The sequence below is a fragment of the Chiloscyllium plagiosum genome, unplaced genomic scaffold, assembly GCF_037043375.1.
Source record: "Chiloscyllium plagiosum isolate Xiang-an unplaced genomic scaffold, Cpla_swu_hap1 HiC_scaffold_35, whole genome shotgun sequence".
NCBI lineage: Eukaryota > Metazoa > Chordata > Chondrichthyes > Orectolobiformes > Hemiscylliidae > Chiloscyllium > Chiloscyllium plagiosum.
Genome location: NW_028270173.1, coordinates 8255512 through 8327053, shown reverse-complemented (window position 1 = coordinate 8327053; position 71542 = coordinate 8255512). Strand labels below are relative to the sequence as shown.

At 49.0% G+C, this 71542-nt stretch overlaps 1 protein-coding gene across 1 annotated transcript; it reads right to left on the bottom strand.

Moving 5' to 3' along the window:
* Positions 1 to 22386: 22386 nt before the first annotated feature.
* On the bottom strand, positions 22387 to 43670 carry LOC148140018 (nuclear factor 7, brain-like). Its single transcript, XM_087979204.1, has 6 exons — positions 42919 to 43670; positions 42733 to 42828; positions 42410 to 42643; positions 40011 to 40033; positions 39795 to 39910; positions 22387 to 23138 (listed from the first exon to the last, which is right to left on the bottom strand). The coding sequence occupies exons 1-6, from the start codon at positions 43327 to 43329 to the stop codon at positions 22612 to 22614; spliced, it is 1407 nt and encodes a 468-aa protein (XP_087835330.1). The 5' UTR covers positions 43330 to 43670; the 3' UTR covers positions 22387 to 22611.
* Positions 43671 to 71542: the final 27872 nt, after the last annotated feature.

Here is a 71542-nt window from a genome sequence, read left to right as displayed (position 1 = left end):
GGGCTACTATTGTCCATGAATGATATTTGGCTGCAGTACCGGTGATGGCCAGCTGGTGGCAATCCTACACCACTAGTACCGTCGACGTTTAGAAATTGCAGCGACGTCTGTGACCTGCAGGACCGCTCGCCGCCAGAGGGTGGTACTATTCCCACGTTTATTCTTCAACGGAATCAGTCCGGAAACGGGACTCCTCAGTGAGACTGGGGAAATGGAGATCTTGTGGACCATTGGTGGTGGTCCTGAAAATGCTGGAGATTGCAGCAGATTGAATGCAACAGGACGGGCAGCATCTGTGGAGAGAGAAGCAGAGTTAATGGTTCGAGTCCAGAACGACTTTTTCAGAACTGAAAGGGGCTGGAAAATGGCGTGATCTTGTGTTGATGGCAGAGGGGGAGGAAGAGAGAGAGAGTAACAGATAGTGAAGGTTCCCAGAGCAAAAGACAAAAGAAGTGATGATGGTGTAAAAGAGATATAGAGATATAATATATATATAAATGTTTGGTGTTAAATGACAAAAATATGTCTGTGCAGCAAGAGCAGAGATTTCTAGAATCCCGACCAAATGGAAACAGGCCCTTGGGCCCAACAAGTCCACTCCAACTCTCCAAAATCCATTCCCCTAGCGTATCACTTTATTTTTCCCCCTGACTAATACAACTTGCACATACCTGAATGCAATAGGCAATTTTGCATGGTTAATTCACCTAACCGGCCCATCTTTGGATTGTGGGAGGAAACCAACAAAGAAACGAGGAGAATGTGCAAAAGCCACACAGACAGTTGCCCGAGGGTAGAAACAAACCCAGGTCCCTGGTACTGTAAGGCAGCAGTGCGAACCACTGATCCACCGTGTTAACCACTCAGGAGCTAAAGTGGGATGAGACCTTCCCACTGATATTCATGGGGCTCTGAGTGACAAGAATTCGAGAGACCAGCTGTTCCCCTCAAAAACTGGTCAGTGGTTCCAGATGCGAATGCCAGTGTGGATACTGGTGCCCACCCTGACCGAGATACAGATGAGGGCAGTGACCAAAGATAAATTTACAGCCAATTTGTGACAGACATTGTGTTTCCTGTGTCGTTATGGATCAGACCAAACCCCCTCAAAATATAACAGGGAGACAGCCTAGACCCTAAGTGTTCATTTTATTTGAAGGGAAGTGTTAAGCGCCATGATCCAGATGTGATTTGATTGGTCCATTGCTATGCTTTAAGCAAAACACAATTTATTCAGGAATGGGCTGTGAGAGACCATAAGATGGTGGGAAATGACATTTTAGTGGGAATGGGGCCCAGAGTCTAGGATGGACCAAGCCAGCCCTTTGGGGTCTGCAGTCCAGCTGCCCGAGTGGATCAAGTGGGTTCACATTCATCAGATGGAGCTTCCCCAACAGGTAACCCCGGGCCAGAGCCTCACTGTGTGAGCAGGACTGGCTCTGGGTAACCCTGGGATCCAATGCTGAGGGACTGGGAGCAAGTGGGAGTGGGCCAGGGACTAGGCCGTGACAGATGACTCTCCAATGGGTAACTCTCCAGCTGTGGGCACTTGGACTTCCCAAATGGAGGCTGGAGATGTTCAAATCGAGGTGTCTATCCCCAGGACAGAGAACAGCAACACGGCCCCGAGAAAGTGACGGTAAACCCAGATGGATCCTTAGCACACGGAACATTCCATATGGTTGGAGATGGGAATATTGCTCCTGGGACCAATCCTGCTCTCAGAGCACGGCTTTGGGGATTTTTACAGAACCATGAAGACAGCGATGATCCTCGGATTCCTGACTGGAAACCTTGTCCAGAGGGAATCAGGAGGAGAATAATAATGCAGAGTCAGTGATTGATGTACCAGTCCCACTGAAACCCCGAGGGTCAGGCCGTGGGGATACAATAGGAATCTGAGGGGGGTGGAGTAGGGTAAATTGGTGAGGTTTGAGAGGGGAGATTACACTGGTGAGCTGACTAGAAATTGTCAAGTAAAGTGGCTTTAGCAGCACAAACACAGTTAGGGAAGATTAAGTGGGGAAAGAGCGCTTATCATTTGTAACCCACCCATAAAGACAGTGATGAACAACAACCCCGTCAGGTTTCTAAGGAAAAGTTAAAATAGATGGGAGCAGGTAGGGGATACCTGGGATCCACACATGTTGCGCCCCCAATCAGAATCTGAGAGTGTTGGCTTCAGTGCTGGAGGGAACCATGTGAAGGAGACGGGGTGTCTGTAAGAGGTGAGGCCTGGGGCAAGCCCCAGCTTCAGTGGGGATAGAATGGGAATGGTGGCTGTGAAAGGCATGTCTTCATCACTGTTGGGATGGGAGAGGTGTACCCACTGGGCATTGCATGGCACTGTCCTGGAAAGGAGGAGACATGGGCCCTCGGAGCTGTGTGCTGGGAAAAGGGGGAAATGTCCCATCGGAACATTGAAGTTCACTGGGAAACTCCCTCCGTTTGCTTGAAAGGTAAAGAGGTACCGAAGGCTGTCGGATGCTCTCCCCAGTCACTGGGACCAGAGAATGGGCGGCTTGTTATTCCCACCCCCATGAGCCTCTCTTCCCCTCTGGGCCCCGCCAGGTAATGCCAGCAATGAGGAATTTAGGGGATATGGGGACACCTCCACAGTGTCAATATAAAACATAAGCATTGCAGATTCTGGGAATGCAGCAGCTCCGTGAGAGATGAGAGTAATTGATGAATATTATGTCCCGTCCAGGAATACAGGGACAGGGATCTGATCTCATCCATTCCAACGGGATGTTTAGTTTGACCCACCTTGAGGTTTTAGACTGGGTGTACACGGAATACGGAATGTCTATTCTCATGGACAGGGGAATGCTGGCAGGTGGGGACTAGATTGGGTTGGGATATCTTGTTGGGATGGGTTGGACCGAAGGGTCTGTTTCCACGCTGTACATCTCTATGACTCTAAAGGGGGGATTTGAGAGGACAGCTCCATGAGTATGTTGTCCATTTCGGATCTCATTGCCCCCCTCCCAGTGTCCGAACATTCTGTCGAGCTGTTCCAGAGGGTGAACACTTCCAACCGTTGGCTGTAAATTTCTTGATGATTGAAAGGCAAGTGATCTCTGTTTGTTCCCAAAGAAAATACTGCTTCTTTTTCCTTGTTTTATCTTTATTTTTGTTGCTGTTGAAAAGAAGTTAACTTTGTAAATGTTGAAATGTTTTCTACCATGTGAAGCTCTCACATTGAACAGAGAGGACTTGGGTGGGAGGGTGAGCTGTGAGGAGGATACAGAGATGTTTCAGTGTGATTTGGACACGTTGAGTGAGTGGGAAAACGTACAGCAGATGAGATATGATATGGGTAAATGTGAGGTTATTCACTTTGTAGCACAAACATAAAGTCTTTGTATACCGTTGCTGAATGTACGTGGGCAGGTGCAGCAGGAGGTGAAGGAAGCAAATGATAAGTTAGCGTTCATAGTGAGAGGATAGTGTACAGGAACAGGGATGAGTTGCTGCAGCTGTACAGGGCGTCCGACCTGCCTAGCTCCTTTTCCACCTATCCACTCCACCCTCTCCTCCCTGACCTATCACCTTCATCTCCTCCCCCACTCACCTATTGTACTCTATGCTACTTTCTCCCCATCCCCACCCTCCTCTAGCTTATCTCTCCACGCTTCAGGCTCTCCGCCTTTATTCCTGATGAAGGGCTTTTGTCCGAAACGTCGATTTCGCTGCACTTTGGATGCTGCCTGAATTGCTGTGCTTTTCCAGCACCACTGATCCAGAATCTGGTTTCCAGCATCTGCAGTCATTGTTTTTACCTTGGTGCGACCACGCCTGGAGTATTCTGTGTGGTTTTGGTTTCTTTATCTGAGGAAAGAAGTATTGACTATGAGGGCATTGAAATATGGTTTGCCAGACTGAATCCTGGGATAGCAGGACGGACATGTGAAAAGAAACTGGATCTGACAGGGCGATATTCCCTGGACTTCAGACAAGGAAGCATCTTATAGAAATCTATAAAATTCTAACAGGACTGGACAGGATAAATACAGGAAGGGTGATAATCAAGAATGCAGCACCAGACTCAGTCAGAGTACAGAGAAGGTTTACCAGGATATTGCCTGGTGTGGTGTAGCTATGAAGAAAGTCTGGATAGAATGGGTTTGTTTTCATTGGAACACTGGAGGTTGAGGGGTGAATTGATGGAAGTTTATAAGATTGTAAATGGCACAGATAGAATAGAAAATATTTTTTTTTCCCAAGCTGGAGGTGGGACTGACATGAGAGTACAGTTTCAAGGTGGGGGGTGTGGGTGGGATGGGGGGAGTCACATTTTTCACACAAAGGACAGTGAATGCCAGAGGTGGTGGTGGAAGCAGACACAACAGCAACATTCGAGAAGCACCTGGATGAATACATAAATAGGAAGGGAATAGAGGGTTATGGATCCTGTAAGTGAAGACAGTTTTAGTTTGGAAGGGCAAAATGTGTCAGCACAGGCTCGGAGGGCTGAAGGGCCTGTTCCTGTGCTGTATTGTTCTTTGGTCTGAAATCAAGAGAAATTGCATCTTCTAGAGGATGCTAAGCCTGGGGAGTTCTCTGCCTCACAAAGTGGTTGAGCCTAAAGCATTGCATGTGTTAACGAAGGCATTAGACAAAGGTCTTGGGGCTAAAGGGGACGTGGGGGAAAGTGAGAACAGGCGACTTGAGTTGAAAAAAATCACCCATGGTTCAATTGAATGCTGCAGAAATTTTAAAGGGTCAAATGGCCTCCTCCTGTTCCTGATTCCTACGTGTGTATGTCTATGAGAAAATGTAATGTTATGCTGCGTGTTAGGGAAAGATTAACATTCCATTAGACAGAGTTAAAAGATGGTTATGGTGTTTAGGACATACAGCCTGTGTACATTGACTGCCATTGCAGCTGTAGGTACAGGAATCAATCAGAGATAAGATGATGTATAACAGCAATACATTTATGAATGGGAGTTTACAATGAAGGGTCACCTGTGGGCCCCCAGAAACATTCCTTTCATTGCCCTGTCACTGCATGCACTGTGAAGTCCAGCTCCTGGCTGGCCGCACTTGGTCTGGTGCATGGCCCAGCTTTAATATGGGAATCCTGGGAGCTTCCAACTGTGGGAAGCACCTTCACTAGTGTGAGGGAACATTGTGTGAGTGAGATAACTTGGAATCACTGTTCATGTTTAATGAGGTGAGCTATGGAGAACGGTGTGAAAACCTCACTAATGCACGTGGAATGATACATCCATGGAACTTCCCGAAATAGACATTTATCTCATATTTGATAACATTTGCTTGATGGATCTACACTCTAGAACACACACTGAACTATATTTCAACAGCTTTTTTTGCTGCAAATCACACAACACCAGGTTATAGCCCAACAGGTTTATTTGGAAGTACAAGCTTTCAGAACGCTGCTCCTTTGTCAGGCAGCTAGTGGGGCAGGATCATAGGACACCAGAATTTATGCTGAAAGGTCAAAGTATTTTTGCAGGAGAGCAGAGAGAAGGAAACTGGCATTGTCAGAAAGGTCATAAGAATTAGGAACAGGAACAGGCCATTCAGCCCCTCGAGCCTGATCCACCATTTGATGAGATCAGTTGTGGTCCTATCTCAACTTCAACTGCATTTCCTGCCTGCTCCTTATAATTCTTTAACCAGTTAATTAGAAATCTATGTCCACCTTAAGTTTACTCAATGTCCCAGCATGCACTATACTCTGGTAGTGAATTCCACATCCTCATGTCCCTTTGAAAGAAGTCATTTTTCCTGATTTCTGTTTTAAAGCTAGTCTACATTGTCTGAAAAGCTATGACCTCTCATTCCAGGAAGCATCCTCTCTCTATTTTATTTCTCAATCCCCGATATCGTCTTATATACTCACTTAGATCTTCTTTCACTTCTTACCTCCAGAGAGTATAGGCCAAACCTACTCCATGTCATAAGACAATATTCTCATCTCTGGAATCAATCTCGTAAATTTCTTCTGAACTGCCTCCAGGACAATTATATTCCTCCTCAAGTATGCAGACTAAAATTGTACAATTATACTCCGGGTGTGGTCTCATTAATGCCTTGCACAGTTGCTGCAATGTTTACCTACTTTTATACTCTACTCCTTTAGGAATAAATGACAGGATTCCATTTGCTTTCCTTATTACCTGCTGTACCTACACACGACTTTTCTGTGATTCACACCCAAGGATATCCAGAGCCCTCTGCACTGAAGCACTCAGAAGTTTCTCTCCATTTCAATAAGAAGTTGCCTTTCTCTTCCTCTGTCCAAAATGGATAACCACACACGTATTCACATTCCATCTATCAAACTCTGCCCCAATCACCCCATCGATCCATACACAGTTTTCTTCATTACAATATATTTTCCCACCTCTTTTAGCATCATCTGAAAATTTGTTCATAATTTATTCTATCCCTGTTTCCAAGTCATTCATAAAGATTGGAGATATCTGGGGTCTGTGACACACACAGTTACAGCTTGTCAACCAGAAAAAGACACATTCAGCCCAACTCCCAGTTTTCTGTTTGTCAGCCAATCCTCCAACCAAGCTCATCAATTCCCATGGACAAACCAACGTCATCCATAGAATTCCATGCCAGGACTGCCACAAACACTACGTAGGACAAACAGGAAGAAAGTTAGCCACCAGGATACATGTGCACCAGCTCGCCACAAAAAGACACGACACCCTCTCCCTCATAGCCCTACACACGGATGAAAAGAACCACCATTTCGACTGGGACAACACATCTGTCCTGGGACAGCCTAAGCAAATATAGGCCAGAGAATTCCTCGAGGCCTGGCACTCCAACCACAACGCCATAAACAAGCACATAGATCTAGATGCCATCTATCAACCCCTCAGAAAACGAACAGGAAATGACATCACCACAACCCCCAGGAACCCCATCCAGGAGAAAGATATAAATAGAAAGCAGGAGCCAACAGCTTCTCTTCACTTGAAGGTCACCACTGATTCTAGCTAGGTAACGAAACGTCTGGATATCAAATCGACAGCTCAGCGAGCAAACCTACACCCTAAATCAGAAATTCCCATCAACACCATGTGATATCACATTGTGAAGTGAAAGAGCTAAAGAATTCTCTCTGTCAAACTCAAAGTCAGTGCCCAGTGGCAAAGCAACTTGGAAAAAACAACCATTCACCAAGAACTCCAGGATATCTACAAACCTTTTGACTGCTAAACAAACAAGACAACAGCAAAACAGACAGGATTCAGATAGTTAAAAATCACACAACACCAGGTTAAAGTCCAACAGGTTTAATTAAACCTGTTGCACTATAACTTGGTGTTGTGTAATTTTTAACTTTGTACACCCCAGTCCAACACCGGCATCTCCAAATCAGGATTCAGATAATTCCCACAACTCAAAGACTTGAAACTTCAGCTTCCCCTGTGGATCAAACACCCTGTCCCTTCTGGTCTGTGTTTATACTTGTTGGTACATTTTTTTATTTTCTCAGGGTTATTGGGAACAAAACTCCTCTTTTTTCACTCAAGAAATCCTTATCATTTGGCTCCATCAGTTTGATCTCAATTCATTACATTTGAACTGAAGTGTGAAACAGAAGAGGAAACGAAGATCAAGGTTTGTGTGAAGATTTGTAGCTCGGGTACCAGTTTCCATGGTTGTGGGTATGTTCACCAAGCTGGGAAGTTGATTTGCAGACGTTTTGTCTCCTGTCCAGGTGAAGTCTTCAGTGCTTTGGATTCTCCTGTGAAGAGCTGCTGTACTGTTTTCTGAAATTTATTTGGTTCGACTCCTGTTGTTCATTGTAGTGCCCAGTACATTGGTTGGCGGTCTATGTCCTTGTTGATGGGAGTCCATGGCTGAAGGCCATGCTGCTAGAAATTCTCCAATGTTTCATGCAGTCTTTCCAAGAAATCTTGTAAAAATGCTTAGACTGTATGTAACACTATCGAGCACAGACAGACAATTGCAATCGACATCCATGAACACCAACTCGCCACAAAACGCCATGACCAACTGTCCAAAGTGGCCATATGAACAGATGACAGGGACAACCTCAGCAGAGGGACAGCCAAAGAATTTCTCAAAGCAAAGAACTCATCCACGGACTCCATTAACAAACACACAGACCGTGATCCAATATACCGGCCACTACAACGAACAACCAGAACCAACAACTGGAAGCAGCAGGAACAGAACCAAATAATTTCCAGAAGACACCAGACAGCAGCGCCTCACAGAAGGATCCAAAGCGCTGAATGTCCCGGAGTCAGGAGATGAAACATCTGCAAAACAACTTCCCAGCTCGGTGAACAGACCCACAACTGTGGTAGGAAATGAAGATATTTGTTGCGATGGATGAAGAGGGATTGAAAAGAGAGGACCTGATATATTAAATAAGAACATAAGGAATAAGAGAAATAATAGGCCGTTCAGCCCCTCAGGTCTGCACTGCCATTCAACAGGATCATGGGTAACCTGCCCCAGGGCTCAGCTCCATTTTGATGGCAGCTCATCATAGCCATCAACTCTCAGATATGACAACATCTATCAACCTCTACTTTAAATCTTTTCAGTGATGGCACCTCCACAACTCTCAGTACTACATTAGTATTTGATGTCTCTTGTTCCAAATGCATTGTGTAAAACTGATATTCATATTATTTCACTTTTTTCTCCCTTTCACTTCTCAACCAAGTTCTCTCTTTTCCATTTCATGTCTTTTCAGTTTGATTTCATAGCTTCATAATTCCATCTCCTTTACCTTAACTTTCTGTGCTCTTTCTTTCTCATGTTCTGCTCCACCTTATCTTTTTTCTGCCTTCTCAATTTCTTCATTCTCCCCTTATGCTCAAGCTGCCTTCACTGGAACTGCATCTGCCCTGATTTCACTCCCTGGAGAATTGGCTTCATGTATTTCCTCGAAACCCAGGTGCTGTGCTAATACATAGAGTCATAGAGACCCTTTGGTCCAACTCTTCCATGTTGTCCAGATCTCCCAACCCAAACTAATCCTACCTGCCAACACCTGGTGTTTATCGATCCAAACCCTTCCTATTGATATACCCATCCAGATGCCTTTTAAATGTTGCAATTGTAGTCGTCTCCACCACTTCCTCTGGCAGCTCATTCCATACACATACCACTTTGTGTGAAAAAGTTGCACCTTAGGTCTCTTTTATATCTTACCCCTCTCACCCTAAACCTACACCCTCTACTCCTGGACTCCTCAACCCCAGGGAAAAGACTTTGTTTATTTATCCTATCCAAATCCTTCATGATTTTATAAACTTCTACAAGGTCACCCCTCAGCCTCCAATGTTCCAGGGAAAACAGCCATAGCCTATCCAACAACTCCCTACAGCTAAAATCCTCCAATTCTGGCAACATCTTTGTCAATCTTTTCTGAACCCTTTCAAGTTTCACAACATCTTTCTGACAGGAAGACCAGAATTGCACGCAATATTCCAACAATGGCCTCACCAATGTCCTGTACAGCTGCAACAAGACCTCCAAACACCTGTACTCAATACTCTGACCAATAAAGGAAAGCATACCAAACGCCTTCACAATCTTACCTCTGTGCGACTCCACTTTCAAGGAGCTGTGAACCGGCACTTCAAGGTGTCTTTGTTCAGTTACACTCCCCAGGACCTTACCATTATGTGTATAAATCCGGCTAAGATTTGTTTTCCCAAAATTTAGCACCTCGCATTTATCTGAATTAAAGACCATGTGCCACTTCTGACCCCATTGGCCCATCTGGTCAAGATCCTGTTTTAATCGGAGGTAACCCTCTTCGCTGTCCACTGCACCTCCAATTTTGGTGTCAACTGCAAATTTACTAACTGTACCTCTTATGCTCGCATTCAAATCATTTATGTAAATGACAAAAAGTAGAGGACCCAGCACAGATCCTTGTGGCACTCCACTGGTCACAGGCCTCCAGTCTGAAAAACAACCCTCCACCAAAAGGTCTTCTACCTTTGAACCAGTTCTGTATCCAAATGGCCATTTCTCCATGTAATCTGAGAGATCTAACCTTGCTAACCAGTCTCCCATGGGGAACCTTGTCGAACGTCTCACTGAAGTCCACATAGATCACATCTACTGCTCTGCCCTCATCAATCCTCTTTGTTACTTCTCAAAAAACTCAATCAAGTTTGAGAGACATGATTTCCCATGCACAAAGCCATGTTGACTATCCCTAATTAGTCCTTGTCTTTCCAAATACATGTACATCCTGTCCCTCAGTATTTCCTCCAACAACTTGCCCACCACTGACGTCAGGCTCACTGGTCTATAGTTCCCTGGCTTGTCCTTACCACCCTTCTTAAACAGTAGCACCACATTAGCCAACCTCCAGACTTTCGGCACTATTTAAAACTAATTGATACAAATGTTTCAGTGAGAGGCACAACAATCACTTCCCTCGCTTCCCACAGAGTTCGAGGGTACTCTTCATCAGGTTCTGGGGATTTATCCACCTTTATGCATTTCATGTCATCCAACACGTCCTCCTTTGCAATATGGATGATTTTCAAGATATCGCCAGTTTTTCCCTACATTCTATATCTTCCATGTCCTTTTCCACAGTAAATACAATTGGAAAATATTCTCTTAGTGTCTCCCCCATCTCCTCGGCTCCACACAAAAGCCGCCTTGCTGATCTTTGAGATGTCCTATTCTCTCCCTAGTTAGCCTTTTGTCCTTAATGTATTCGTAAAAACCCTTTGGATTCTCCTTAACTATTTGCCAAAGCTATCTCATGTCCCCTTTTTGCCCCCCTGATTTCCCTCTTAAGTGTACTCCTACTGCATTTTTTTCTCTCAGGATTCACTCGAATTATCCTGTCTATACCTAACATTTGCTTCCTTCTTTTTCTTCACCGAACCCTCAATTTCTTTAATCATCCAGCATTCCCTATACCTACCATCCTTTCCTTTCACCCTAACAGGAATACACTTTCTCGGGACTCTCATTATCTCATTTCTGAAGACTTCCCACTTTCTAACCATCCCATTGCCTGCAAACATATGTGCCCAATCAGCTTTTGAAAGTTCTTGCCCAATACCATCAAAATGGCCTTCCTCCAATTTAGAACTTCAACTTTTAGATCTGGTCTACCCTTTTCTATCACTATTTTAAAACTAATAGAATTATGGTCACTGGCCCCAAAGTGCTCCCCTAATGACACCTCAGTCACCTGCCCTGCCTTATTTCTCAAGAGTAGGTCAAGTTTTGCACCTTCTCTAGTAGGTATACCGATATACTGAATCAGAACATTTTCTTGTACACACTTAATTCCTCTCCATCTAAACCCTTAACACTATAGCAGCCCCAGACTACGTTTGGAAAGTTAAAATCCCCTACCATAACCACCCTATTATTCTTACAGATAACTGAGATCTCCTGACAAATTTGTTTCTCAATTTCCACCTAACTATGAGGGGGTCTATAATGCAATCCCAATAATGTGATCCCATTTTGAAATTGTGAATTGTACTCTATGTCCCTCTATATTTTTCATGAAGATCGATTTTGTGTCTGAATGCTTCTGCAGTTTCCATTTGAATCTCTTATTGATGCATCTTTTCATTGCATTTAACATTACTATAATATTAAACCAACATACTGCAGATTCTGGTGATTTAAAGTCCAAAACAAAGTGCTGGAGAAAGCAGGTATAGTAGAGTCAGTGGACAGAGAAACAGAATTAACATTTCAGTCCAATCTGTCTCTTGTTCAGAACTCCACACTCAGTTTCTGTTTCTCTCTGCACTGACCCTACCAGACCTGCTGTGTATCCCCAGCATTCTCTACTTGTATTTATACAAATATTGTCTCATATTCCTGTTTACCATCACAATGTTTTTTCACATCCTTTAATCTCTGTCATAGAGGCATACAGCAACTCGAACATGCCAGCCAACTTTCCCAAACTAAACAAGTCCTAGGAGCCTGCGTTTACTCCATAACCCTCTCACCGTTTCCTATTCATGTCCCTGTCCAAATGCCCTTTAAATGTTGTCGTTGTATCATTTTGTCTGGCAGCTCGTTCCATACACGACCCTCACTGGTGTGTGAAAATGATTTACCTCAGGTCTCTCTGTAATCTTTCCCTCTCACCTGAAACCTCTCTGTCTAGTTTTGAACTCCCCCACCCTAAGGGGAAAAAATCATTGCTGCTCATCCTATCCATATCCCTTATGATTTATAAACCTCGATAAAGGTCACCCTTCAGCCTCCAACACCCCAGTGAAAAACCCTGTCCAGCCTCTCCTTGTAACTCAAACCCTCCAGTCTGTGTGATACCCTTGTAGATTGTTTCTGAACCCTCTCCAGTTTAATAATATCCATCCTACAGCAGGGTGACGAGAATCTAACACATTGCTCCAGAAGTGTCCTCACCAACATCATGTACAACCTCCGGAAACAGTCATGAAGAACATTTTAATCCGTTGTCATCTGGCGATATTTTCCTCCCAAGACCCTCCATGAAGACACGGTGCCCCCTCAATCCTGGGATTATAACCCTTCACCTTGGGCAAGCTCAGAGACCTCTCCATTTCAGACTCAGGGGCGCGGGCTCCAGCAGCTTCCTTTCAGCCTCATCGCCCACGTTTTGTTTCCGGCAGATTCCTGTTTCCCGCCCGGTCTTGGCTCACAGCCTTTCTCCCCCCTCTGTGTGTGATTGTGTGTGTGAGAGAGAGAGAAATAGCCCAGAGGCAGCTCCGGCTCCAAATGCCCCACTTCCCAAACCCACTCGATCCTCCATCATGATGCTGCCCCCCCCCCCCCCCCCGCGAGGGGTCGGTTCACACAATCCCCACCCGCCCCCTCCATTCCTTAAATAAATGGAGAAGAGGAGACAGAGAGTGCAGGAAGATCCCAGTCTTTCCCTTCGCCCGCCCAAGGCCGCCATTATTGTCAGCAGAGCCGTTCCCGCCACTCACCGCCATCTTAACCGTCACCGCCGCCCGCGAGCGCACTTTCAAATTTGAATCTAACCGTCGCGCCTGCGCGAGAGCCCGAGCCTGCCCCGCCCCCGCCCCCGCCCCAAACGGCTGGAGCCGAACCGCCCGCGAGCGCCCCCTCTCGGCCCCGCCCTGCCTGTGAGGAGGGCAGATTGCTTTCCCTGAAGGGCAGCACTGACACTAATGGGGGGGGGGGGGGTTTACAACATTGGGCCACTTTAATCCATTCCAGATTGAGATACTACATTTTAAGTACGAACAGGCACCATGATGGTTTGGACCCCATGTCCACCTGAGAATTAAAAACCGAAAGAACTGCAGATGCTGGAAATCAGAGACAAAAACAGAAATTGCTGGAAAAGCTCAGTAGGTCTGGCAGCATCTGTGGAGAGAAATCAGAGTTAATGTTTCGGCTCCGGACGAGGAAGGTAATGAACCGCCCGTGTTCCTGAGAAATACCTTCGAGACGTGTGCACTTTTACCACCGAGATCTGTCAAATCCGGGCCTGGTGCTGGGATCCCCTGGTGAAGCCTGAGGGCCATCCGGGGAACAGGAGCCTGGCCTGGCTCGGCTTGGTTCTGGATTCCCCTGTCCTGGAGGAAGGGGACACGCCTCATCCTCTTCTCCAGCTGAAAGCATTGGGCTCGAAGACCCCAGGCCCATGTGTCCCATTCTGAGCAAGGCGCAGGGACAGGGCACTCGGGGCCCAGGATGACTTGGGGAGGTCCCGGTTTGTCCAGCTCGGCTCACACAGCGAGATCCATTTATTTGTGAAAAGAACAGGCAATGAAGGGAGAAAGAGCAAAGACTGATGACGGGGGTCACTGGGCGGGACATTGGTCTTAGCCTCGAACTCCATCCTTGGGGATGAATTCTCTCTCACGTCCTGGTTGTGAGCCTGGATTTATCGTTGCCTGTCTGTTGTCTGGCCAAGGTTGTGGGCTCAGGGACAGGAGAGCGGGAAAGTGGCTGAAGATGTTCCTGAAGGGACTGGATAAGGTGAGTGGAGCAGATTCACAAGTGGAGTCATGTTCTTTGGGAATAACATCGACTTGAAGCTGCGAGGTTTTTTTGTGTTGGTGTGTATCCATCATGTAATAAGGGAAGATCTGTCTTTGTTGTTTAATCTGTCTGGTATTTCTTCCTGTGTTAAAATGGAACCAGTTGTGAGGTGGAACAACCACCTTGAATTCCTGCCTTTGCTCTTTTTTTTCTCAGAAAAGTGACAGCCTGAGAGAGGCCACTTCTGAGAGGAGACACTTCAAAGGGGCTCACCCTGGGCACTGACCACCCTCCCCGGAATGGGGCTTGAACCCACCACCTTCCCACTTCGAGAGGAGAGAGCTTGACCCATGGAGGCCCCCTCTATCACTGCGCCTCACGATGGGCACTTGGAATTCTCCAGCTGTTAACAGGAACAGGATATTCCCAAGGTGCTGTTGCAGTGGGACCCTTTCCCTCAAACCCAAAGCCACCCTGAATCCACCTCTGCTGGTAACAGAAAGCACAGAGTATTCCCGGGAAGTCTCACTTTCCCTGTTTGCAGGTTCCTGGAAAACACGCAAAAATCAGGGGAGAGAAAAGCTGAGCCCTCACAGGAAGTGAGAGTGGGTTCAGCTGCTCCCCTGAGCTCAGTGCAATGAACCTGATCAATATCTGTCCCTGACATTGAAGAGCAACTCAGAAAGGAAATGGTCAGCTCACGCCCACCCTCCTGTTATTTGGATCGTGCTGTGTACAGATAGGGCAGACTGTGGCGCCACCTCAGAGTGATATCAAGCAACATCTGAACCTCCCCCATGACATATGAACAATTCAGAGACCTGACAGAGAGTGATCCAGTGGGAGAGATGCTGGGCTCAGGGTTGGAGACAGTGTTCCTGTCTGTATTCCCATGTGGAGCTCTCAGATTGCAGAGGGACTGAGCAATCTCAGACTCTGATGAAGGGCTTTTGCCTGGAACATCAATTCTCCTGTTCCTCAGATGCTGCCTGACCGGCTGTGCTTTTCCAGGACTACACTCTCGACTCTGATCTCCAGCATCTGCAGTTCTCACTCTCGCCCAATCTCAGACTGTGATCACCTGCCAGCAGCTTCCTCTGATTTCTGTCTGCAGTCTCTCTCTCTCTCTCTCTGAGCCTCCCAAGCTGGCCCACGGTCAATACAACGGGAGGCTGTGGTTTCCCAGTTTCTCCCGGAGACATCACTGCCTCACCTCGGTCTGCACAGAGGAGACAGGCAGCTTGAGAAACTCAGCCTGAATAGCCCCATCCCAGCCCCGTCTGAGGAAGGTTGCAGGAACACAGAGGGGAGGGAGAGAGAGACCCTGCAGTTTATGTACACCACTGTAAAAGTAGGGTTGTAGGTCAAACGAAGCAGACAACGCTGTTTAATGTGAAGTAACAAAGCTGCAGTGAGAACAACAATAGCAACAAAAGGGAACCAGCACTTTTCAGATAGAGTCTTATTCATACAACATGGAAACAGACCCTTCGGTCCAACTCATCCACACCAAGCAGATGTCCTAAATTAATCTAGCCCCACTTGCCAGCACTTGCCACCCATCCACATTCATTCTTCCTATTCACATACCCACCCAGATGCCCTTTAAATGTTGTAATTGTACAAGACTCATCCACTTCCTCTGGCAGCTCAGTCCATACACTCACCACCCTCTGCATGAAAAAGACAATTCCCCATGGATCCCTTTTAAATTTTTCCCCTCTCACCTTAAACCTCTGCCATCTAATTTTGGACACCCCAGCCCAGGGAAAAGACTTTGACTATTCACCCTATCCATGTCCTTCATAATTTTATGAAACTCTATAAAGTCCACCTCAGGCTCTGACACTCCAGGGAAAACAGCCCCAGCATGTTCAGCATCTCCCTGTAGGTCAAACCCTCCAACCCCAGCAACATCCTTGTAAATCTTTTCTGAACATTTTAAAGTTTCACATCATCCTTCCTATAGCAGGGAGACCAGAATTGAATGCAGTATTCCAGTAGTGGCTGAACAGACTGTACAGATACAACGTGATCTCCCAACTCCGATACTCAATGCACTGACCAATAAAGGCAAGCGAATGGCTCAAACTCCGCTTTCTCAGTGAGAACACTGTGTTTACTTCTGTCTGTCCCTTTGATGAACCTGGTTAACTCTGAGAGGGAAAGTGTTTAAGAGGGACATTGCAATGGCAGCCCTCAAGGAGGGGGCTTCTTAAACATTCATTCATGGGGATGTGGGCATCGCTGGCTGGGATCAGCCCTCCCGGTTCTCAAGTACACCCTCTTCTGGGTCTCCCTCCCACCCCGGGTCCCCCTCCTGATCCTCCCTATTTTACATTACCACCCCCTCCTCCCCCAAAGGCTGAGCTCCCACAGGTGAGTGATGGAGGACATTAAGTCCCTTAAGTGGTGACTGGGATCTTCTCAAGGTCATCCCCGGCTGGGGAGTGGGGTCCTTGCAGCCATCCTCGTTCCCCATCCCCCTCCCCCTACTTTCTCTCCAAGGGTACTGAGGCCAATGGGATGCTCCACATGCTGACCACTCAGGGACCAGCTTCCCAATTGGCCTCAGTGCCATTCCCGGGATTTCCCGAGAGATTCCCGTGCCCTGACTCCGAGCGGCAGCAATTCATAACGAGGAAAGGTCTGGTGTAAACGGGGCAATGTCAAAACATCAAATGACTTTCCTTTCAACAACAAGAAGGAAGAGCTACATTTGTGTAGCGCCTGTCCCAGCGGCAGGCTCGGTGACGTGCTTCCCTCCCTCTCTCTCACCTGCTCGGGCTGCTCTGGCTCGGCTCCACATCGGACGTAGATGACGAGCAGGGCCGTGGTGGGCACTGACAGCCTCAGGCTCAGGAAGACGGTGCCGAGTACAGGGGCCAGGCGGCCACCAGCTCCGTCCGCTCCCTTCTCCGAGTCAGGCATGGGGCTGGGGGAGCTCTCCTGGGCTGTGGGAGTGGGGAGGACTGTCTGCTCTGAGTGTCTCACTCCGTCTGGTAGGTGCAGCCGAACAGGGCTGGGGGCTGCCCTCTCACCCCCGTGTGTGTCTGAGACTGTGCTGTGATCTCACACACACACACACACACACACCCTGTGAACTCCTGTAGCTCTCCGGCTCTCAGTCTGTTCCCTAATTCTCAGCTTTTACATCTGCGCCCACAGCCACTCTCGCCAATCACCCATTTCTGCCTTATCTTCCTGGGTTTCAGTTTCCAGTGAGTGGGAGGCAGCCTCCCTCTTCCTTTCGCCTTTCTTTCCTTTCCCAGACACCCCTCTATCTCCAACATGCCCCACTCCGACCTCACCTCCACCCCTGACAATCTGTGGGGTAAATCATCTGCCACTTTCAGACCCAGGTAAGCCAGGCAGCTTTGGGTAAAACCTGTCTCCACATTTTCTCCTGACCGTCCCTGGTTATATGATAGTATAGAAGCCATTCAGCCCATCATACCTGCTATTTTGTAAAATATTTATTTATATTGAAAAAAAATTGAGTTGTTTCTTACAAAACTACAAAATTAATACAAAATAGTTTATCCACTTTACAATATAATAACAGCATCAATATAAAATTAAGAAAACTAACTACTAATCTACTATACAAACTACCAAATCACAAAATAGGATACAGAAAAGAAGACTGTATATAAAAAGAAAACCACAGTATCATACATTACTCACAATAACTCAAAAAAAAGGAAAAAATAATTAAATAAATCACATTCAAAATAAAATTATATTAAGTCATAACAAAACCCATATTTATACGGGATTCCTCCTCCCAGGGGCCCCCGAACCAACAAGCACCAGCCCCACTGCTAAACAAAGGGCCTGAACATCTGGCCGATACATCTGCATTGGTGTAGTTCAAAAAGGGCTGCCACGTTCTGTAAAATAATTCAGTTTTTTGGTGCACCATATTTGTAAGGAAGTCAAGGGGAATATATTCCATGACTATCCTATGACAATTCGAAAGTTCTGGAGGACTTTCGGATCCCAACTTACTGAAATGCTTTTCCTCGCACAAAAGGAAAGGATAGTGAACCACTTCTTCCCGGATGCATCGAGAGAGGGGAAATTTGGAAAGCCCAAAAAAAGAAACACAGGGTCCAACCCAAATCTCCATTCCCAAAATCTTTGCCAAGGCATTCGCTATGCTGTTCCAATATCTGCAAATCTTATGGCACTCTGGATTAGTGGTGCTGGAAGAGCACAGCAGTTCAGGCAGCATCCAAGGAGCACCTTCACCAGGAATAAAGCTTTCTCCTGAGGATGTAGTACAGAGTGGGTCCTTTGCAATTCTGACAGAGTGTGGCCCTCAGCTGAGGCAGGGCTGACTGTAGAGAGGGTAGGTGCCGGCGCATTCCTGCGAGCGTGGAGCGGAGGATCTTGAAGGAGAACTGTTGCTGGTGTTTTTGAATCTGTAGTCTGTACTGTTTGTCCTGTTCGGGTCTGAACTCTGCTGGTTTAAAGGTGGTCTGGAGTCCGTGTGGGATGAGTTGGTTACGGAGGCAGGCACTGAGGAAGCAAATGTGGCTGTGGTACCGAGTTTGTTTCACGACATGGTTGAAGAGCTTCAGGGCAGAGGAAATGACATGGGAGTTGCAGTGGGAGAGGGACTCCCTGAGATTCTTGTAGAGAGAGAGGAGGAAAACTTCTTCAAGGCAGGCATCCTTGCAAGAGGATTCGCAGTAGGGTTAAAATCAACGAGGTAAAAACAATGACTGCAGATGCTGGAAACCAGATTCTGGATTAGTGGTGCTGGAAGAGCACAGCAGTTCAGGCAGCATCCAAGGAGCAGCGAAATCGACGTTTCGGGCAAAAGCCCTTCATCAGGAATAAATCTTATGGCATGTCCACAAACAGTGAGTGAGAGTACCCACTTCTATTTTACATTTAGGGCATTGGAGATGCTTCTGCTTTGAACTTTGCACATCGGTCTGGTGCCATATGAGCCCTATGAAGTATTTTCTATTGAATAGCCTGAGTTCTATGACATCTTCATGGCATTTTCCCAGATATCCTCCCACATCTCGAAGGAGATTTCTATCCCTAATTCTTGATTCCAGATTTTATATAACCGTTCCATGTCCTTCAATACCGTATTACCTTGTGAGTGGTAGACAGTACTGACCCAGGGCGCATCCATTGGCCGCAGCACTCTCCTTTCCGAATCTGATTTGTATGGATTAATCATCAATGTGGTCTTTTTTTGTCTGAAGTCTTGTACTTGAAAATATTGAAAAAGGTCCTTGCTTCTGACACAACTGTTTGAAGGATATCATGACCTCCCCATCGAACAGATCTCCCAAACAGGAGGTGCCTCTGGACTCCCAGATTTTAAATCCAGCATCAGTCAGGCCTGGCTGAAATTCCAACGTTCTCACTATAGGGGTAAAAGGAGAAGTTTTTTGTAAATTATCCTCATCCTGTCATGTCATCCTCCAAGCTTTGATTGTATTTCATACAATTCGATTTTTACAGTAATCTGTAATAACTCTCATCTTATCCATAAATAATAGATTGATGAGGGGGCATTTTGTTTGGGAAGCCTCAATATCCAGCCAGGTAAAAACAATGACTGCAGATGCTGGAAACCAGATTCTGGATCAGTGGTGCTGGAAGAGCACAGCAGTTCAGGCAGCATCCAAAGTGCAGCGAAATCGACGTTTCGGGCAAAAGCCCTTCATCAGGAATAAAGGCAGTGAGCCTGAAGTGTGGAGAGATAAGCTAGAGGAGGGTGGGGATAGGGAGAAAGTAGCATAGAGTACAATGGGTGAGTGGGGGAGGGGATGAAGGTGATAGGTCAGGGAGGAGAGGGTGGAGTGGATAGGTGGAAAAGGAGCTAAGCAGGTCGGACAAGTCCGGACAAGTCATGGGGACAGTGCTGAGCTGGAAGTTTGGAACTCGGGTGAGGTGGGGGAAGGGGAAATGAGGAAACTGTTGAAGTCCACATTGATGCCCTGGGGTTGAAGTGTTCCGACACGGAAGATGAGGCGTTCTGGTGGTGAGGGAGCGGCAGTGAAGGAGGCCCAGGACCTCCATGTCCTCGGCAGAGTGGGAGGGGGAGTTGAAATGTTGGGCCACGGGGCGATGTGGTTGATTGGTGCGGGTGTCTCGGAGATGTTCCCTAAAGCGCTCTGCTAGGAGGCATCCAGTCTCCCCAATGTAGAGGAGACCGCATTGGGAGCAACGGATACAATAAATGATATTAGTGGATGTGCAGGTAAAACTTTGATGGATGTGGAAGGGTCCTTTAGGGCCTTGGATAGAGGTGAGGGAGGAGGTGTGGGCACAGGTTTTACAGTTCCTGCGGTGGCAGGGGAAAGTGCCAGGATGGGAGGGTGGGTTGTAGGTAGTTACGGAGGGAACGGTCTTTGTGGAAGGTGGAAAGGGGTGGGGAGGGAAATATATCCCTGGTGGTGGGGTCTGTTTGGAGGTGGCGGAAATGTCGGCGGATGATTTGGTTTGTGCGGAGGTTTGTTGGGTGGAAGGTGAGCACCAGGGGCGTTCTGTCCGTGTTACGGTTGGAGGGGTGGGATCTGAGGGCGGAGGTGCGGGATGTGAACGAGATGCGTTGGAGGGCATCTTTAACCACGTGGGAAGGGAAATTGCGGTCTCTAAAGAAGGAGGCCATCTGGTGTGTTCTGTGGTGGAACTGGTCCTCCTGGGAGCAGATACGGCGGAGGCGGAGGAATTGGGAATACGGGATAGGCTGGGAAGAGGTGTAATCCAGGTAGCTGTGGGAGTCGGTGGGTTTGAAAAATATGCCTACGCAGAAGAAGTCTGGAGAGGAATGCAGTGGTGTTTGTCGAGGTTCATCCCGAGCAGCGCCATGACGCTGTGCTCAACTCTGCACAGAACCTAACTGCTTTTGTGATTAGATTAGATTAGATTACAGTGTGGGAACTGGCCCTTCGGCCCAACAAGTCCACACCGACCCGCCAAAGCGCGACCCACCCATACCCCTACATTTACCCCTTACCTAACACTACAGGCAATTTAGCATGGCCAATTCACCTAACCTGCACATCTTTATGACTGTGGGAGGAAACCGGAGCACCCGGAGGGAACCCACACAGACACGGGGAGAATGTGCAAACTCCACACAGACAGTCGCCTGAGGCGGGAATTGAACCCGGGTCTCTGGCGCTGTGAGGCAGCAGTGCTAACCACTGTGCCTCCGTGCTGCCCATAAATCAGGGCTCAAGATCCTCTGATGATGCAGGGTCTCAGCTCAGTCCCGTCCTGGGAGACCCACCTTCTGGATCAGGGAATCACCCTGTGCCAGGCGATTTTCTTTCCCCACTGCACCTTGGCAGCAGCTGCCCTGAGCTGTAGTGCGTCCCTCAGCACGTAGTCCGGGACCTTGGAATGTGCCAGTCTGTAACACTCGATCAGGGTCAACTCCTTGTTCTGGACCAACAGGTTTCAGGCAGATCAAGGATTGTCTTTCACCGAGCAATATTTTGTCTTTAAATAGAAACCCCATTGGGTCATATTTAACCTCATGGCCCTCACTATGTTCTTCCTTTTCACTTCTGCTTCCCTTTCCAGTCGCTGTGTTTGAGTCTGAGACTTTAATGTTGCAGATTGCCTCTCCCTGCTGTTCCCTTATACTGACAGGAGCCAGTTCCAGGCTCTGTTCAGCTGATCAGAGACATTGGAGAAAGTTCTCACCTTTTCCCTGGACGATGCCCAACTCCTTGTATTTGTTTGGGATCTTTCAGCGGGAATGATACCCACCCGATCCCACCGGGAATGACCTCTTCCTGACATTAAAGAGGATCTGGGGCTCAGTTCTTACTATCTGGTATTTTGTTGACGATTTTCCACGTTTTCCAACAGATGTGTAAAGAATAAACATGATCACAGCAACAGCTCGACCCTGGACACTGACTTTTCAGTGAATTTACAAATTGATCGATGATCCTCGGAGCCTTTTCAGACACACGGTACAGGACCGCCCCCGCCTGGCGGGAGACGGTACTGCGGCCCAATATCATTCAGTACCAATTCCATCCAGAAGATGGCGGTGACACACAAACAAATCCTGGGGACGCTGGAAATCAGAAATAAAATCAGAAAATGCTGCAAATCCTCAGCAGATCAGGCAGCATCTGTGCACAGAGAACCAGAGTTAACGGGGAGTTAAACACTGGGGATATTGCATATCCTGACAGAGATTCTGTGTAAATCTCCGCCCCAATGATACAAGCAGCTCAGTGGAGGATGCTATGTAAATGCAGTTTTGTTACACCCTCCAGTGTTTGCATTTCTCCCTCAGGATTTCATGTTCCGGGTGCAGAGTGAGAAACACAGAGAAATCCCAGCTCCAGACTGGGAAACAGGTGAAGAGATGAAGGATGGGACTGAAACAGGGAGTAAATGAAGGAAGGAGAGACACAAGATATTTAATTTACTTTTTATTTTCACCATCTGACATTTATATTTGTATCTGATTTATTGACAGTTTGTTTGTGATGTTACAAAGTATAATCTCAGAATTCAATAACACATTCAGTAACATCCTGTTGTCAATGGGAGGTTTCTGACCCCAATCCCTGACCCAGACCCTAAACCCGGGGGTCAATGCGAGGTCAGGGAGGCCCCGCCCCTTTAACAGCTGATTCTCAGAAACTGGTTTAAATCCCAAACCTCGAAGAAAGGATAAAGTTTCCCAGTGAATTTATTGCCAGTGAAGGTGTGGAGATGGGACTTGGTGTCCGCGTTGTAAAATGAAACTGTCCCAGATTCATAACTGAGATAAACTCCCACCTTCCTGGGGATCTGACCGTCAGGGAGAGGGGATTGAGAAGAGGAGTTTATATAAAACTGATCCCAATCCCACCCCATGGTCCAGAATCCATTCTCTGGGATCAGACTGACCGGTCTCTTCCTCTCCACAGACTCTGAGGCTACTCCCAGACTCCAGCCCCGATTCCCCCCCACCTCCACCTCCCAGTAATGTCTCCCCGATGTGAATCCCTCTGATCCCAGGGCACAGAGACAGAGACAGTCTGTAAACCTCTTCTCGGTGTCAGGGAGACTCCTCCGGGTCCGGGTCCGGGTCCATCTCAAACTCTTCAGATCCTCAGAGACCTCGAGCCGGGGATGCGCTGTTTCCACATCCAGGGTCACAGAGACTGGGAGAGAAACACAGAGAGTTAGAGACAGTTCCTGGGTATGGATATGTGGGGTGGGGGAGGTGTGAGTGGGGGAGGAAGGGGGGTGTGGGTGGATGGGAGGGGGATGTGTGTGTGGGGTGGGGGTGGTGTGAGTGGGGGGGAGGGGGATGGGTGTGTGTGGGGGGGAGGGGAATGTGTGTGTGTGGGGGGGAGGGGGATGGGTGTGTGTGTGGGGGTGGGGTGTGTGTGTGAGGGGGTAGGGGGTTGTGTGTGGGGGGGGAGGGGGATGGGTGTGTGTGGGGGGGAGGGGGGTGTGTGTGAGGGGGGAGGGGGATGGGTGTGTGTGGGGGAGAGGGGGATGTGTGTGTGGGGGGAGGGGGATGGGTGTGTGTGTGGGGGGGAGGGGTGTGTGTGTGGGGGGAGGGGTGTGTGTGTGAGGGGGGAGGGGGATGGGTGTGTGTGGGGGAGAGGGGGATGTGTGTGTGGGGGGAGGGGGATGGGTGTGTGTGGGGGGGCGGGGGATGGTTGTGTGTGTGGGGGGGATGGATGTGTGTGGGGGGAGGGGGATGGGTGTGTGTGGGGGGGAGGGGAATGGGTGTGTGTGGGGGGGAGGGGGATGTGTGTGTGTGGGGGGGAGGGGGATGGGTGTGTGTGTGGGGGGGATGGGTGTGTGTGGGGGGAGGGGGATGGGTGTGTGTGGGGGGAGGGGGATGGGTGTGTGTAGGGGGGGAGGGGGATGGGTGTGTGTGGGGGGAGGGGGATGTGTGTGTGGTGGGGGAGGGGTGTGTATGGGGAGGGAGGGGTGTGTGTGTGGGGGGGAGGGGGATGTGTGTGTGGGGGGAGGGGGATGTGTGTGTGTGGGGGGAGGGGTGTGTGTGTGGGGGGGAGGGGTGTGTGTGTGTGGGGGAGGGAGGGGTGTGTGTGTGGGGGAGGGAGGGGTGTGTGTGTGGGGGAGGGAGGGGGATGTGTGTGTGGGGGGAGGGGGATGTGTGTGTGTGGGGGGAGGGGTGTGTGTGTGGGGGGGAGGGGTGTGTGTGTGTGGGGGAGGGGGAGGGGATGTGTGTGGGGGGGAGGGGGATTCGTTGGGGGTGTGTGTGTTAGATGTGTGGGGGGGGGATGTGTGTGGGGGGGAGGGGGATGTGTGTGTGGGGGGGGAGGGGGGTGGGTGTGTGTGGGGGGGGAGGGGGGTGGGTGTGTGTGGGGGGAGGGGGATGGGTGTGTGTGTGGGGGAGGGGGATGGGTGTGTGTGGGGGGGAGGGGATGTGTGTGGGGGGGAGGGGGATTGGTTGGGGGTGTGTGTGTTAGATGTGTGGGGGGGGAGGGGGATGTGTGTGGGGGGGAGGGGGATGTGTGTGTGGGGGGGAGGGGGATGTGTGTGTGAGGGGGGGAGGGGGATGGGTGTGTGTGGGGGGGAGGGGGATGTGTGTGTGAGGGGGGGAGGGGGATGGGTGTGTGAGGGGGGGAGGGGGATGGGTGTGTGTGGGGGGAGGGGGATGGGTGTGTGTGGAGGAGGGGGATGGGTGTGTGTGGGGGGGAGGGGGATGGGTGTGTGTGGGGGGGAGGGGGATGTGTGTGTAGGGGGGGAGGGGGATGGGTGTGTGTGTGTGGGGGGGATGGGTGTGTGTGGGGGGGAGGGGGAGGGGGATGGGTGTGTGTGGGGGGAGGGGGATGTGTGTGTGTGGGGGGGGAGGGGTGTGTGGGGGGTGGAGGTGTGTGTGGGGGGGAGGGGTGTGTGGGGGGTGGAGGGGTGTGTGGGGGGGGAGGGGTGTGTGTGTGGGGGGGAGGGGTGTGTGTGTGGGGGGGGGAGGGGATGTGTGTGTGGGGGGGGATGTGTGTGTGGGGGGAGGGGGATGTGTGTGTGGGGGGAGGGGGATGTGTGTGTGGGGGGGAGGGGGATGTGTGTGGGGGGGAGGGGTGTGTGTGGGGGGAGGGGGATGTGTGTGTGAGGGGGGAGGGGGATGTGTGTGTGGGGGGAGGGGGATATGTGTGTGGGGGGGTGAGGGGGATCTGTGTGTGGGGAGAGGCAGATGTGTGTGTGGGGGGGGAGGGGGATGGGTATGTGTGGGGGGGAGGTGGGTGGGTGTGTGTAGGGGGGAGGGGGATGTGTGTGGGGGGGAGGGGGATGTGTGTGGGGGGGAGGGGGATGGGTGTGTGTGGGGGGGAGGGGATGTGTGTGTGGGGGGGAGGGGTGTGTGTGTGTGGGGGGGGACGGGGATGGGTGTGTGTGGGGGGGGAGGGGAATGGGTGTGTGTGGGGGGGAGGGGGATGTGTGTGTGGGGGGGTGGAGGGGGATGGGTGTGTGTGTGGGGGGGATGGGTGTGTGTGGGGGGAGGGGGATGGGTGTGTGTAGGGGGGGAGGGGGATGGGTGTGTGTGGGGGGAGGGGGATGTGTGTGTGTGGTGGGGGAGGGGTGTGTATGGGGAGGGAGGGGGGTGTGTGTGGGGGGGGAGGGGGATGTGTGTGTGGGGGGAGGGGGATGTGTGTGTGGGGGGGAGGGGTGTGTGTGGGGGGGGGAGGGGGATATGTGTGTGGGGGGGAGGGGGATGTGTGTGTGGGGGGAGGGGGATATGTGTGTGGGGGGGGGTGAGGGGGATCTGTGTGTGGGGAGAGGCAGATATGTGTATGGGGGGGGGAAGGGGATGGGTGTGTGTGTGGGGGGTGGTGGGTGGGTGTGTGTACGGGGGAGGGGGATGTGTGTGGGGGGGAGGGTGATGTGTGTGTGTGGGGGGGGGAAGGGGATGTGTGTTTGGGAGGGAGGGGGTGTGTGTGCGTGTGGGGAGGGGGATGTGTATGTGTGTGTGTGGGGGGGATGGTGGATATGTGTGTGTTGGGGGAGGGGGATCTGTGTGTGTGGGGAGTGGCAGATGTGTGTGTATGTGTGGGGAGGGGGATGGGTGTGTGTGGGGGGGGAGCGGGATGGGTGTGTGTGGGGGGAGGGGGATGTGTGTGTATGGGGGGTGGGGGATGTGTGTGTGGGGGGGGAGGGGGAGGTGTGTGTGTGGGGAGGGGTGTGTGTGGGGGAGGGGGATGTGACTGTGTGGAGGGAGGGAGTTGTGTGTGTGGGGGGAGGGGGTTGTGTGTGTGGGGGGGAGGGGGTTGTGTGTGTGGGGGGGAGGGGGTTGTGTGTGTGGGGGGAGGGGATGTGTGTGGGGGGAGGGGATGTGTGTGTGGGGAGGGGATGTGTGTGTGGGGGGAGGGGTGTGTGTGTGGGGGGAGGGGTGTGTGTGTGGGGGGGAGGGGTGTGTGTGGGGGGAGGGGGATGTGTGTGTGTGGGGGGGAGGGGGATGTGTGTGTGGGGGGGGGAAATGGGATGTGTGTGTGGGGAAGGGGATGTGTGTGTGTGTGTGTGTGGGGGGGGGGTGGGGGGAGGGGGAGTGTGTGGGGGGAGTGTGTGTGTGGGGGGAGGGGGATGGGTGTGTAGGGGGGAGGGGGATATGGGTGTTGAGGGGAGCGGGAGGTGTGTGTGTGGGGAAGGGGATGTGTGTGTGTGGGGGGGGCAAGGGGATCTGTGTGTGGGGAGAAGGGGGAAGTGTGTGGAGGGTAGGGGGATGTGTGTGGGGGGGGAGGGGATGTGTGGGGGGAAGGGGATGTGTGTGGTGGGTGAGGGGGATGTGTGTGGGGGGTGGGGCATATGTGTGTGGGGGGAGGGGGGTGTGTATGTGTGGGGAGAGGGGGATGTGTATGTGTGGGGGGAGCGGGATGTGTGTGTTTGGGGGGGAGGGGGAGTGTGTGTGGGGGGTGAGGGGTGTGTGTGGGGGGTGAGGTGTGTGTTTGGGGCGGTGAGGTGTGTGTGTGGGGGTGTGTGAGGGGTGTGTGGGGGGGGGAAGGGGATGTGTCTGTGTGTGGGGGAGGGGGATGTGTGTGTGTGTTAGCGGGGGAGGGGATATGTGTGTGTGTGGGGAGGAGGGGGATGTGTGTGGGGGGGGGAGGGGGACGTGTGTGTAGGGGGGGAGGGGGATGTGTGTGGGGGTGTGTGTGGGAGGGAGGGGTGTGTGTAGGTGGAGGGGGTGAGGGGGATTTGTGTGTGTGGGGGGATGTGCATGTGTGGGGCGAAGGGGAGTGTGTGTGGGAGGGGAGTGTGTGTGGGGTGGGGGGGAGTGTGTGGGGGGGAGGGGGTGTGTGTGTGGGGGGAGGGGGATGGGTGTGTGGAGGTGGAGAGGGATTTGTGTGTGGGGGGAGGGGTGAGTGTGGGGGAGGGGGAGTGATGTGTGCGTGTGGGGAGAGGGATGTGTGTGGGGGGGAGGGGGAGGGATGTGTGTGTAGGGGGGGAGTGGGGTGTGTGTGTGGGGGGGTGAGGGATGTGTGTGTGGGGGGAGGGGTGTGTGTGAGGGGAGGGGTGTGTGTGGGGGGAGAGGGGTGTGTGAGGGGGGAGGGGTGTCTGTTGCGGGGGGGGTGTGCGGGGAGGGAGAGGGATGTGTGTGTGGGGGAGGGGGAGGGGTATGTGTGGGGGGGAGAGGGGTGTGTGAGGGGGAGGGGTTTCTGTGTGGGGGTGGTCTGGGGGGGAGGGAGAGGGATGTTTGTGGGGGGAGGGAGCGGGATATGTGTGGGGGGAGAGGGATGTTTGTGGGGGGGATTGAGAGGGGTGTGTGTGTGGGGGGGAGGGGATGTATGTGTGGGGGAGGGGGTGTGTGTGTGGGGGGAAAGGGGTGTGTGTGTGGGGTGGTAGGGTTGTGTGTGGGGGGGAAGGGGATGTGTGTGTGGGGAAGGGGATGTGTGTGTGTGGGGAAGGGGATGTGTGCGTGTGGGGAAGGGGATGTGTGCGTGTGGGGGGGGAGGGGTGTGTGTGTGGGGAAGGGGATGTGTGCGTGTAGGGGGGGTGTGTGTGGGGAAGGGGATGTGTGTGGGGGGGAGAGGGATGTGTGTGGGGGGAGGGGTGTGTATGGGGGAGGGGGAGTGATGTGTGCGTGTGGGGAGAGGGATGTGTGTGTGGGGGAGGGGGAAGGATGTGTGTGTGGGGAAGTGGGATGTGTGTGTGGGGGGGTGAGGGATGTGTGTGTGGGGGGAAGGGTGTGTGTGAGGGGAGGGGTGTGTGTGTGGGGAGGGGTGTGTGTGGGGGAGGGGGAGGGATGTGTGTGGGGGAGGGGGAGTGATGTGTGTGTGGGGGGGAGAGGGATGTGAGTGTGGGGGGGGGAGGGGTGTGTGAGGGGGAGGGATGTCTGTGTGTGTGTGTGGGGGGGGAGAGCGATGTGTGGGATGAGAGAGGGATGTGTGTGTGGGGAGGAGGGGGAGGGATGTGTGTGTTGGGCGGTAGAGGGATGTGTGTGTGGGGGGGAGAGGGGTGTGTGAGGGGGAGGGAGAGGGATGTTTGTGGGGGGAGGGAGCGGGATGTGTGTGGGGGGAGAGGGATGTTTGTGGGGGGGATTGAGAGGGGTGTGTGTGTGGGGGGGAGGGGTGTGTGTGGGGGGGAGGGGTGTGTGTGGGGGGAGGGGGATGTGTGTGTGTGGGGGGGAGGGGGATGTGTGTGTGGGGGGGGGAAATGGGATGTGTGTGTGGGGAAGGGGATGTGTGTGTGTGTGTGTGGGGGGGGGGGTGGGGGGAGGGGGAGTGTGTGGGGGGAGTGTGTGTGTGGGGGGAGGGGGATGGGTGTGTAGGGGGGAGGGGGATATGGGTGTTGAGGGGAGCGGGAGGTGTGTGTGTGGGGAAGGGGATGTGTGTGTGTGGGGGGGGCAAGGGGATCTGTGTGTGGGGAGAAGGGGGAAGTGTGTGGAGGGTAGGGGGATGTGTGTGGGGGGGGAGGGGATGTGTGGGGGGAAGGGGATGTGTGTGGTGGGTGAGGGGGATGTGTGTCGGGGGTGGGGCATATGTGTGTGGGGGGAGGGGGGTGTGTATGTGTGGGGAGAGGGGGATGTGTATGTGTGGGGGGAGCGGGATGTGTGTGTTTGGGGGGGAGGGGGAGTGTGTGTGGGGGGTGAGGGGTGTGTGTGGGGGGTGAGGTGTGTGTTTGGGGCGGTGAGGTGTGTGTGTGGGGGTGTGTGAGGGGTGTGTGGGGGGGGGAAGGGGATGTGTCTGTGTGTGGGGGAGGGGGATGTGTGTGTGTGTTAGCGGGGGAGGGGATATGTGTGTGTGTGGGGGGGAGAGGGATGTGTGTGTGGGGTGGATGTGTGTGGGGAGGGGTGGTTGTGTGTGTTTGGGGGGGAATGTGTGTGTGTGGGGAGGAGGGGGATGTGTGTGGGGGGGGAGGGGGACGTGTGTGTAGGGGGGGAGGGGGATGTGTGTGGGGGTGTGTGTGGGAGGGAGGGGTGTGTGTAGGTGGAGGGGGTGAGGGGGATTTGTGTGTGTGGGGGGATGTGCATGTGTGGGGCGAAGGGGAGTGTGTGTGGGAGGGGAGTGTGTGTGGGGTGGGGGGGAGTGTGTGGAGGTGGAGAGGGATTTGTGTGTGGGGGGAGGGGTGAGTGTGGGGGAGGGGGAGTGATGTGTGCGTGTGGGGAGAGGGATGTGTGTGGGGGGGAGGGGGAGGGATGTGTGTGTAGGGGGGGAGTGGGGTGTGTGTGTGGGGGGGTGAGGGATGTGTGTGTGGGGGGAGGGGTGTGTGTGAGGGGAGGGGTGTGTGTGGGGGGAGAGGGGTGTGTGAGGGGGGAGGGGTGTCTGTTGCGGGGGGGGTGTGCGGGGAGGGAGAGGGATGTGTGTGTGGGGGAGGGGGAGGGGTATGTGTGGGGGGGAGAGGGGTGTGTGAGGGGGAGGGGTTTCTGTGTGGGGGTGGTCTGGGGGGGAGGGAGAGGGATGTTTGTGGGGGGAGGGAGCGGGATATGTGTGGGGGGAGAGGGATGTTTGTGGGGGGGATTGAGAGGGGTGTGTGTGTGGGGGGGAGGGGATGTATGTGTGGGGGAGGGGGTGTGTGTGTGGGGGGAAAGGGGTGTGTGTGTGGGGTGGTAGGGTTGTGTGTGGGGGGGAAGGGGATGTGTGTGTGGGGAAGGGGATGTGTGTGTGTGGGGAAGGGGATGTGTGCGTGTGGGGAAGGGGATGTGTGCGTGTGGGGGGGGAGAGGTGTGTGTGTGGGGAAGGGGATGTGTGCGTGTAGGGGGGGTGTGTGTGGGGAAGGGGATGTGTGTGGGGGGGAGAGGGATGTGTGTGGGGGGAGGGGTGTGTATGGGGGAGGGGGAGTGATGTGTGCGTGTGGGGAGAGGGATGTGTGTGTGGGGGAGGGGGAAGGATGTGTGTGTGGGGAAGTGGGATGTGTGTGTGGGGGGGTGAGGGATGTGTGTGTGGGGGGAAGGGTGTGTGTGAGGGGAGGGGTGTGTGTGTGGGGAGGGGTGTGTGTGGGGGAGGGGGAGGGATGTGTGTGGGGGAGGGGGAGTGATGTGTGTGTGGGGGGGAGAGGGATGTGAGTGTGGGGGGGGAGGGGTGTGTGAGGGGGAGGGATGTCTGTGTGTGTGTGTGGGGGGGGAGAGCGATGTGTGGGATGAGAGAGGGATGTGTGTGTGGGGAGGAGGGGGAGGGATGTGTGTGTTGGGCGGTAGAGGGATGTGTGTGTGGGGGGGAGAGGGGTGTGTGAGGGGGAGGGAGAGGGATGTTTGTGGGGGGAGGGAGCGGGATGTGTGTGGGGGGAGAGGGATGTTTGTGGGGTGGGTTGAGAGGGGTGTGTGTGTGGGGGGGATAGGGTTGTGTGTGTGGGGGGGAAGGGGATGTGTGTGTGGGGAAGGGGATATGTGTGTGTGGGGAAGGGGATGTGTGCGTGTAGTGGGGGGGAGGGGAGTGTGTGTGGGGAAGGGGATGTGTGCGTGTAGGGGTGTGTGTGTGGGGGGGGGGATGTGTGGGGGGGGAGGTGGATGTGTGTGGGAGGGAGGGAGATGTGTGTGGGGGGGAGGGGGTGTGTGTGTGGGGGGGTGGGGGTGTGTGTGTGGGGGGAGAGGGGTGTGTGTGTGGGGGGGTAGGGTTGTGTGTGTGGGGGAGGGGGGGGTGTGTGTGGGGAAGGGGATGTGTGCGTGGGGGGGGTTGTGGGGAAGGGGATGTGTGTGTGGGGGGGAGGGGTGTGTGTGTGTGGGGGGGGAGGGGGTGTTTGTGTGGGGGGGAGGGGTGTGTGTGTGTGTGTAGAGGGGAGGGGTGTGTGTGTGTGTGTGGAGGGGAGGGTGTGTGTGTGTGTGTGTGTGTGTGTGTGAGGAGGCCTATGACTAGTGGAGTGCCACAAGGATCAATGCTGGGCCCTCGACTTTTTGTCATTTACATAAATGTTTTGGATGCGAGCATAAGGGGTACAGTTTGCAGATGACACCAAAATTGGAGGTGTAGTGGACAGGGTTACCTCAGATTACAAGAAGATCTGGACCAGATGGGCCAATGGGCTGAGAAGTGGCAGATGGAGTTTAATTCAGATAAATGTGAGGCGCTGCATTTTGCGAAAGCAAATCTTAGCAGGACTTATACACTTAATGGTAAGGTCCAAGGGAGTGTTGCTGAACAAAGAGACCTTGGAGTGCACACCTGCCTGATCAGCCTGGACCAGGAGAAAGCCTTTGACAGGATATCACACACGTATATGAGAGATGTTCTCTCCAAAATGGGCTTTGGGGAGGGAATCTGCAATTGGATCAGACTGCTCTACAACAACATTGTCAGTGCAGTCTCAATCAACGGGTGGGAATCAGATAGCTTCCCAGTCAGATCTGGAGTCAGGCAGGGCTGCCCCCTCTCTCCTGCCTTGTTTGTGTGCTGCATAGAGCCATTTGCCGAGTCCATCAGGAAGGATGCGAGCCTGAGAGGGGTGACTATTCCTGGCAGCGGGGGCCTGCAGGTTAAGGCCTCCCTGTACATGGATGACGTCGCCGTTTTCTGCTCGGATCCGCTGTCTGTGCGCAGACTCATGTGCATTTGTGACCAGTTCGAACGGGCCTCGGGGGCCAAGGTAAACCGAGGCAAGAGCGAGGCCATGCTCTTCGGGAACTGGGCCGACCAATCCTCGATCCCCTTCACCGTCAGGAACGACCACCTGAAGGTGCTGGGTATTTGGTTCGGAGAGGCTGGGGCATGCACCAAGTCTTGGGAGGAGCATATCAGCAAAGTGAGGCAGAAACTGGGCAGATGGAAGCTACGGTCGCTCTCCATCGCGGGAAAAAACCTGGTCATCAGGTGTGAGGCACTGTCATTGCTATTATACGTGGCACAGGTCTGGCCTATTCCCAGAACCTGTGCCGCTGCAGTCACCCGGGCCATCTTCCAGTTTATATGGAGGTCAAAGATGGACCGGGTCCGAAGGCACTCACTGTATAAAGATCTGGGCAACGGGGGAAAAAATACACCCAATGCCACCCTCACCCTGATGGCCACCTTTGTGTGTGGCTGCATCAAGCTGTGCGTGGATCCCCGGTACACAAACACCAAGTGTCACTACGTACTGAGGTTCTACCTGTCCCCGGTGTTGCGAAGGATGGGCCTGGCCTCGCTGCCGCGGAACGCTCCGAGTAGTTGGACCGTTCCGAATCACCTGTCCTTTGTGGAGAAATTTATGAAGAAAAACACCTCTGACCACAAGTCCATCAGGAAGTGGTCAGCACGTAGTGTCCTTGAGACCCTTCGGGAAAAGGAGAGGGCGGATCCTATCGAGCGGTTCCCTGAGCAGACTGTCAAAGCCATTTGGCAGAATGACTCATTGCCAGAACTTTCCAACAAACACCAAGACATGGCTTGGCTGGTGGTGAGAAGGGCTCTGCCTGTGAGATCCTTTATGCACGCCCGGACTCTCAGCCGCACCGCATGCTGCCCTCGAAGCGGCTGCGGGGGGGACGAGACTGTCACACACCTCCTTCTGGAATGTGCCTACGCAGAGGAAGTCTGGAGAGGAATGCAGTGGTGTTTGTCGAGGTTCGTCCCAAGCAGCGCCGTGACGCGGGACTCCGTGCTCTACGGTCTGTTCCCCAGGACGAAAACCGAGACGAACATCAACTGTGCCTGGAGGATCATCAACTCGGTGAAGGACGCTCTCTGGGTGGTCCGAAACCTGCTGATCTTCCAGCTGAAGGAGTTGACCCCGACTGAGTGTTGCAGACTGGCACATTCCATGCTCCAGGACTACGTGTTGAGGGACGCGCTGAAGCTTGGGGCAGCTGCCGCCAAGGCGCGGTGGGGAAAGACCACTGTGTAACATCTGCCTGCCTAACGAAGAACAGGGGGCCCATGCAGTCATTTTGGCTCTGCTGACGCCTCAGCTAATCATATGGGCATATGATCAAAAATGTACAGACCTGTATAAAAATGATAAATTCTGATCTCTGTATGTACATGTTTACATATGTATGGCATGACCAACTGTACAGACAATCAAATTATTTATGAATAAAGTATATTTTTGAAATAAAAAAAAGAGACCTTGGAGTGTAGGTTCATAGCTCATTGAAAGTGGAATTACAGGTAGATAGGATAGTGAAGAAGGCGTTTGGTATGCTTTCCTTTATTGGTCAGAGTATTGAGTACAGGGGTTGGGAGGTCATGTTGTGGCTCTACAGGACATTGGTTAGGCCACTGTTGGAATATTGCGTGCAATTCTGGTCTCCTTCCTATCGGAAAGGTGTTGTGAAACTTGAAAGGGTTCAGAAAAGATTTCCAAGGATGTTGCCAGGGTTGGAGGATTTGAGCCACAGGTTGAACAGGCTGGGGCTGCTTTCCCTGGAGCGTCAGATGCTGAGGGGTGACCTTATAGAGGTTTACAAAATTATGACGGGCATGGATAGGGTAAATGGGCAAAGTCTTTTCCCTGAGGTGGGGGTGTCCAGAACTAGAGGACATAGGTTTAGGTTGAGAGGGGAAAGATATGAAAGAAACCTAAGGGGCAATTTTTTCACACAGAAGGTAGTACGTGTATGGAATGAGCTGCCAGAGGAAGTGGTGGAGGCTGGTACAATTACAACATTTAAAAGGCATTTGGATGGGTATATGAATAGGAGGGATACGGGTGGGGTGCTGGCAGGTGGGACTAGATTGGGTTGGAATATCTGGTCGGCATGGACGTGTTGGACCGAAGGGTCTGTTTCCATGCTGTACATCTCTATGACTCTCTGACTCTAAATTCTAACTTACATCGTCCTTCTCCCAAGTGAAGACAGAAGCAAGATAGTAAATTAACACCCTGTGTCTCTCCTCCAGCTCCATACCTGGATTGCTCCTTGATCCCTACATTTTCCTGGTTATTCTCTTCCCCTTAAAATACTGATGAAATATCTTGGAATTCTCCCTCATTTTAGCCACTAGTGTTTTCTCATGCACCTACTTTGCTCTCTCAATTACTTTCTTAAATTCCCAGCTGCTCTTTCAGTACTCCATGTGGGCCTTGTAATTCCCAGCTCTTACACTCCAACCACATTGAAAGGGCCACCTTTCCAATAGCTCTTCCTGATTACATGCTGTCCCTGAGTGCTAGTTTTCTGCATTTCATGCGCAAATACTCTCAAGTGCCATTGTGGTGCACCTTTCTGCAGTTTTTCTCCATTTAAATAATTCTTTGTTCTTTTGTTTTCTCTTCAAAATAAAGAACTTTCCCAAATTAATCCTCCATTTGCCAACTTTATACCAGTTACTTGAACCATCAATGTCTCTGTGAATTGTTTGTATCCACCTGTTTTAGAATTGTCTGCAAATTTGGTGACAGTGCATTAACTTCTTTCCTCCAAATCATTAATATTTATTGTAAACATTTGCAGTCACAGCACTGATCCCTGTGGAACCCCACTGGTCACAGGTCACCAACCTGTAAAAGCACTCCTTATCCCCACCTGCTGTTTCCTGCCCATAAGCCAATTCTTTCTACATCCCATAATCCTGCCAACAGTACCATGGCCTCTTAATCTTTCTTGAAGTATCTTGTTGAATGCTTCTAGAAGTCCAAATAAAACTCTACTGGCTCCCTTCCATTCCATTCCCTCTAGTTGAGATCTCCTCAAAAGCTTTCATAACTGAGACAGATATTAATTTCCTTTCATAAAACCACGCTGACTCTGCTTGATGAGGTTATGATTTTCTGAATATTCTACTGTTACTTCCACAGTAACCAACTGCAATACTTTTCCAATAATAGATCATGGGATAATCTACCTATAGTTACCTGCTTTTTGCCTCCTTCCCTTATTAAACAGATGTGTCATATCAGCAGTTTTCCAATCCTCTGGTACTTTTCCAGAATTGAGCAATTTAAGGAGAATTACAACAAATGCCTTCACTATCTCTGTAGTGACCTGTTTTAGAATCCTCAGATGTAAGCCATCAGGGCCAAGCAACCTCTCTGTCTTTCGCCCCATTAGTTTGTCTCACACTATTTCAACATTATACTCTGGGGAGAAAGTGAGGTCTGCAGATGCTGGAGATCAGAGCTGAAAATGTGTTGCTGGAACAGCGCAGCAGGTCAGGCAGCATCCAGGGAACAGGAGAATCGACGTTTCGGGCATAAGCCCTTCTTCAGGAATTTTCCTGAACAAGGGCTTATGCCCGAAACGTCGATTCTCCTGTTCCCTGGATGCTGCCTGACCTGCTGCGCTGTTTCAGCAACACATTTTCAACATTATACTCTGCCCAACTTCCTTAAATTTATCTTGCTCTTAGATCCTTTCCTCTTACTCAAGATATATAATAATGCTGAGAGCTGAGGTGAACCTCCTTAAATGTCTACCCCTGCTTGTTTACTGTCATTCCTCCTCATCTATTCACCCAGTTCACTTCAGATAACTCTACCCTCGTTTCATTGTAATTGTTGTGTTCTGACCAGTCCCTTGTAAAGTTTTAGCAAAAGCTTCCTACTTCTACATTGCATTCCCTTTGAAATAAAGGCCAACATACCCACTGAACTTAGATGCTGGTTCTTTGTGATTCATGGATAAGGATTCCCAGATCCCTCAGTTCCATAGATCCCTGCAGCCTTTGTACATTTAAATAATATCCAGCTCCTCTATTCTTCCTGCCAATGTCCTTAACCTAAAGTTCCTTTACATTATATGTCATCTGGCAAAAGTATTGTCCACTAACTCAACCTGACCATAATCCTCTGCAGACTCCTTATGTCATCCACACCACTTGCTTTCCCAACTTTTTTTGTTTCACCTATAAACTTGGCATTCACCTTCCACAACCAAGCCATTTATGTATTTCAAAAATAATTGTGGACCCAGCACTGAACCGTGTGGCTCACCACTAGCTACGAGCTATCCCAATTCTCAGTCTTTTATTAGTTAGACAATCATCTCTCCAGTTGAATGTGTGATGTCTTATCAAATGTCTCCTGAAAATCCAAATATATTACATCCCTATATTTTCTCCCATCTATCCTGCTTAATACCTTCTCAGAGATTTTGAGTGAAGTTGTCAGACATGATTCCACCTTCACAAAAGGGTTGGTTTTGCTGGGAACAACCAACACAGAACAGGACCTGGGGTTGTGGGGCTGGGTAATGGACCATGCGAAATTGTTCAACTCAGTGTAACTGCAAGGTACCAAGGCAGAAGACGAGCTTGTGATGAGCTTCATTGGAGCACTGCAGCAGGCCTGAGATGGAAATTTCAGCATGGAAACATGGAGGGGGGGGGGGGGGGGGGGGGGGGCTGTGTTGAATTGGCAGGCACCTGGAAGTTCAAGGTCATCTTTATGGTCAGAGAGTAGGTGTTCAGCAATGTGGGCTCTGCTCTGGGTATACTGTGAATAGTTCTGTTTTATCAGGAGAAATATACGCTGGTGTTGGAGGCAGTCCAAAGAAGGTTCACTAGGGCTATTCCAGGGATTGACAGACTATATCGTGAGGAGTGGTTGAGGAGAGTGGGACGATACTGGAAATTATAAATGAAAACAGAAGTTGCTGGAAATGCTCAGCTGGTCTGGCAGCATCTGTGGAGAGAAATCTGAGTGAACATTTTGGGTCGAGTGACCCTTCCTCAGAACAATTCAACTGGGAAGAATAAGATTTCCACTTGATGAAGTTTGTAAAGTATGGATGGGTTTGACAGGGAGCCAGGTTTATCTGGGATAATGGGGCAGTGTCAGCTGACCTGTAGGAGATGTTACATCACAAGACTGTTCAACCTGATGATGTCAGTAAATCCCTGAGGTGTACAGGGCACTGCTACAACTGGTCATTGTGATGTCATCACCATGAACATCGAGGGGATTGGCCTGTGATCATGTGATTACCACATCAAAAGTGTGTGCAGTATCTTGGTCGGACAACTTCCCAAAGCTAATGTAATCAATGTTATCGATTATGAAATGAACAAAGTATCAACTCTTTGTTTGTAATTAAATCATAGTTTGTGCATCAGCCTGACCAATGGACCTGTCCCCTGTATTTGCTTGAATAGAACCATTGAAACTAAGAACGGAGCCTCAAGTGGTCTGTGAGAAAATCAAAGAGTGATCAACCTCTGATCAACCTCCCCCTTTCTTCAGCCACTGGAGACAGAGAGGCTGATCTGGGAGCTTCATTTCCAGATGTTTTGTCACCCTACTAGGTAACATCTTCAGTGGGCCTCAGGCAAAGGCAGTGTACATGATTCCTGCTTTCTATTTATATGTTTGGGTTAGTTTGGGTTGGTGATGTCATTTCTCATGGTGAAGTAATTTCCTGTTCTTTTTCTCAGGGGTGGGAGATGGGGTCTAACTCGATGTCTTTGTTGATGGAGTTCCGGTTGGAATGCCAAGCTTCTAGGAGTTCTCGTGCATTTCTCTGTTTGGCTTGTCCTAAGATGGATGTATTGTTCCAGTCGAAGTGGTGTCCTTCCTTATCTGTATGTAAGGATACTAGTGACAGAGGATCATGTCGTTTTGTGGCTAGTTGGTGTTCATGTATCCTGGTGGCGAGTTTTCTGCCTGTTTGTCCAATGTAGTGTTTGTTACAATCCTTGCATGGTATTTTGTAAATGACATTAGTTTTGCTTGTTGTCTATATAGGGTCTTTCAAGTTCATGAGCTGCTAGTTTAGTGTGTTGGTGGGTTTGTGGGCTACCATGTTGTCGAGGGGTCTGAGTAGTCTGGCAGTTGTTTCCGAGATGTCTTTGATGTAGGGGTAAGTGGCTTGGGTTTCTGGATGTGTTTTGTCTGCTTGGGTTTGTTGCTGAGAAATTGGCGGACTGTGTTCATTGGCTATCCATTCTTTTTGAATACACGATATAGGTGATTTTCCTCTGCTCTGCCGTAGTTCCTCTGTGCTGCAGTGTGTGTTGGCTCATTGAAGTGACATTCTGATGTAGATAAGATAGGACATCACTTTGACTGGAACAACACATTGAGTTAGACCCCATCTACTACTCCCTGAGAAAAAGAACAGGAAATGACATCACCACAGGAAATGACATCACCAACCCAAAGACACCCAAACATATAAATCGAAAGCAGGAATTGCCTGAGGCCCACAACCTACATGTTACCTGGTAGGTTGATGAAACGTCTGGAAATTAATCTCCCAGCTCAGCGAGCAAACCTACATCCAGAATCTCAACCTGAGCTACAAATCTTCTCAAAACTCGTACAGAGCAGTGTCTGAGAGTTCCTGTCTTGGTGAAGGTTTGGGATTGAACAGTCACAGCTGACCAGCTGAAGATGATATTTCACATTCAGGAGACTTCTGCATCACTGTCTTGGCAAGCATTTATTGTCCAACCCTAATTATCCTGGAGGCTGCTCATTAACCCATTGTCATCCATGAAGGGGAGGGACACCCACTGGGCAGTTAGGAGAGGATTTCCAGCATTTTGGCCCAATTCAGCATGGTGTATGGCATACAGGACAATTTGCAAGTGATGGTGTTCCTGTCTATCTGCTATCCTTACCCTTCCGGTCGGTTCAGGTTGCATAATTGGAAGTTGCTCTCTGAGGAGGCTTGGTGAGTTTTCTCACACTTTTTTTTAAGTGTACACATTTCTGCACTGTGTGTCAGTGGTGCAGGGAGTGAATGTTAGAGGGATTAGACGGAGTGCCATTTAAGCAGCATGTTTTGTCCTGGATTGTGTTGAGCTTCTTCAGTACAATTGGGGTTGCAGTCATCCAGGCAAGTGGAGAGACCTCTATTATTTGCCAAATCTCTGCCTTATCGATGGAGGACTAGTAACTGAGGAGTCAGTAGGTGAGTTGCTGGCTGCAGACCTTTCACTCTCTGACCTGCTCTTGTAGCTATAGTGTGTGTTTGGCAGGTGAGTTCAGTTTCCGGTCAATGGTAACCTCCAGGATGTTGCAAGTGGAGGATGCAGTGATGAATGGAATTGTTACTGAACATCAAGTGTTGATGGTTACATTCTCTCTTGTTGGAAACGGTCATTGCCTGGCACTCGTGTGGCACAAATGTTACTTGTCACTTGTCAGCTCAAAGCTGAACAGCTGGACAGAGTCATGGCTGCGTTGTATTTGGACATGGATTGTTTCAGGATCTGAGAGGTTGGAAACGGTGCTGTTATTGTGCAATCATTAGTGAATATCTCATCACCTCCACCGTGACCTTATGACGGAGGGAAGTCCATTCATGAAGCAGCTGAAGATGCTTAGGCCGAGCCATTACTCTGACAAACACCTCCAGAAATGTCTGGGAGCTGAGATGGTTCGTCTTGAACAATCACAACCATCTTCCCTTGTGATCAGTATGACTCAAAAGTAGAGAGATTTCCACTGATTCCTATTAACTACAGTTTTGCTCATTACAGACTTTGATATTTGCATGAACAAAAATACAAGTTATACAATTTCTATCAGGCCAAAAGAGGAACTTATCTGAGCTTTACCAGGGTGAGTGGCTCCCTGCATTTCTTTCCATACAAGAAAAGGGAAGAGGCTGCAGAATGTTTCAGTGGAGATGGTACCATCTGTTAGTGAGAGCACATAACTGTCGTCACTGATCCTGTAAATATTAAACATTAATTGATTAGAAATTTAGCATAAACACTTTCCTGAGTAATTTCACCAACTTGCACTGAGTTTCAGTAAAGTGCATGTCCTACCTTCTCTTCCGAGATGCTTCCTCCTGAAATACACAAAACACAATCTGAGTTGACAGAGACTGACTGTCTACATCCAGAAAGCAGCAATTACACTCACATTGTTACAAGCTGCTGAGAATTGCCAATTCTGATTGTTGCAGGCATCGAATAGAAAGAGGATGTGACACCAAGGATATTGAAGACCAGAAGAATAAATACAAAATTTGAACAATTACAAAGGATTGAAAGAAACATTAATATATTTTAATGGATAAAAATCTGACTTTGATATTTAAAATTACAATCAAGAAAGGGATTGATTCCATAGATTCAGTAAAGATATTTTCACTTCTAAGGAATCTAAACATGTGAGTCTGTGAACATCATCCTGTTATAAAATAAATCCAATAAGTAAATACAGAACCTGTCAAAAACCAGGCGTGAGGCCTTCGGATCAGGAGACCTACTCAAATGACCTTCGCAGAGCCATCAAGCCAGCCAAGGACCAACACCGATCTAAACCAGAGACCCAGACAGACACCCGGCGACTGTGGCAAGGACTGATTGACATCACAGGTTCTAAAAAGAGACAGTGCAAGATAGCAGACAATGACATATCCCTCCCAGATCGTCTCAACGTCTTCTATGCTCGCTTTGAGCAAACTTTCGGTGGAGAGGTAGCACCTATTGAGACAATTCTGGATGAACCTATCCCAACAGCCACTGCATCAGAGGTCAGGTCAGTTTTCCTTCCCGTGAATCCAATGAAAGCAATAGGACCAGACGGAGTACCAGGCCGTGCAGTCAGAGCATGCACAGATCAACTGGCAGAAGTCTTCTTGGACATCTTCAACCTCTCCCTGCAGCAGGCCACTGTCCCTGCCTGTTTCACGAGGGCCAACATCATCCCTGTATCTAAGAAGGCTCATACAGCATGTCTCAATGACTACCACCCCGTGGCCCTAACTTTGGTGGTCATGTCATTAATCAACTCCACCCTCCCCATTACTCTTGACCCACTCCAATTTGCCTATCGGACCAATAGATCCATGTCAGATGCCATATCAGTGTTCTTCACTCCTCCCTATAACACCTTGACACCAAGAACAGCTACATAAGAATCCTACTCATTGACTACAGTTCAGCCTTCAACACTATTATCCCCTCGAGACTGATTTACTAAACTTAGTGATCTCGGCCTAAGCCCCACTCTCTGCAACTGTATCCTCAGTTTCCTGACCCACAGGTCATAATCAGTGAAGATTGGGGACAATAGTTCATCCTCACTAACACTCAACACTGGAGTCCCCCCAGTGGTGGGTACTCAGCCCCCTACTGTACTCACTGTATATCCATGACTGTGTCACCAAATACCAGACTAATGCCATTTACAAGTTCGATGATGATACCATTACAGTCAGTTGACTCTCAGATGGCGACGAAACAGACTACAGATGGGAGGTGGAAGACTTAGAAAAATGATGCACTGAGAACAACCTAGCTCTCAATGCCGGAAAACCAAAGAACTTATTATTGACTTTCGGTGGGATGTTATTCATGCCTCCCCTGCACATTAACAGCACAGAGGTGGAACGAGTGGAGAGTGTCAAGCTCCTGGGAGTGGTCATCCACAACAAACTTTCTTGGACTCTTCAAGTGGACGCACTGGTTACAAAGGCCCAACAACATCTCTTCTTCCTCAGGCAGCTGAGGAAATTTGGCATGACAGCGAATACCCTTGCCAATTTTTGTAGGTGTGCCATAGAGAGCATTCTGTCTGGATGTATCACTACCTGGTATGGCAACTGTACCATTCAAGATTGGAGACAGTTACAGAGAGTGGTGAACTTGGCCCGGACAATCTCAAAGGCCAACCTCCCATCTATGGAATCCATCTACCAGGCTCGCTGTCAAGGAAAGGCCGCCAGCATTCTCAAAGATCCATCCCACTCTGGCAATGTTTTCCTACAATCTCTACCATCGGGGAGAAGGTACAGAATCCTGAACACACGCACCAACCGGTTTTGCAACAGTTTCTTGTCAGAATACTGAATGGACTCACAAACTCTTAACATTCCCCTGCACCTGTATTTTTGTTTTTGCCGCTGTTTGCCTATTATTTACTGTCTATGTGACTTAACTCTGTGATCTGCCTGTATTGCTCGCAACACAAAGCTTTTCACTGTGCCCTGGTGCACGTGACAATAAATTCATTTCAATTCAATTCCATGGGGAATTCAGGAGAAATGTCTTGATCAAGAAAGTGATGAGAATGTGGAACCCACAGTCACACAGTGTGATTGAGACAAATATATTGATAGGAAAGTGGAGAACCTAATGTTGCAGAAAGCAGCAGAGGGAGATAGTGACGGAGGATGGGTGTCTCTTTCACTGAACTAAACTGAAACATAATCCCTCACCTTTAGAAATATCACTCCGTCTGTTTGTTCCAATTGTTTTTCCAAGTTTGAGAGTTTCTGCTGAAGAGAATTTAAATTCTTTTGAATTTCACAAAGATTTTGCTCCATTGCTTTGAGAATGTTTTCCTCTTGTTCCCTGAGATCTCGGAGTAAACTCTGCTCTTTCTCAGTCAGCATCTGGTGCATTTTAGTGAACTCAGATTTGATGTGAGTCTGCAGGCTGCTGGATTCCTCCTGTCAGGGGAAATATAAAAACAATATGTTTCTGCAAAAAAAACAAATGAACAAATCAAATGTTGAAGCCGAACCCGGGGAGATTTTACCTGAATTTGGGAAATCTTCTGTTTCTGCTCCCGCTCCATTTCTAGAGCTGCTGATTTTTTCTCTGTGAGAGAATCCAAGGAAGATTTCACCCGATCCTGGGAGTGGGAGAGAAAATCAGAAAATAAAAGTGTTAGACCATGAAAATGTGATGAAATAATCAGGGGATGGAATCTGTTTCCTTTTACCTTGTAGAGTCCAACAGCTTCTTTAACCGGGATGAAGCGGTGCTCCCTGTGTTCCCGGGAATCTCTACAAATCACACAGACCAATTTCTTGTCAGTTTCACAAAACAGCTTCAGTTCTTCCTGATGTTCCTCACAGTGATGTTTACTTTCCTTCTCTTGTGGATTCACATTTAATGTTCGAGCTTTCTCGGCCAGATTCGCTAAGGCCCGGCTGCCTCTGAGGGATCTGTCCGGAAACTCCTCTCTACATTCCGGGCAGGAGTTTATCTCCTGCTTTTCCCAGCTCTGGGTGATACAGGAGCGGCAGAAGTTGTGTCCACACTCCAGTATAACCGGATCGGTGAAGAAATCCAGACAAATGGGACAGATTACCTCCTCAGTCAAACTCAGGACCTGCTGTCTGAAAGCCATGTTCACCCTCAGCACTTCCTGATGCAAACCCCTTTCAGTTTCGCTGTCCCTGCGCTGCTGAACACATTCAGCTCAGGCAGCACCGAGATGGTGATAGTTCATACAGGGCTTCCTTTCTGTATCCACCGGCACCGTCCATCATTCGCCGTCGGCTGGATGAGACTGGAGCATTCCGTTTTCAGGAAATGAGTAACAGACCCCAACCCCCCAACACTGAGCGGAAAATATTCTCCCTACATTCTCTCCCACTGATCTCTGTTGGTACATAACTCACTGAAACAAAATTATGTTGTATTTTTGGTGGTGGTTTCTCAGCCTTTAAATATAAATTGTGTATTGTTCAGCTCCTGGCCCTCCCATCAAGTGCGAGGTCCAGGCAAAACCATGGGAATCCCTGAAGCCGGGAGGTGAGAGGGAAAAAAGGGCTGATTCCTGAAGAAGGGCTTATGCCCGAAACGTCGATTCTCCTGTTCCCTGGATGCTGCCTGACCTGCTGCGCTTTTCCAGCAACACATTTCCAGCAGGTGAGAGGGTAGGCCGGTTGGGAGTGGTGTGGGTGGGTGGAGAGAGGATGGTAGGGGGTGGGGATGTTGTCCTGGGAGTGACTGGCAGCCTGCTGCTCTCCTTCATATCCTTCAGTCCCAAAACAGCCCCAGATACGGATGGCCAAGTTGTGTTGGTCTTTGTGGGAAACACAAGCTGAAACATATTGTCCAGCGCCTCCTCACCTCTCCCTTACAATCCACCAGGATTCTCTCAATCCTCACTTTGGGAGTCATTGCACAGAACTGAAGGGCCTCATCCCTGGTCCCATTCTGGGAAATCTCCCCTTGCACCATCCCTTCGGCCTTGACATCCTTCCGAAAGGCCAGGCCCAGAATTGGCTGCAGCCTGGGCGGGAGACCAGTGGGAATCTTGTTGATGCTGTTTCCACTATTTCTCTGGGCTCACTGCTGGATCCCACTAAATACCGCAGACAGTCCAGGGAATCCGCACCAGGGATATTCAACCCCAAGGGTTTCCATCAAACTGGACACACGGCAGCAATTCTCCCTCAGATTGTATCTCCCTCTCCCAGAGACGGGGCAGGGGGAGGGCCTGACAGGACATGAGTCTCCATGAGAGTGTCCTTCTCTTCAATCGGCTGGTGGGATGTGGGACTCACTGCCACATGGAGTCATTGGGGGGATTGTCTAGGCTGCCCAGACCCAAGTGAGAGGTGTTTTCCCAATAGGGGCACCCATAGGCGGTGGAGTCAGATCAGGCCCTTCACAGGACGGGGAATGCAGGCGGGTTTGAAACAGTAAGGGATTTAGGGGAAATTGTATCCCTGGCTCCCAAATTGATCCGAATATAGAAGGATGTATCTCCTTCCATGATGCGGTGGATATTGTCTGGGCTATTGATTGTGACAATGACTTCTTCCATTTCTGAAAGGAATGACCTGATGATGCTGATCCTGTCTCATTGTTGTCATGTCCTCAAGTATCCTTTGTTCATGATCTCAGTCTCTGTTGGAGGCTCTGGTGTTGGGAAGGATTTTGGGAAGCTTGGAAAAGTTCAGAAAAGATTTGGAGGCCAGTGGTCCATCTGATTTAATTCTTTGTTGGTGTTTTCTGCAGTGGGAGGGTTGAGGGATGTCTGACACATTAGCCAAAATAAGATGTGCAGCTCAGGTGCATTGGCCTTGCTAAATTGTCTGTGGTGTTAGGTGCATTAGTCAGGGGTAAACATAGGGTAGGGGAATGGGTCTGGGTGGGTTACTCTTCAGAGGGTCGGTGTTAACTTGTTGGGCTGAAAGGCCCATTTCCAATGCTGTCAGGAATCTGTAATCTAATCTAATCTAATCTGATCCTTGGCCTGGGCTCACGGATTACACTTTCAGTGGCATCAACACTACCTTCCCCTTTGATAACTGGTTACTTTTCAAACTGCTGGGAGGTAGACATTGGTGTTTATTAATGATCAATGCTCAAATGTCTGTGTTTTTGATTTGTATAATTGGTTTTGGATCATGGAATGGGAATGTGGCGGGAGTGGTTTTTATAGAGCAGTGAGCCTGAAGTGGGAGGGAATCCTGAGGGACAGGGTGTACATGTGTTTGGAAAGGCAAGGACTGATTAGGGATAGTCAACATGGCTTTGTGCGTGGGAAATCATGTCTCACGAACTTGATTGAGTTTTTAAAAAAGTGTTAAAGAGGGCAGATCTATATGGACTTCAGTTAGGCATTCGACAAGGTTCCCCATAGGTAAAAACAATAACTGCAGATGCTGGAAACCAGATTCTGGATCGTGGTGCTGAAAGAGCACAGCAATTCAGGCAGCATTCAACGAGCAGCGAAATCGACGTTTCGGGCAAAAGCCCTTCATCAGGAATGAAGGCAGAGAGTCTGAAGCGTGTAGAGATAAGCTAGAGGAGGGTGTGGGTGGGGGAGGAGATGAAGGTGATAGGTCAGGGAGGAGAGGGTGGAGTGGATAGGTGGAAAAGGAGCTAGGCAGGTCGGACAAGTCCGGACAAGTCAAGGGGACAGTGCGGAGCTGGAAGTTTGAAACTAGGATGAGGTGGGGGAAGGGGAAATGAGGAAGCAGTTGAAGTCCACATTGATGCCCTGGGGTTGAAGTGTTCCGAGGCGGAAGATGAGGCGTTCTTCCTTTAGGCGTCTGTTGGTGAAGGAGAGGAGGTGAAGGAGGCCCAGGACCTCCATGTCCTCGGCAGAGTGGGAGGGGGAGTTGAAATCTTGGGCCACGGGGCGGTTTGGTTGATTGGTGCGGGTGTCTCGGAGATGTTCCCTAAAGCGCTCTGCTAGGAGGCGCCCAGTCTCCCCAATGTAGAGGAGACCGCATCGGGAGCAACGGATACAATAAATGATATTGGTGGATGTGCAGGTAAAACTTTGATGGATGTGGAAGGCTCCTTTAGGGCCTTGGATAGAGGTGAGGGAGGAGGTGTGGGCACAGGTTTTACAGTTCCTGCGGTGGCAGGGGAAAGTGCCAGGATGGGAGGGTGGGTCGTAGGGGGGCGTGGACCTGACCAGATGGTCACGGAGGGAACGGTCTTTGCGGAAGACGGAAAGGGGTGGGGATATATCCCTGGTGGTGGGGTCTGTTTGGAGGTGGCGGAAATGTTGGCGGATGATTTGGTTTATGCGAAGGTTGGTAGGGTGGAAGGTGAGCACCAGGGGCGTTCTGTCCTTGTTACGGTTGGAGGGGTGGGGTCTGAGGGCGGAGGTGAGGGATGTGGACGAGATGCGTTGGAGGGCATCTTTAACCACGTGGGAAGGGAAATTGCAGTCTCTAAAGAAGGAGGCCATCTGGTGTGTTCTATGGTGGAACTGGTCCTCCTGGGAGCAGATACTGTGGAGACGGAGGAATTGGGAATATGGGATTGCATTTTTGCAAGAGATAGGATGGGAAGAGGTGTAATCCAGGTAGTTGTGGGAGTCGGTGGGTTTGTAAAAAATGTCAGTGTCAAGTCGGTCGTCACTAATGGAGATGGAGAGGTCCAGGAAGGGGAGGGAGGTGTCAGAGATGGTCCAGGTAAATTTAAGGTCAGGGTGGAATGTGTTGGTGAAGTTGATGAATTGCTTAACCTCCTCGCGGGAGCATGAGGTGGCGCCAATGCAGTCATCAATGTAGCGGAGGAAGAGGTGGGGAGTGGTGCCGGTGTAATTACGGAAGATCAACTGTTCTACGTAGCCAACAAAGAGACAGGCATAGCTGGGGCCCATACGTGTGCCCATGGCTACCCCTTTGGTCTGGAGGAAGTGGGAGGATTCAAAGGAGAAATTGTTAAGGGTGAGGACCAGTTCGGCCAAACGAATGAGAGTGTCGGTGGAAGGGTACTGTTGGGAACGTCTGGAGAGGAAAAAACGGAGGGCTTCGAGGCCCTGGTCATGGCGGATGGAGGTGTAGAGGGATTGGATATCCATGGTGAAGATGAGGCATTGGGGGCTGGGGAAATGGAAGTCTTGGAGGAGGTGGAGGGCGTGGGTGGTGTCTCAAACGTATGTGGGGAGTTCCTGGACTAGGGGGGATAGGACAGTGTTGAGGTAGGTAGAGATGAATTCAGTGGGGCAGGAGCATGCTGAGACAATGTGTCGGCCAGGGTGGTCAGGCTTGTGGATCTTGGGAAGGAGGTAGAACCGGGCAGTGCGCCCCTGCTTTGTATCCCCAGCATTCTCTATTTGTGTTTATTCAAATTCTGTCTCATTTTCCCTTTTAACAATCATTCTTTTTCACATCCTTTAATCTCTGTCATAGAGGCGTACACGAATTCGAACATGCCGGCCAACTTTCCCAAACTAAACAAGTCCTAGGAGCCTGTGACTGCTCCATAACCCTCTGACCGTTTCCTATTCATGTCCCTGTCCAAATGCCTTTGAAATTATGTCGTTGTATCACTTTGTCTGGCAGCTCGTTCCACACAATACCCTCACTCTGTGTGAAAATGTTTCACCTCAGGTCCCTCTGTAATCTTTCCCTCTCACCTGAAACCTCTCTCACGTTGTGAACTCCTCTACCCTAAGGGATAAAAAGCTTTGCTATTCACCCCTTCCATGTCCCTCATGATTTATAAACTCGATAAAGGTCACCCTTCAGTCTCCAACACCACAGTGAAAAACCTGTCCAGCCTCTCCTTGTAACTCAAACCCTCCAGTCTGTGTGATATCCTTGTAGATTGTTTCTGAACCCTCTCCAGTTTAATAATATCCATCCTACAGCAGGGTGACGAGAATCTAACACATTGCTCCAGAAGTGTCCTCACCAACATCCTGTCCAACCTCCTGAAACAGTCATGAAGAACATTTCAATCCGTTGTCATCTGGTGATATTTTCCTCCCAAGACCCTCCATGAAGACACGGTGCCCCCTCAATCCTGGGATTGTAACCCTTCACCTTGGGCAAGCTCAGAGACCTCTCCATTTCAGACTCAGGGGCGCGGGCTCCAGCAGCTTCCTTTCAGCCTCATCGCCCACGTCTTGTTTCCGGCAGATTCCTGTTTTCCGCCCGGTCTTGGCTCACAGCCTTTCTCCCCTCTCTGTGTGTGATTGTGTGTGTGTGTGTGAGTGTGTGTGTGTGTGTCTGTCTGTGTGTGTGTGTGTCTGTCTGTGTGGGTCTGTGTCTGTGTGAGTGAGTGAAGTGATTGAGTGTGAGTGTGTGTGATTGTGTGAGAGAGAGAGAAATAGCCCAGAGGCAGCTCCGGCTCCAGATGCCCCACTTCCCAAACCCACTCGACCCTCCACCATGATGCTGCCCCCGCGGAGGGTCGGTTCACACAATCCCCACCAGGCCCCTCCATCCCTTAAATAAATGGGGAAGAGGAGGATCAGAGTGCAGGAAGATCCCAGTCTCTTTCAATCCGCCCCCAGAGAAAGGGGGAAGTAGGGGGTGGTTGGGGGGGAGAGAGAGAGCGACAATCTGCCTGAACCGGTTTAGTGAAGGATGAACGGTGACCGGTGCTGTCCAATTCCTGTCCCTCCCTCTCTCCCCCCGCATTACCCCCCGGTTACCGACCGCCCGCGAGTGCCCCCTCTCGGCCCCGCCCTGCCTGTGAAGAGGGCAGATTGCTTTCCCTAAAGGGCAACACTGACACTAATGGAGCGGAGGGGGGGGGGAGGAGTGAGGGAGGGGGCTTTCCAACATTGGGCCACTTTAATGGGAATCACTTTCCATTCCAGACTGAGACTTTGCATTGTCTAACAGGCACCGTGATGGATTGGGACCCGCGTCCATCCGGCAATTATTCCTCTAGTGAGGTTCCCACTGCACCGCCATCTCCCCATTACAGGGGCATAGGAACAGGAATAGGCCATTCGGCCCCTTGGGTCTGTTCTACCATTCAATGAGATCATGACTGAGCTTGTCCCAGGTTCATGTTCCGGACTTTAGCCCGAATCCCGTAACACCTTTGACCCAAAAAATGCATCTATTTCAGATTTAAAATGAACAATTTATCCAACAGGAGGAGATCACGTGGCTTTAGGTGTGGGGGCGGGGAGAGGGATAATACATTGTGATACACAGGATGGAGCAGTTGGGAAGGACAAAGTGAACGGACCAGCAGCTGTTCCCTGTCCTGTTCCAGACTCAGATGGACTTCCATAAAAACCGAAAGAACCCGCGGATGCTGTAAACCGGAACCAAAACAGAAATTGTTGGAAAAAGCTCAGCCGGTCTGACAGCATCCGGGAAATTCTCCAGTCTCCTTCCACAATCCAAAGAGATGCCGCCAGACCTGCTGAGCTTTTCCAGCAATTTCTGATTTCCTCCAGTTTGTCTGATGTCCTTTTGGGGTAACAGTGCAGATACTAAACTTCTCTGCCACGAGGCAGGCTCAATGTGCCAAAAGCTTCGACCTCAAGAGGACAGCAAGAGGGAAACCTGCAGGAAAAAACTCAGGAGAAAGACATACTTTCAGATGGTCCATTGTTTGGATATGTCACTCGGATTAGCGGGAGGAGCCTGCACACTGCAGTGGGAATGGTGCGAGAGACAACGGTTGGGTTAATCCCACAATCCAATGGGGGAGGCTGCACTGGAACGGATCCTTCCACCACATCACAAATCCTCCCCTTTATGGTTGTTACTTTTCTCACCTTTCCCCGTCTCTGTCATGCTTCAAATCAGATCTATTTTTCACCTTTTCACAATTTGGCAAAAGGCCACAGATCTGCAAAGTTATATCTGTTCAAAGATGCTCCTTGATCTGCTGAGCAATTGTAAACCTTTTCTGATTTTATTTCGATGTTGAGTATCTGCAATATTTTACTTTTGGGCTCAGATCGCGCATGAATGATATTTGGCTGCAGTACCGGTGACTGCCAGCTGGTGGCAATCCTACACCACGAATGTCATCGCGTTTAGAAATTACAGTGACGTCTGTGACCTGCACCTTCGTCCTTGAGGATTTCCTGCACTCTGTCTGTGATGTCTTTAACCCTGGCACCAGGAAGGCAACACACCATCCTTAAGTCCTGCCTGCTGCCACAAAAACCCCGGTCAGTTCCTCTCACTATGGAGTCCCCTATTACCACGGCTCTGTGCGATGTCTGACTCTTCCGCTCTGCCTCCACGCCAACTTTTGATTGACAGATCTTTTCCCTCTGGTGGGTGAGTCCAGAGCTAGAGGGCATACGTTCAGGGTGAGAAGTGAAAGATCTGAAAGGGAACTAAGGGACAACTTTTTCACGTAGAGTGTGGTACGTGTATGGAATGAGCTGCCAGAGGAAGTGGTGGAGGCTGGTACAATTACAGCATTGAAAAGGGACCTGGATGGGTATATGAATAGGAAGGGTTTGGAGGGATATGGGCCAAGTGCTGGCTAATGGGCCTAGATTAGGTTAGGATATCTGGTCGACATGGATGGGTTTGACTGAAGGGTCTGTTTCCATGCTGTATATCTCTATGACTCTATGACCAGAGCTTTATAGAGCCTCAGAAGTACATCTCTGCTTTTATATTCAAGTCCTAGTTGATTAATGAGGGAAGGGACGTAGATGTCATGTACATGGACTTTGGTAAGGCATTTGATAGGGTTCCCTATGGTAAGCTGATGGAGAAGGTGAAGTCGCACGGGGTCCAGGCTGTTCTAGCTAGATGGATAGAGAACAGGTTGGGCAACAGCAGACAGAGAGTATTAGTGGAGGGGAGCTTCTCAAAATGGAGACCTGTGACCAATGGTGTTCCACAGGGATCCGTGCTGCGATCACTGTTACTTGTGATGTACATAAATCATTTGCAGGAATGTGTGGGTTGCTTCATGAGCAAGTTTGCAGATAAAACTAAGATTGGTGGAGTAGCAGATAGTGAAGGGGTCTGTCAGAGAATACCGCAGAATACAGACAGATTGGTGTGTTGGGCAGAGAAATGCCAGATGGTGTTCACTCCGGACAAATGTGAGGTGATGGATCTTGGAAGATCAAATTCCAGAGTGAACTATAGAGTAAATGGAAAAGTCCTGGGGAAAATTGATGTACAGAGAGATCTTAGTGTTCAGGACCATTGTTCCTTGAAGGTGAAACTTTATTGCTGGAACAGCACAGCAGGTCAGGCAGCATCCAGGGAACAGGAGATTCGATGTTTCGGGCACAGGCCCTTCTTCCTGAAGAAGGGCCTGTGCCCGAAACATCGAATCTCCTGTTCCCTGGATGCTGCCTGACCTGCTGTGCTGTTCCAGCAATAAAGTTTCAGCTTTGATCTCCAGCGTCTGCAGACCTCACTTTTTCCTTGAAGGTGGCAACGTACATCAGTAGAGTGGTCAAAAAGGCATACGGTATGCTTTCCTTCATCAGACGGGGTATTGAGTACAAGAGTTGGCATGTCATGTTACAGTTGTTTCAGACTTTGGTCCGGCCACATTAGGAGTTCTACATTCTGGTCCCAACATTCCCGAAAGAATGTGGACCATGGCTCACTATGAAGAGAGGTTAAGTAGATTAGGATTATTTTCATTGAAAAGACGGAGGTGGAGGAGGCCCCTGATTGAGGCCTAAAAAATCATGAGAAGTATACACAGGATGGACAGCAAGAAGCTTTTTCTGGATCAGTGGTGCTGGAAGAGCACAGCAGTTCAGGCAGCATCCAACGAGCAGCAAAATCGACGTTTCGGGCAAAAGCCCTTCATCAGGAATAAAGGCAGTGAGCCTGAAGCATGCAGGCAGTACACATCTGCTGTGGCGAACCCACAGCACTCGAACAGCACCTTCTTGACGAACACCATCCGATCGACTGGTGTACGCTCTTCCACCTTCTTGACAGACACCCGGACGGTGTTTCGAACCCCCAGGTCCAGGGTGCGGGCAGCTGTTGAGGCCATAGCTCTGAGGTTGGCTGGTCCCTGAATTGGCGTTCGGCTGAAGCCAGCATGAAGATCCACCAATAGCAGGTCAGCACCACCAAACGATCCTCCAACGTCCAATCATGATCCAGCGATGAGCTCCACGAGCTCTGATGACTCGTGACACGACCCCTGTCCTGATAAGAACAGACACTTGATCTTAGCCAAAAGACCGAGAAGCGAGGGGTCACATGTTCAAAGTGAGAGGGGCAAAGTTTAGGGGGGATATGTGGAGAGTTCATCAGGCAGAAGGTTGTGGGTGCCTGGAACACATTGTTAGTGGAGGTGGTAGGGGCTAGAACAACAACGTCATTGAAGATGTATCCAGGCAGATACATGAATGGGGAGGGAACAAAACGACACAGAGCTTTTGAAAATAGGTGGCAGGTTTAGACAGAGAAGCTGAATCGGCGGAGGCTTAGAGAGCTGAAGGGCCTGTTCATGTAAATTTCTTTGTTATTTGTTCATCTCAAAGTAAATGCCAACATTACATTTGCCTTCAAAACTACTGACTCAACCTACAAGTTTGACCTTGAGGGAATGGTGGACTAGAACTCCCAAGTCTCTTTGCACTTCAGGTTTTCAAATGTTCTCCCCATTTAGAAATAGTCTATGCTTCAATTCTTCTTTGGGAGCAGGAAGAACAGCCTGAACTTCAGTTTGACCCGCTATGATCGGGGTGGTATAAACCTCTTTATCATATTCCATAAATGCAATCTTGTGGGTGGCACAGTGGCGCTGTAGTTAGCACTGCTGCCTCACAGTGCCAGAGACCCCGGCTCAGTTCCCACCTCGGGTAACTGTCTGTGTGGAGTTTGCACATTCTCCCCGTGTCTGCGTGGGTTTCCTCCGGGTGCTCCGGTTTCCTCCCACAGTCCAAAGATGTGCAGGTTAGGTGAATTGGCCATGCTAGATTGCCCACAGTATTAGGTGAAGGGGTCAATGTAGGGGAATGGATATGGGTGGGTTGCTCTTCAGAGGATCGGTGTGGACTTGTTGGGCCGAAGGGCCTGTGTTCATACTGTAAATAATTTAATCTAAGTGATGCCTTTTGTTTGTTGATGAGAGTAAAACTCCAATATGTAATAGTTTCTTTGATCTGCTATTGTACCCTGCATTTGTGAGAAAACACATCTATGTAAAGACATTTCTATGAATAAAGTATAAATTTTAAAATTAAAAGAAATCTTGTGCTCTCAAAGCAGATTGTGAACCTCCCACAACCCCGAGGGCTGTCTCATAACACAGCAATACCAAAGCCCCACAAAGAACAGGTCAGACGGAGAGACACCACCAAGGACATCGCTCCCAGGACAGGAACAATGGAAGCCCCTTACTGTTTCAGAAGAGACATTCTCACCAACCTGCAAAGAGCTGGAATCTCCTGATCCCGTTGATACTGTCAGGATGTTGTATCGTATCGAGATTCAGGACATTCGTTCGATAACTGTTTTTCAATTATCATCATTGTAACGAGATTACTCCATTTCCAGATACATTGTATCTTTCCCCATTTTCATTAATCTTTTTGTACAAGATTCCTATAAAACCTGGCTTCAACCTCAGCTGGAGGAAGAGAACCCTTGATCTCCCTGTACAGACTGTCAGTTCTGTGTCAGACTAGTCAGTTTCTCTTCCAACCAAATCGCTTGTAATAAACAGCTTGTCAATTTCACCCGATCTGGTTTGTGTGCTCTCTGCCTTATTGGGCTAATTTCTCCCACAGGGTCGGTATGGCCTTGTTGGGGCCGAAAGGCCTGTTTCCACACTCTAGGGAATCTAATCTAATCAGATATCTATCTTGTGTTTCAACGATCATAAGCACATCTCATTGGTAAACCACGTTCCGTTATTAGTGTAAGTAAGCAAGTGCCGTAAATCAAAGACATGTGGAAACGATGTTTACATTGGAATCACAGGCGACTGTTTTTCAGAGCAACAAAGGGTGTTGAAAACGTGGAATGTGCAGCCAGAGAAGATGGTGCTCTCAGTTTAAACTCACATCCAAACAATGTTGAGAAATATTTACTGGTACCTGGCACCTTTAATCTTAATCGCTTGGACTAAATAGCTTGTCGATTTCACCCGATCTGGTTGTGTGCTATCTGCTTTATTGGGTAATTTCTCTGACAGTTTGTCGATATGAGTCGACGGCTCCTTTTTCTCTGAACAGGGTAAGCGAACCTGACATTTTAAATACAGCCCAATTCGAACCTGGCGGCCAGTCAGACCAGAGAAAGGCTGGATTGGGAGATGCCAGTGTTGGACTGGGGTGAACAAAGTTAAAAACCACACAACACCAGGTTTGCGAGGTTTGTGAAGGTTTGTAGCTCAGGTTGAGGTTTAGGGTGTAGGTTTGTTCGCTGAGCTGTAGGTTTGATATCCAGACGTTTCATTACCTGGCGAGGTAACATCATCAGTGGCGACCTCCAAGTGAAGCGAAGCTGTTGTCTCCTGCTTTCGATTTATATCTTTCTCCTGGATGGGGTTCCTGGGGTTTGTGGTGATGTCATTTCCTGTTCATTTTCTGAGGGGTTGATAGATGGCATCTAGATCTATGTGTTTGTTTATGGCGTTGTGGTTGGAGTGCCAGGCCTCTAGGAATTCTCTGGCATGTCTTTGCTTAGTCTGTCCCAGGATGGATGTGTTGTCCCAGTCGAAATGGTGTTTTTTTTCATCCGTGTGTAGGGCTACGAGGGAGAGAGGGTCGTGTCTTTTTGTGGCTAGCTGGTGTTTGTGTGTCCTGGTGGCTAACTTTCTTCCTGTTTGTCCTATGTAGTGTTTGTGGCAGTCCTTGCATGGAATTTTGTAGATGACGTTGGTTTTGTCCTTGGGTTGTATGGGTCTTTTAAAATTCTGATTTCTGTATGTAAATTTTTACATATGTATGGCATGACCAACTGTGCATAAAATCAAATTATTTTATGAATAAAGTATATGTTTGAAATTTTAAAAATCCTTTCTGACATAAATCTCTCAATAGAATTTTACACTGCATCAATTGGCATTTCAAAGTAGTGATTGTGGGGTGTTGGTTAAACTGAAGACAGCATCTAAAGGGACAGAATTTGTCTGGGAACTGGGGTGAGATGGCGATGGTGCTCAGCTTGAGAGAAGTATTACATTGGTTTGTGTCACTGGAAAGCAAGTGACAGAGTGAGAAGGGGCTGAGTGGGAACTGCCCAGATTGCCACATTCAGATCAAACAATGTTGAGAGAAAGGGCTTTGAGGTTTGTATCTTGACCAAACTTTGCTCCACCCCAGCTGGGACTTGAACCCACTATCCTGGTTTTGGGAGGCCAGTGACTTATCCATTGGGACACTGGGGCTGTCCAAAATTTGGGGGGGGTGTGGTGATTGTAACTTGACCTTTTACCTCTAGGTAATTACTGCCAAATTTGATGCTTTTTTGTGGGCCGGCCCTTTCTTTTCAAACACAATCTGGTGAAGAGTCATCGAGACTTGAAACATTTGCTCGCTGTCTCTCCATAGATGCTGCCTGACCTGCTGTGATCTCCTAATTTTATCAACTTGAGGAATGAAAAGACAGATTGAAGTTTGCTTTTTTGTGTGTCAGTAATTAATATTGCAAAGTATCGATTACATGTGAGGAATAATCATCTTTCTAGATGTTTCCTTGGTTGTCCTGACTGTCAGTTTCAGTTATTTCTCCAACCATGATTCCTGGCCACCTCCTTGGTCTTGCTGTCTCACCCGACCTTAGTCCTCTCATCCTCATCCTTCCATCACAAAGAAGGCCAGCTTTGATCACTAACCCTGATCTACATCCCACATTCACATTCCAGGTCTGCGGCCTTCTGTATTCCTCCTTGGGAAAAAGAACTATTCCCCAATTCACTGATAACCACACACTCAAAACAAAAAACGTTATCCAGGCCTTTGACCCTCCATTCACCACATCATTTCTGCAGTGACTGATTTACTCAACCCCACCATCACCTCCACTTGTGATCCCCAACAGACCCGGTCCCCTCTCGAGCTGCTCAAGCCTATTCAATGTCCTCCAATGAGAAGGAAAAAATACAGTACGGTTTATTATACAAAACCTTCATTTCTTCTGGTTAAAATCTACATCATTCTATGCTTCTGTCTCAGTTACACACCACCTCATTAAAACCAAAATAAGACAAAAGATGTTTTATCAAGCCAGGTTACTCATATCGATGGCATTGCAGTTAATGTCGTTTGTATACATTTCAGCAAGGCCTTCGACACGGTCCCGTGTTGGAAACTGATAAAGTTGGTAAAAGCTCATAGGATCCAGAATTACTTGACAAGCTGGATCCAAAATTGGCTTCATGGCAGGCGGCAGAGGGTGGTTGTGGAAGGCTATTTGTGTGACTGTTCAGTGGCAAACGACAGGGATCACTATGGGTCTGTTATTGTTTGTGTTTATTTATAAATAACATAAATAAGAAGGTGGGGGATGATAAGTAAGGTTTTGGATGACATGTAGATTGGCTCGGTGGTTCATGGTGAAGAGAAACATTTTAGGTTACAGGAGGATATTGTTGATATTTCCTTCCAGGCAGATCTGTGACAGATGGAATTTGACCCTGATAAGTGTGAGGTAATACACTTTGGAGAAGTAAGGAGACAAGGGAGTACTCAATGAATGGCAGGACATTAAGAAGCTCAGAAGAACAGAGGGGTAGTGGGTGCTTGCCTCCAGATTCCAGAAGGTGGTTAAACAGGTTAATAGGTAGTTAAGAAAGTATACAGGACACTTACCTTTATCAGTTGAGAGTGTGATGCTGGAAAAGCACAGCAGGCCAGGCAGCATCCAAGGAGCTGGAAAATCAATGTTTCGGGCAAAAGCCCTTCATCAGGAATGAGGCTGGGAGTCTACGGGGTGGAGAGATAAATGGGAGAGAGGTGGGGCTGGGGCATAGGTAGCTGAGAATGCAATAGGTAGATGGAGGTTGGGGTAAAGGTAACAGGTGGGAAGGAAGATGGACAGGTAGGACAGGTTCATGAGGGCGGTGCTGAGCTGGAAAGTTGGAACTGGGATAAGGTTGGGGAGTGGGGGGGAAATGAGGAAACTGGTGAAATCCACATTGGAGTGTCTCGAGGCAGAAGATGAGGTGTTTTTCCTCCAGACATCAGGTGGTAAAGAAATGGCAATGGAGGAGGCCCTGCATGTCCTCGGCGGAGTGGGAGTTGAAGTGCTTGGCCATAGGCTGATGGGGTTGGTTGGTGCGGGTGTCCCGGAGAAGTTCCCTGAAGCGCTCTGCAATGGGCATCCTGTCTCCCCAATTTAGAGGAGACCCACTTCAACCTCTCATCCTCAACACGCAGCCCTCCACTCCCTCTGCTCCGATCCTATCCTCACCATCAAACCAGCGGACAAGGAGGGTGCAGTGGTAGTTTGGCGCACTGACTTATACACTGCTGAGTCCATGAAAAGATGAGCCATGATCTTATTGAATGGTGGAGCAGGCTCGAAGGGCCGGAAGGCCTACTCCTGCTCCTCGTTCTCATGTTCTTATGTTCCCAGATCATTAGCCTGTCCCTCTGGGTTTTGAGGCTATCAGACCACAGATAGAGGTGTTTGGACAGATGAGCCAAACATTTGGTCAAAGAGACAGGATTGTCTTAAAGGAGGAAAGCTGAATGAGATGATGAAAAGTGCCGGCCGGGAATTGGGCCCAGGCAGCTGAAGGTATTTTCACTATTTTCATCCCCAAGAAGAACAAACATTCTAAGGAGAGCACAAGCCAACCGTGGTTGATAAGGGAAGTCAGGAACAGCATAAAAGCAAAAGTAAAATCATACAATGTGGTGAGGGTGTGTGGGACGCCAGAGATTTGGGAACACTTTAAAAATCAATCGAGGATAATTCAAAAGAAATAAGGGGTGAGAAGATGAAATATGAGTGCAAGCAAGCTCATATATAAAAAGGAGACCTTGTAGAGGTTTATAAAATCATGAGGGGCATGGATATGGTAAATAGTCAAGGTCTTTTCCCTGGGGTCAGGGAGTCCAGAACTAGAAGGCATAGGTCTGTTTCCTTTCTGTACATCTCTATGACTCTATGGATGCCAGTTAACCCAACATTCCTGAATTCAGGTGGCAACTTGATAAGTTTGAATTTAAAAATAAAATTGTCATGGGCAGTAGATACAGGGGTCCACCAGCCATGTTTCCCTTCAAGGGACTCACCATCCTGACTTGGAAATATATCACTGTTCCTTCACTGTTACTGGATCAAAATCCTGGGAAATCCCTCTCTGATGGACTGCAGTGGTTCAAGAAAGCAGCTCAGTACCACCTTCTGGAGGGGCAACTAGGGACGGGCAATAAATGTTGGCTCAGCTAACGATGCCCCTGTCTCATGAATGGATACACAAAAAGGCTGTAACAAATACCTAATTCAAATTGTTTAAAGTTAAACTTGTGTAAAGCACAGACATTTTATTTGAATCTCCTGCCTCCTCTTAAGCTGCAATGAACATGTTGTTAACAAATACATTCACGTCCTCATAATAAATCCAGGTGATTTCATCACTCACAGTCATTCAAGAAATGAAAACAGAGAATACTAGAAATACAGGGAGAATGTGTTTGGCCATGAGTCACAGATTATAGTTGGATACAATTCTTCTGCTGCTGGTGACCCACACCACCTCACGGATTCCAAGCTCTGAGTTGTTTGATCTTTTGGAAATCTATCCCATGCAGCATGGTGGCTGTGCTATCCAACACAAAACAGGGTATTTCTTGAAGACAAGATTTTCTCTCCAAAAGAGCTGTGTTCTGGGCACTTCTTCAGAAACTACCGTGGTCAGGTGTATTTCTAACAGGTAGATCAGTGGCAGTGAGGTTAACAATGATTTTGCTCTTGTTGGTTCCTTCACCAACTGTGACAGACCCAGTCAGGATTTGGAGATTCAGTGGGTAATGGTGCTACCAGCCAACTCTTGGTGATGGGCCATGAAGTCCCAAACCCAGAATACCTGCACTGGCTTTTCCACCCTCAGTTATTTCTTTGCCCATATTGAACCATTTCATGTGAAACATCATGAGATCCCAATGCAATGGTGAGATCCCCAGGGCAACTCATTCCTGACTGTGTCCCACTGCACTGCCATCTCTGATGGTCTGTCTTTTTGAATGGTGAGCAGTTTTGTGCCCCAATTCTGAAGAAGCATGTACTGGCGTTGGGGAGGTTACACAGGAGGTTAACAAGAATGGTCTTGGGAATGAAGAACTCACCATTTGAGGAACAGTTTGTGTCTCTGGGTCTGTACTTGATGAAGTATAACAGAAGAACTATGAAGTGCTTCAAGAGGTTAGTCATAGCACACACTAACACCAGCCTCCCAGATTAGATCCAGGATAGTTCATCTACCCTTACAACAGATCCACAACAGGTCCACAACAGACACCATCTCACTGGCCTACTCTCATTCCCTGGAACACCTGGGGAACAAAGATGTCAATGTCAGACTCCTACTTATTGGTCACAGCTCTGCCTTCGACACCATAATTCCAACCAAACTCATCACCAAAGTCTGAGGCCTAGCACTCTGCTTCCCCCTCTGGATCCACTCTGTGACTGGATCCTCAACTTCCTGACCCACAGACTGCAGTAGGGATAGGCTCTAACACCTCCTCCACTATAATCCCATAATCCTCAACACTGGTGCCCTGCTAGGCTGCTCACTCAGCCCTTGCTGTACGCCTTATACACTTACGGCTGTGTGCCCAAATTTCACTCCACCTCCATTTACAAACTTGCTGATGACACCATTATAGCGGGTGAGATCTCAAACAACGAAAAGACAGTGTGTTGGAAAGAGATGGAGTGCTTAATGGGATAGTCTCGAGACAACAATCTCTCCATCAATGTCCGCAAAATGAAGGAGTTGGTGATAGACTTCAGGAAGTGGAGTGGAACACACGCCCCTGTCTGGATCAATGTTGCTGAGGTGGGGATGGTGGAGAGCATCCAGTTCCTCAGAGTAACAATCACCACCAATCTGTCCTGGTCCATCCATGTTGATGCGACAGTCAGGAAATCACCACAATGTTACTATTTCTTTAGAAGACTGAGGAAAATCAGCATGTCTAAATGACTCTTACCAATTTTACAGATGTACCATAGAAAGCATACTAGCTGGATGTATCACAGTACGGTATAGTAACTGCACTGCCCGAGACCACAAGAAACTACAGAGAATCATGTACACAGCCCAGTCCATCACACAAACCTACCTTCCATCCATTGACTCCACCTACACTTCCCGCTGTCTTGGGAAAGCAGCCAATATAATCAAAGACTCTTCCCAACCCGAATGTACTCTCTTCCAGCCTCTTCCATCAGGCAGAAGACATAAAACCTTGTAAACACAAACCAACAGATTCAAGAACAGCTTCTTCACTGATGTTATCATACTTCCGAATGGACATCTCAAGTGTTTAAGTTTATTTCTCTCTGCACCTCCAAAACTGTTCAATTACCCTGATCATAGAATTCCCTACAGTGTGGAGACAGGCTGTTTGTCCCGACAAGTCTACACCGAGCTTCTGAAGAGTAACCTACCCAGACACAATTCCCTACCCTGTTACTCGACATTTACTCCTGACTAATGCACATGGTCAACACTTCCCTGAACGCTATGGGCCATTTAGCAAGGCCAGTTCACCAGGCCTGTACATCTTCGGACTGTGGGAGGAAACCGGAGCACCAGGAGGAAACCTATGAAGACACGGGAGAATGTGCAAACTCCACACAGACAGATGCCCGAGGCTAGAATCAAACATGGGTCCCTGGCACTGTGAGGCAGCAGTGCTAACCCCTGAGCCACCGTGCCACCTGTAATATTGTACAGGATGGTCGGCCTGACGAGCAAAGAAAACAACACTTTTCACTTTATCTCAGGACATGTGATAATAATAAATCAAATCAAATCAAAAAGAAAAGAAGGGGATCTCAGAATACTGACAGTCCTGGTCAGATTGGACATGGAAAAGATGCTTCCACCAGTCGGAGAGACTAGGCCGCAAAAGCATAACCTCAGAGGGAAAGAGACCACCCTTTAGAACTGAAATGAGGAGGAATCTCTTCAGATCGAGAGTGGATAATCTGTGGAACACATTGCACAACAGGGTCCACAGCAGTGGAGGCCAAGTCATTGAGTGTGTTTTAGACAGAGATAGGTAGGTTCATAATTAGTGAAAGGTTAGCGGGTGAAGGCAGTCGCACGGGGCTGATAGACATAACAGTCATGATCGAATGATGGAGCAAACTCGATGGGCTGAGTGGCCTAATTCTGCTCCTATCTTACAGTCCTGTGGTCTCTAACATACTTGAATTGTTCAGTTTGCCTTTTCCACTGAGCCTGATCACTTTGAGAAGTGGACTTTCTGTTCCATTCCGGAACCTGTTTACATTTTGTTCATCACCTCACCCACAAATCATCATTACCTGTCATCTCAAATTCCCCAACTTGTAACAACGTGCTCCACAAGAACAGTCACAGGACTGAGCATGACTGACATTACTTGGAGCTGATACTGTAAAACAAACCAGGTCTGCCATGTGTTTACATTGAAGAATGCAGGAAGCAGCAAGGAGCAAGTTACTTGTGGAAAACTCTCAGGGTGGGGGAGTGGTCCTCCTACACAATCACAGTTTTACATCTGTTTTTAAACCTAAAAAGAAATTGTTATGAGAAAATTCGAGTTTATAATTATACTTCAATAGTTTGTGGGCTCATTTTGGGGGGAAAACAAGCATTTTAACATTAAAATACTACAAAACCCCAATGAACAAAAATATCTAACTCAAAATCTATAAACTCAAACTTTTGCAGAGCACAGAGATTTCATTTGAATCTCCTGCCTCCTCTAAAGCTGCAACGAACATGTTGTTAACAAATACATTCAGCAAGGAGCAAGTTACTTGTGGAAAACTCTCAGGGCGGGGGAGTGGTCCTCCTGCACAATCACAGTTTTACATCTGTTTTTAAATCAACAAATAAATCATTGCAAGAAAATTCAAGTTTATTGTTATACTTAGATACTTTGTAGGTTCAGCTTGGGGTAAAATGTGCATTTTAACATTAAAACACTACAAAACTTCAATAAACAAAAACATCTAAACCAACATGTATAAAGTAAAACTTTTGCAAAGCACAGACATTTCATTTGAATCTCCTGCCTCCTCTTAAGCTGCAATGAACATGTTGTGAACAAATACATTCACATCCTCATAACAAATCCAGGTGATTTCATCACACACAATCATTCAAGAAATCAAACCAGAAAATTCTGGAAATATGAGGGGATTGTGTTTGGCCATGAGGACACAGATTGGAGCTGGATATAATTCTGCTGCTGCTGATGGCCCACAGCACCTCAGGGATTCCCTGTTCTGAGTTCTTTGATCTTTTGGAAAGCGATCCCATTCAGCACAGTGATAGTGCTGCACAGCACAACAGGGGGAATTGTCAATGTGATGACTGGATTTTCTCTCCAAAACAGAGAAAATCTGTGTTCTGGTCCCTTCTTCTGATAATACCATGGTCAGGTGTATTTCTGAGGCTGGGTCAGTGGCGATGAGGTTAACTATCTGTTTTGCTCTTGCTGGTTCCTTCACCATCTGTCACTGACCAAGTCAAACTGTTCGATCCTTTAGGACTGAGCCAGTTCAATGGATAATGCTGCTCCCAGCCAGCTCTTGGTGATGGACATTGAAGCCCAGAGCTAGAATACCTTCTGTACATTTTCCACCCTCAGTGATTGTTCCAGTTGACTCTTTGGCCAGATTGAACCTGTACCTATGAGACATCATGGGGTCCCAATTCAATGCCAAGATCCCCAGGGCAACTCATTCCTGCCTCTATACCACTGCACTGTAACCTCTGGTGATGTGTCCTGTTGAGGAAGTTGCTGTCTTGGACAGAGGATTAACAGGCTGTTGGTTGATGACTCCATGGAATACCTGTCCCAATTCTGGCTCAAGCCCTGAGTTATTAGTAAGGAATGTTTCGCTTGTTGACAGGACTGTGTGTGCCAGCGTCATTTCCAGTAGCTGGATTAATGCCAGTGGTCCATCTGATTTAATTCTTTGTTGGTCTTTTCTGCAGTGGGAGGGTTGAGAGATGTCTGACACATTAGCCAGAATAAGATGTGCAGCTCAGGTGCATTGGCCTTGCTAAATTGCCTGTGGTGTTAGGTGCATTAGTCAGGGGTAAACATAGGGTAGGGGAATGGGTCTGGGTGGGTTACTCTTCGGAGGGTCGGTGTTAACTTGTTGGGCTGAAAGGCCCATTTCCAATGCTGTCGGGAATCTGTAATCTAATCTGATCTAATCTGATCCTTGGCCTGGGCTCACGGATTACACTTTCAGTGGCATCAACACTACCTTCCCCTTTGATAACTGGTTATTTTTAAAACTGCTGGGAGGTAGACATTGGTGTTTATTAATGATCAATGCTTAAATGTGTGTGTTTTTGATTTGTATAATTGGTTTTAGATCATGGAATGGGAATGTGGTGGGAGTGGTTCTTATAGAGCAGTGAGCCTGAAGTCGGTGGTGGGAAAGTTGTTGGAGGGAATCCTGAGGGACAGGGTGTACATGTGTTTGGAAAGGCAAGGACTGATTAGGGATAGTCAACATGGCTTTGTGCATGGGAAATCATGTCTCACAAACTTGATTGAGTTTTTTGAAGAAGTGTTAAAGAGGGCAGAGTGGTAGACATGATCCATATGGACTTCCGTAAGACATTCGACAAGGTTCCCCATGGGAGACTGATTAGCAAGGTTAGATCTCACGGAATACAGGGAGAACTAGCCAGTTGGATACAGAACTGGCGCAAAGGCAGAAGACACAAGCTGCTGGTGGAGGGTTGTTTTTGAGCCTGGAGGCCTGTGGCCAGTGGAGTGCCACAAGGATCGGTGCTGAGTCCACTACTTTTCAACATTTATATAAATGATTTGGATGTGAGCATAAGAGGTACAGTTGGTAAGTTTGCAGATGACACCAAAATTAAAGGTGTAGTGGACAGTGACGAATGTTACCTCAGAGTACAACGGGAACTTGATCAGATGGGCCAATGGACTGAGAAGTGGCAGGTGGAGTTCAATTCAGATAAATGTGAGGTGCTGCACTTTGGGAAAGCAGATCTTGTCAGGATTTATACATTCATGGTAAGGTCCTAGGGAGTGTTGCTGAACAAAGAGACCTTGGCGTGCAGGTTCATAGCTCCTTGAAAGTGGAGTTGCAGGTAGATAGGATAATGAAGAAGGCGTGTGGTATGCTTTTCCTTTATTAGTCAGAGTATTGAGTACAGGAGTTGGGAGGTCATGTTGCGGCTGTACAGGACATTGTTTAGGCCACTGTTGGAATATTGTATGCAATTCTGGTCTCCTTCCTATTGGAAAGACGCTGTGAAACTTGAAAGGGTTCAGAAAAGATTTACAAGGACGTTGCTAGGGTTGGAGGGTTTGAGCTATAGGGAGAGGCTGAACAGACTGGGGCTGTTTTCCCTGGAGTGTCGGAGGTTGAGGAGTGAAGCTAATAAAATTCTAACAGGACTGGACAGGATAAATACAGGAAGGATGATGATCAAGAATGCAGCACCTGAGTCACAGTCAGAGTACAGATAAGGTTACCAGGATGCTGCCTGGTGTGGGGGATTGTAGATTGTGAATGGCACAGATGGAATGGAAAATATGAGCTTTTTTCCATGATGGAGGGGTCCTTTACAAGAAGCACTATTTCCAGGTGTGGGGGCTGGGGGTGGGGGATGTTTCAACGAGATGCCCAAGTCACATTTTTCACACAAAGGACAGTGATTGTCTAGAATATGCTGACAGGGCAGGGGGATGAGGTGGGTGGGGTGGGTGTGGGGGGGGGGGGTGAGGTGGAAGCAGACACAACAGCAGCATTCGAGAAGCACCTGGACGAATACATGAATAGGAAGTGAATAGAGGGATATGGATCCTGTAAGTGAAGACAGTTTTAGAATGGAAGGGCAAAATGTGTCAGCACAGGCTCGGAGGGCCGAAGGGCCTGTTCCTGTGCTGTATTGCTCCTTTGGTCTGAAATGAAGAGAAATTTCATCATTAAGAGGATGCTAACCCTGGGGAGTTCTCTGCCTCAGGAAGTGGTTGAGGATAAAGCACTTGGAAGTTACTCTCCATTTCAATAAAAAGTTGCTTTTCTCTTCCTCTGTCCAAAATGGATAACCTCACACGTATTCATGTTTCATCTATCAAATTCTGCCCCATTCACCTCATCTACCCAGATCCATTTTTATATTTCTGATTTGTTCATTGCAATATATTTCCCCAACTATGTTAGCATCATCTGCAAATTAGTCCATAATTCCTTCTATTCCTGTTTCCAAGTCATTCATAAATATTGGAGATATCTGGGGTCTGCGACACACTCAGTTACAGCTTGCCAACCAGAAAAATACCCATTCAGCCCAACTCCCAGTTTTCTGTTTGTCAGCCAATCCTCCACCCAAGCTCGTAAATCCCCACCAACACCACGTGATATCACCTTGTGAAGTGAAAGAGCTAAAGGATTCTCTCTGTCAAACTCAAAGTCAGTGCCCAGTGGAAAAGCAACGTTGACAAAACAACCATTCACCAAGGACTCCAGGATATCTACAAACCTTTCTACAGTCAGAGTACAGAGAGGTTTACCAGGATGCTGCCTAGTGTGGGGGATTGTAGATTGTGAATGGCACAGATGGAATAGAAAATATGAGCTTTTTTCCACGGTTCTTTACAAGAAGCAAAAACACTTTGATCGTTTATGATAAATGTGAAGTCCTGCGACCTGACGAAGGAACAGCACTCTGAAAGCTTGTACTTCCAAATAAACCTGTTGGACTATAACAAACAAGACAACAGCAAAACATACAGAATTTAGGTAATTCTCACACTCAAAGACTTCAGCTTCCAGTCTGGTCACCCTGTCCCTTCTTGTCTGTGTTTATGCTTGATGGTACATTTTTATTATTTTCTCAGGGTTTTGGGAACAAAATTCCTCTTTTTTTTCACTCAAGGAAACCTTATTATTTGGCTCCATCAGTTTGATGTCATTCATTACATTTGAATTGAAGTGTGTAGTGTGAACCAAAAGAGGAAATGAAGATCTAGGTTTGTGTGAAGATTTGTAGCTCGGATGCCAGTTCCCGTAGTTGTGGGTATGTTCACCAAGCTGGGAAGTTGATTTGCAGACGTTTCCTCTCCCGTCCAGGGGACATCTTCAGGGTTTGGGATTCTCCAGTGAGGCGCTGTGGTACTGTCTCTTCTGGAATGTATTTGGTTCCGTTCCTGCTGGTTCCAGTTGCTGGTTCCGGTTGTTCGTTGTGGTGGCTGGTATATTGGGTCACGGTCAGTGTCTTTGTTAATGGAGTCCTTGGATGAGTGCCATGCTTCGAGAGATTCTCTGGCTGTCCTCTGTTTAGCTTGGCCTCTGATTGTTGTAATGTCCCAATCAAATTTGTAATCCTTGTCATCTGTGTGTGTGGCTATCAAGGACAGCTGGTTGTGGTGTTTAGTGGCGAGTTGGTGTTCGTGAATGAGGATTGCCAGTTGTCTCTCTCTATATGCCCTGTACAGGGTTTCACGCAGTCTCTGCATCATTGCAAGGTTGCATGCAAAGACTGCATGAAGCATTATATAGGAGAAACAGATGGTTATGTCTGAGCCAGGGTGTCCCTGGAGAGGGAGCATGTGGTATCTACCAACTCCCTCGAGCTGTTCAGGGAAAGATGTGCACCGCACAGAGTGGAGTGCTTTATTTCCCCCTCCAACTCTATTTAGATTTAATCCCTACCCTTCCCTTCACTTTTTTGATCACTCAGCATTGCTCTTTGTCACTGACCACCCTGGCGTTTTCCTTTCTTCCTGATGGTGGAAATAGAATAAAGATTTGTACACCTGTTGTCTGTCACTGTGTCTCACACCCGCACACACACAACATGGGGGCTGGGGAAAACATATAAAACCAGGAGATTTAAGGTCTCCTCAGAAACAAAATAAACCCACAACTACAGGAGGAAATTAAATGAAGAAGGATTGAAATGCGAGGACCTGATATATGAATATAAGAACATAAGAAATGGGGGACCTAATAGGCCATTCAGCCCCTCAGGTCTGCCCTGCCATTCAACAGGATCATGGATAATCTGCCCCAGAGCTCAGCTCCATTTGATGGCAGCTCATCATAGCCATTAACTCCCAGATAGTTCATCATCTATCAACCTCCACTTTAAATCCTGTCAGTGATGGCACCCCCACAACTCTCAATACTACAGGATGCCTCTTGTTCCAAATGCATTATGTTAAACTAATGTTCACATTATTTCACTTCTTTCTTACTTTCACTTCTAAATCTAGTTTTCTCTTTCCCATTTCCTGTCTCTTCAGTTCTATTTCAGAGCTTCCTATATCCATCTCCTTTGCCTGAACTTTCTCTGCTCTTTCTTTCTCATTTTCTGCTCCACTTTATCTTTTTCTGCCTTCTCTAGTGTCTTCATTCTCTCCTTATGCTCCAGCTGCCTTCACTGGAACTGCATCTGCCCTGATTTCACTGCTTCACTCCCTGGAGAATCCGCTTCTTGCATTTCCTCTAAACCCAGCTGCTTGTGCCTTCTTAGCTCTGCCAGCGAACCCTGCCTCTAGGTTGTCCACCAAATCAAACAACATCGTCTTTGAAATAAATCGCGGAGTAAATGTCGATCAATGATTTTGGAAGAAATTGACCAAGGCCATCTGTTACAAATAATGTTTTCCATGGACCATCATCGCCACCTGGTGGTTGTTATTGAGATACCACTTTTTATTTTATTTCCCTGCACTGCCTATGCCCGCCACCTGGTGGTAGTATTGCTCCACTTACCATTCCCCTCCAAATCCCCTCGTTCCGATAAAGCTGGAAAGTGAAGAGATGGTCCCTTAACTTTGTTTAAGGAATATTGCAGCCTTGCAGATTCAACATCTCATTTAGAATTTTGAAATCGTACTCTATGTCTCTCTATTTTTTCGGGCATAGCATTTTTTTTTGTCTGATTGCTTCTGCGGTTTCCATTTGAACCTCTTTGTCGATGCATGACAATGAACGTACTATAATAAAGCAAAATACTGCAGATGCTGGTGATTTAAAGTACAAAGTGCTGGAGAAACACAGCAGGTACAGTCGAGTCAGTGAACAGAGAAACAGAATTAACATTTCAGTCTAATCTGTCTCTTGTTCAGAACTCCACGCTCAGTTTCTGTTTCTCTCTGCACTGACCCTACCAGGCCCTGCTGTGTATCCCCAGCATTCTCTATTTGTGCTTATTCAAATTCTGTCTCATTTTCCCATTTACAATCATTCTTTTTCACATCCTTTAATCTCTGTCATAGAGGCGTACACTAATTCGAACATGCCGGCCAACGTTCCCAAACTAAACAAGTCCTAGGAGCCTGTGACTGCTCCATAACCCTCTGACCGTTTCCTATTCACGTCCATGTCCAAATGCCTTTTAAATGTTGTCGTTGTATCGCTTTGTCTGGCAGCTCGTTCCACACACGACCCTCACTCTGTGTGAAAATGTTTCACCTCAGGTCCCTCTGTAATCTTTCCCTCTCACCTTAAACCTCTCTCTCGTTGTGAACTCCTGTACCCTAAGGGATAAAAAGCTTTGCTATTCGCCCCTTCCATGTCCCTCATGATTTATAAATCTCGATAAAGGTCACCCTTCAGCCTCCAACACCCCAGTGAAAAAACCTGTCCAGCCTCTCCTTGTAACTCAAACCCTCCAGTCTGTGTGATATCCTTGTAGATTGTTTCTGAACTCTCTCCAGTTTAATAATATCCATCCTACAGCAGGGTGACGAGAATCTAACACATTGCTCCAGAAGTGTCCTCACCAACATCCTGTACAACCTCCTGAAACAGTCATGAAGAACATTTCAATCCGTTGTCATCTGGCGATATTTTCCTCCCAAGACCCTCCATGAAGACACGGTGCCCCCTCAGTCCTGGGATTGTAACCCTTCACCTTGGGCAAGCTCAGAGACCTCTCCATTTCAGACTCAGGGGCGCGGGCTCCAGCAGCTTCCTTTCAGCCTCATCGCCCACGTCTTGTTTCCAGCAGATTCCTGTTTCCCGCCCGGTCTTGGCTCACAGCCTTTCTCCCCTCTCTGTGTGTGAGTCCGTGTGTGTGTGAGTCTGTGTGTATGTGTGTGTGTGTGTCTGCGTGTGTGTGAGTGTGTGTCTGTGTGTGCGTGTGTCTGTGTATGTGTGTGTCTGTCTGTGTGAGTGTGTGTTTGTGAGTGTGTGTGTGTCTGTTTAACTGTGTTTGTGTCTGTGTGTGTGAGGGAGAGGTTTCCGGCTTGGTTTTGGCTCACAGCCTTTCTCCCCTCTGTGTGTGTGTGTGTGTGTGTGTGTGTGTGTCTGTGTGTGTATGTGTCTGTGTGTGGGTCTCTGTCTGTGTGTGTGTGTGTGTGCGTGAGAGAGGGAGAGAAATAGCCCAGAGGCAGCTGCGGCTCCGAATGCCCCACTTCCCAAACCCACTCGACCCTCCATCATGATGCAGCCGCCCCCCCCCCCCCCGCGGGGGGGGTCGGGTCGGTTCACACCATCCCCACCCGGCCCCTCCATCCCTTAAATAAATGGGGAAGAGGAGGATCAGAGCGCAGGAAGATCCCAGTCTCTTTCAATCCGCCCCCGGAGAAAGGGGGAGGTGGGGGTGGGTGGGAGAGAGAGAGAGCGACAATCTGCCTGAACCGGTTTAGTGAAGGATGAACGGTGACCGGTGCTGTCCAATTCCTGTCCCTCCCTCTCTCCCCCAGCATTACCCCCCGGTTACCGACCGCCCGCGAGCGCCCCCTCTCGGGCCCGCCCTGCCTGTGAGGAGGGCAGATTGCTTTCCCTAAAGGGCAGCACTGACACTAATGGTGGGGGGGGGGGGGGGCGGCTTTCCAACATTGGGCCACTTTAATGGAAATCACTTTCCATTCCAGACTGAGACTTTGCATTGAAGTTCTAACAGGCACCGTGATGGATTGGGACCCGTGTCCATCCGGGAATTATTCCTCTAGTGAGGTTCCCACTGCACCGCCATCTCCCCATTACAGGGGCACAGGAACAGGAATAGGCCATTCGGCCCCTTGGGTCTGTTCCCCCATTCAATCAGATCATGACTGATCTTGTCCCAGGTCTATGTTCCTGACTTTAGCCCGAATCCCATAACACATTTGACCCAAAAAATGCATCTCTTTCAGATTTAAAATGAACAATTTATCCAACAGGAGGAGATCACGTGGCTTTAGGTGTGGGGGCGGGGAGAGGGATAATACATTGTGATACACAGGATGGAGCAGTTGGAAAGGACAAACTGAACGGACCAGCAGCTGTTTCCTGTCCTGTTCCAGACTCAGATGGACTTCCATAAAAACCGAAAGAACCCGCGGATGCTGTAAATCGGAACCAAAACAGAAATTGTTGGAAAAAGCTCAGCAGGTCTGACAGCATCCGGGAAATTCTCCAGTCTCCTTCCACAATCCAAAGAGATGCCGCCAGACCAGCTGAGTTTTTCCAGCAATTTCTGATTTCCTCGAGTTTGTCTGATGTCCTTTTGGGGTAACAGTGCAGATACTAAACTTCTCTGCCACGATGCAGGCTCAATGTGCTAAAAGCTTCGAGGGAGGGAAACCTGCAGGAAAACACTCAGGAGAAAGATAAATATTTTTCAGATGGTCCTTTCCTTGGGAATATCACTCGGATTAGCGGGAGGAGCTGCACACTGCAGTGGGAATGGTGCGAGAGACAACGGTTGGCTTAATCCCACAACCCAATGGGGGAGGCTGCACTGGAACGGATCCTTCCACCACATCACAAATCCTTCCCTTTATGGTTGTTACTTTTCTCGCCTTTCCCCGCCTCTGCCATGCTTCAAATAGAGTCACAGAGTCATAGAGATGTACAGCATGGAAACAGACCCTTCGGTCCAACCCGTCCATGCCGACCAGATATCCCAACCCAATCTAGTCTCACCTGCCTGCATCCGGCCCATATCCCTCCAAACCCTTCCTATTCATATACCCACCCAGATGTACCGTCGCCGTTTAGAAATTGCAGCGACGTCTGTGACCTGCAGGACCGCTCGCCGCCAGAGGGTGGTACTATTCCCACGTTTATTCTTCAACGGAATCAGTCCGGAAACGGGACTCCTCAGTGAGACTGGGGAAATGGAGATCTTGTGGACCATTGGTGGTGGTCCTGAAAATGCTGGAGATTGCAGCAGATTGAATGCAACAGGACGGGCAGCATCTGTGGAGAGAGAAGCAGAGTTAATGGTTCGAGTCCAGAACGACTTTTTCAGAACTGAAAGGGGCTGGA

Bases quoted from the DNA above. Each gene is read 5' to 3' on its own strand.
- LOC148140018 (XM_087979204.1), bottom strand. From the start codon at position 43,329: ATGGCTTTCAGACAGCAGGTCCTGAGTTTGACTGAGGAGGTAATCTGT. The intron at 42,829-42,918 runs GTAAAAGGAAAC...TCCCACTCCCAG, and splicing joins AAGCTGTTGGACTCTACAAG to GATCGGGTGAAATCTTCCTT. The intron at 39,911-40,010 runs GTAGGACATGCA...TAATATTTACAG, and splicing joins GAAGCATCTCGGAAGAGAAG to GATCAGTGACGACAGTTATG.